At 34.2% G+C, this 72,089-nt stretch overlaps 3 protein-coding genes across 4 annotated transcripts in view; 1 reads left to right on the top strand and 2 right to left on the bottom strand.

The window, feature by feature from the left end:
* LOC138940220 (peptidyl-alpha-hydroxyglycine alpha-amidating lyase 1) overlaps positions 1-127 on the top strand; it is a 4,992-nt gene extending 4,865 nt beyond the window's left edge. The window contains exon 6 of the mRNA XM_070308865.1: positions 1-127. This exon is cut by the window's left edge and continues 979 nt beyond it. The gene's annotated coding sequence lies outside the window, so the exon portion shown is untranslated.
* Positions 128-7,309: 7,182 nt separating this feature from the next.
* On the bottom strand, positions 7,310-35,995 carry Otp (orthopedia homeobox). The gene is made up of 6 exons (XM_070308750.1): positions 35,770-35,995; positions 30,697-30,831; positions 29,242-29,423; positions 13,768-13,942; positions 12,256-12,420; positions 7,310-8,375 (listed from the first exon to the last, which is right to left on the bottom strand). Exons 1-6 carry the CDS (start codon positions 35,813-35,815, stop codon positions 8,053-8,055), a joined length of 1,026 nt encoding a protein of 341 aa, XP_070164851.1. The 5' UTR covers positions 35,816-35,995; the 3' UTR covers positions 7,310-8,052.
* Positions 35,996-57,088: 21,093 nt separating this feature from the next.
* On the bottom strand, positions 57,089-62,093 carry LOC138940190 (kynurenine/alpha-aminoadipate aminotransferase, mitochondrial). 2 transcript variants are annotated; one of them, XM_070308812.1, is made up of 8 exons: positions 61,715-62,093; positions 61,163-61,350; positions 60,483-60,653; positions 60,001-60,261; positions 59,110-59,289; positions 58,457-58,583; positions 57,890-58,098; positions 57,090-57,606 (listed from the first exon to the last, which is right to left on the bottom strand). In XM_070308812.1, exons 1-8 carry the CDS (start codon positions 61,779-61,781, stop codon positions 57,535-57,537), a joined length of 1,275 nt encoding a protein of 424 aa, XP_070164913.1. In that variant the 5' UTR covers positions 61,782-62,093; the 3' UTR covers positions 57,090-57,534. The 2 variants fall into 2 exon arrangements, with proteins under 2 accessions (XP_070164915.1, XP_070164913.1); XM_070308814.1 differs by lacking the exon at positions 59,110-59,289 and having other exon boundaries at positions 57,089-57,606.
* Between the last annotated feature and the right edge of the window lie 9,996 nt (positions 62,094-72,089).

Genomic DNA, 72,089 nt, shown 5'->3' on the forward strand with positions numbered 1-72,089 from the left:
TTAGTAAAAAAAGAAAGATAAAAAAAAGAAATTGCTATACGAGTAGACTTTCATAAACTAAGTTTCATAAACAGAAATTAAATATGTAAATCAAGCTACAATCGCTTCTTCAGATTACTATATTTTTACTAAGTCTCTCAATATATTGTACCTGATGATATATTATTTATTTATTTATTTATAGTATGAGAGAAAGAGAGAAGTTATTAAGTTCAATCGAGTGTATAACATTGGTTTGAAAGTCTTATTTAATAATTTATAATTATATATATAATAGACTATATGATGTAATCACACAAATAATACAAAAAATTAAGAAACAGAAGAAATTTAAAAAGTTATTTAAAAAAATATTTTTTAAATAACAAGTAATTATAAAATAAAATCTTATTTAACAAATAATTATTTAACATAATCATATTTAAAATAGTAATTTAATGGCTTGAATGGTGTATTTTGTAATATGTACATATATAGTTTTGCTGAGATAAGACAGCTCTTGCATTTTTCAGTATTGTTTTTATCTAATGAAAAGCTAATCGTTATTTACGTTTTATAACAATGTACAATTGCTTTCGATCCAACTAGAACGAAAGAAATACAAATATATTTCTGTTCTCTCTCATTTTTTGCATTAAATTTTTTTAATTGTATAATATATATTTTACAGTGTTAGATGCACAAATAATTTAATTTCTTGTATTAAAATCTAATTATGATTATTTTTTCTGCAGCGCATCAGGTTTACACACATACATATCAAAGAATTTTATATCCACCATACAATTTTTATATATATTTTTTCGAAGAAGATTATCCAACGTAAAATCTAAAAAAAAAAAAAAAACTTTTTTGTAGGATAAAAATAATCGATGCTTTTTCTCAGCAATCAAATTTAAATTCATTTACTTTTGCTCGTAATATAAATGCGACAAGCAATGAAATAACGAAGAATGATTTATTTTAGTGCGATTTCTGAGAACGTTAAAATTATTCACTGTAACCCCTCTTGCATCTTTTTATTAAAACATATTAACTAAATTTTTAAACAATTATTTTAAAAAGATACTAACATTTTAAATAATTTATTGATCTTATAAGATCACGCCATAATACTTATATATATCATTTTTGTATATGTATATTTATATATATTATTTGTAAATAAGGGAAACGATACAGAAAAAGAATAACTATTTTTTGAGAAAATAATTTATATAAAATGTTTGTTTTTTAATACAGTCATCATATATTAATTACTATATAATAATATTAATTTTAATGATATCATGGTAAATTTTATTTATGTCTATTTAAACTTTTTTAACAATTAAGAATTGATTAAGAATTAATTAAGAAATAATGAATTTTAATTTTTTTAATCGTTTTCTTACGTATAATCAACATTTGTATACAGAAGACATAAACAAGATATATGGATAAGTGAGACCAAAAAGCGAACAATTCGCAAAATTTTACAAAGAGAAAATATATAAGTACTTACATATTGCAGCTATATAATACGTAGATTTGAGTAATTTGAAGAAAGAGTAACAGAATAATTTTTCAAATTAATAATTAATTAGTAATTTCATAATTCTATGATTAGCAAAAACAAATTTTTAAACAATTGTAAAGAAATGTTAAGATTTTATTAATTGCGATATATTACAAATATAGCGAGCCTATATTTTGAAAGCGACATCTTCTTTTATTTAGATTAACAAATAACTTTGAGATATAAATACATATACATACACATATACGCGCACACAAACACACACACACACACACACACACACACACACACATATATATATATATATCATTATATTAATTAGAAGTTTATTATTGATCTTATGGCGAAATAATATAAATCAAATAAAAATAGAAACAGGAATGTGTGAGAAATGATATATGTATAATTATTTGTAATTTAGATAAAAAATTATAAGTTATACAAGCATTTTGAAGATATTTTTATTAGTGAATTTATGCTATGTTTTTAAAGATATTATTCTCGTACATTTAAAAGTAATTTTATTATTAAAAAATTTATTGATCAACTTTTTCTTCTAATTTGAATCATAAACATCTTTAATAGTAACATTAAATTAGCTAATTATAAAATATTTTAAAAGGCTTGTGGTTTCTTTCTCTATATATTTCAAACATTTATGTTAAAATATTCATAAAAATATTCCCCTTAAATTTATGATTATAAAGTAATGATAAAAACAATATTGTCTTTAAGCTAAATAATTTACTGTTAATTTAAACTCAAAATAATTGAAATTAGATATAAATTTTAATCTTACAAAATAATATTTTTCAAGTCAAGTGAAATTCTTCATTGAACAAAAAAAAAAAAAAAAATCAATTTCTACATTAATTCGGTTCAAATTTATAAAATTAATGTATGGATTAATGTATAGATATATTTAATATATGCAGTTATCTGATTTTATATAATATTAAAAACCTTGCGGACAATAGTAAATAAAATGCACATGTATGCGCAACAACACGACCAAATCATTCGCTAACTCGTATTACATAAATCCTAATTATATGTACTATATGTCTTATCAACATATCACTGTAGAATAGACATTAATATTGGTACACAGAAAACAATTTTTTTACTTAAATATATCTATGACCTATTGCTATACAGTATATTGTTAATATTTAAGTTATCGAATTAATTAATGAAAGACAGTATATTATTTATATATTTTTGTTTTACATCAAACTCGTTCGTTTCTCGATAGCAATCATTAATTTATTCATTGTATATTCGCCGTAGCATTATTTATAAGCCAATGAATAAAATATATACACGATTTTATTTCCGCTTTGTAGCAAGTGCTAATTTAGATTAGTATCGCACAGTATCATTTTAATTATTAATAAATTTCCATTATAAACAATGCAACAATGCATTCCTCATACAATGTAAAAGCGTATGTAATCCATGTATGTCTACATAAATATAAAAATGTATATTTTCAAATAAAATTGTGTGTGTTTTTGTATCGTCCTATTGTACATGATGCTACGTATTGGAGACATAAATAATTATTAATTAATATGAAATTATTAATATTAATATTATAATTTATTAATATTAATTGTAACAATTATCAATAATATAAAATTTATTTCAGAATGTTAAAATGTCAAGATAGATAGGAGCGAGACCAAAAAACGTTCCATATTTTGATAATGATTTATTTTATACACACTTAGTTGACCTCTATACACAACTATACAACGATGAAAATTAAAATTCTGTCTATTTACCGCTAATTAAAGTCATCGACGATAATGATTTGTGATAGAGATGCGATAAAGTCAGTCGAGCCTCTTCCGATTCACAGTCGAATCTGGAAGAATCGGGTGACGTCTGCGGACTGTACGATTCGAGTTGACTTCTGCACGAAACACTTAAATGTACGATCAGCAGAGCCCGTATGTTACAAATCACTTGTAAAAAGTGACGCCCGCACTTGCCGCAAATCGAAGGGCGCCAACCTTTACTCGCTCTGAAATCTATATATATATATATATATGTATATACACATACGCATGATAAATTAAATAAATACAGAAATTGTATTCTCTTTTTTTTTCGTTTAAGGAGAGGTATTACGATCATCAAGGACACCGATTGGAGCTCTCATACTATCCGAATCTATCCCAAACTAGAAAGAGGAAGGAACGAATCCAGTTAGTGTCGCATTGACATAAATTGGCGCATTACTAACAAAGAAGAGACAGATATGAAATATTCAGCTTTCGGCTTATAAAATTAAAAATGCTTGATTCCCTAAGTTATGTATATTATATAAAATTGATTTTGAATTTTATGCGTACTTTAATTATATAAGCGCAAAAAAATTACATCAACCAACATACATACCTCAAACATTTTTTTTTTCTTATTTTTCTTTTTAAGGGAAATTAAGACGGGGCACCGTAATATTTAAAATTTCTATCGCATTTTTTTATCCGATTCATTGATTACATTTATGCGAGAATAATCAAATAGTTAAACATTAGAATTTTCTATAAAATTAGTTTTCAATTAGTCGATGTTCCTATAGTGTCTTTCGTAATTATTGACGGTATGTCAATTTAATTATACAACACAAAATGAAGCTCACGAAATAGAATAGCCCTCTCTTTATGCGCTAAAGGAATACATGCTCAACGACGAAGTATTGCACGAAACATTTGAAAATAAAGAATCACAAACACTCCGGTGAACATTGTAAGGTCCTGCTTCCGTCCCGGGACGAAATCGAGAAAGGATGTCTCCGCGCACCGCACTCGTTATTATTATTATTATTTTTTTTTTTTTGTACATTAAAAATCGTATACGTTCGTAGTGATACACTGACAATTGTCTATCTGTTATTCCATATTTATCGTTAGGTTTACCTAGGTCTACCGTAAATTCGTAACTAGAATAATCGACTTTTCGCAGTCGCTCGCAATATCTACCACTGATATCGCTTGGAATATCATGTGCGGGCCGATATCGCCGTCAGAAAAATGAACGGCCAGCCCGAAATATATCACAATGTCCATGTATACTCGCGTTCAATCGTAATATTGATGCCATCGTACTCTTATTATTATTATTATTATTATTGTTATTATTAATATTAATATTAATATTATTGTTATCGTTGTATAATTATTATTATAATTATTGTTGTTATTATTATTGTTATTATCGTTATTAGACGTATACTTTATTTACAAAACTTATGTTTCTCGATGACAACAACGGAACAATGTATACTTATAGCGTGCCATAAAATTCTTCAGGAATATAAATACACATGAATTGTACGCTAACTCGTATTCATTATCGAAACATTTATCTCGCAGGGAATGCATGTCGAAACGCGATACGTCTTACTCTATTTCGGATTTGTTAAAAGAAGCATATCTCTTTCTCTTTTCAATACGCTTCCTTAAAAGAAATTATAGGATAAGAGAGATTATATATACGCCTGTCTCTCCACATAAAATCCAGTACGATTTCCATCTGAAACGCAAGGTTGTGACAAGAAAGACTAGCTTTTCGTTGCGCATATTAACATACGATTCCTTGTTCGGCAAAAGAATTAGTAATTTTTTCCTATCGTCTTAATACTAAAAGAACCAATTAATTTTTATACAATTTTTAAACAAGTTAATTTTTTACAAGCTTTTAATTAGAACTAACGATGTATCTTGTAAAAAAGATTCATATTTATACTCATCTAAAAAACACTTCTCATTTCTTGTCATATATGAGATAAAAAGTTATTCTTTTAAAAAGACAAAACTTTTTTTCGGTTCTTTTAGTATAGAAGTATAGACAGATACAAAGGATTCTGACGCAACAAATAAGTGTTTTTGGAAAACTGGGTTTTTGCGCAAATTTAAGACTCTTTCAAAAATATAACAATATAAATGCCAAAATTTTACAAAAGAATATTATCCTGGAGACAAAACTACTATATGCACATCCAAACGTACAGTCTCGATATTGCGTTGCATTGCAAACAACCTTGCGAACAAGAGCAGCCAATAGTTCCGTCGCGATTCGAATAATGGTAATAATAATAATATATCCTCTATCACGTCAATATATTTTTACTATATTTACAATGCCGTGTATATGTAATACTAGGATAACTTGTCGTATACATCTCATTGCACCTCGCCACGCCTTCCGTTTTGATCTCCATGACTTGTAAATGCAATATGCATTCTTCGCCGCGTTTAACCGTCAAGCGAGTAACGCTCGCCAGAAAGAAGAAACGAGTGTAAATAAGAATCGCGTGGCGAAAATCCGCACCCTAATCAGTTTGTCACACAGTCATTCTTCGAAACGTGGTTAAATAATTTACAATTAGCGAGGCCTTAATCTCATCGACGTTTCTTTAGCAGACATAAGCGCAGACACTCGAAATGCCTCTAACGAGGGCGAAACGAGCAGAATTTAACGACTGCAATTTTAACAGCGAATGCAAATCGCACCGCTCAATAAATGACGAAAGAGATGGAGCTTCTCATCCGGAAGAAATAAATTATAACACGCGCGCGAATACATGGAGCCGATCAAATCGTCCGACGCGGACACTCGGTGATCATATTAATATATGCATACTTTTATGAAGTAACCACCTCGATTTTTTACCAGCGCGCAGCGCTAAACCCGAGACAAGTCCGTTCGCGAAGCTGGTCATCTTACGTTTACGATTTAATCTCTTCTCTTTTAGAAAGACCCATATCGCGATATTCTTCGTGTCACAAAAATCATAAATTTACACAGATCACAATTCGTTCCTTCCTTCGTCGACAGCTCAGCGCGATTACTGGAACGGTGCGTTCAATCGCTCATAAAAATAGTCTCCATACTTTGATAGATCATATTTTAATCATATAGATATTCGGGCTCATTCGGAAATATTCGGACTCGTGATAATTGCAATAAATTTTCAGTGGTCAGAGCGCTTGATATTATATAATAAAACTGGTCATATGGAAAACATCAGTCATTGGCCATTATTAAATATTTGGAGCTGTCGTGATTAGGTTGAATTTTTGATAACATTGAGCAAAATCCATTTTTACGTTATGGTATATTAAATAATTTTTCATCAACTGCCGCGAAACACAGAAAATCCATTTAGGAGAAGAATTTCTTCGATTAATTTGTTACAAACCAAAAAAAAAAAAAAAAAAATTTAATGTCAATAATATAATTTCTTACAAACCAAAAAGAAAAATTCGTTATCAATAATATACAATATGCAAGTGAAATGTTTAAACCAATAGTTTAATTTTCTCCGCTAAAATATTAAATAATACTTATATCTGTTATATATATAATTTAACAAATATTTGACTAGATACTACCTGTCGGAAATATTTATTCGTCTCGAATAATTTTAATTATTACGACAACTCCATGATATACATCACAATTACTCTATCTTTCTTATATTTATGGCATCCAGTCGAGGATTAGTCCAGTAGTATTAACATCAGCAAGACACATTTGCAGAAACTGTGATATACATATGTCATGCGTAAGAAATAAATGTATCAGTTCTTAAACAAGACCGATACACCTGAACAAAAATATGCATTTTTATTGATATTATAAGTTTTTTTTAAATCCATATCTTAAAAAATATAAATTTATAAAACAAAGCGAAATATCTAGATTTTAACGAGAAAATCATTTTGCATATGAAATATTAATTACATTTAAAAAAAAAACTTTTTCTCTCTAAATATTTCTTCAAAAGTTTAATATCAATAAACATGGATATTTTTGTTCTGGAATCGGTCTTACATTAGTCAGGAACTAATACGTTTATTTTATGTCGCGATGGTCCTGGGAAGGCTATGATGACGAGTATTGCATAAATTGTCACTGTCGATACCGCCAGCAATTTCGATTTTCTACCCTGATTTTACCTCTATGCGAATTTATAGAAGAGTACTCCTTTCGTGTGGTTTCTTCATATTATTCCTGCAACTATTTCTTCTGACAGGACGACGAATTCATGTTATTTGAAGAATTGAAATTCTCATCGCGATAAAGTGATCGTAATGATCAAACTATTATGAACCCTTACCGACCAGCTGAACATTTGTCGGTTGAAACATCCGAAATTATTTAACTACTCTAATTCCGTCGTTATTTGCTATGCTTCACCATTGGTTTTATGTTAAATTCAAAACGGCGAATAATTTTAGACCTTGACGCAAATCGAATTCAGGATGCTCGTTTTAATATCGTCGATCTTGACCTCGCTGCATTATCTTGACTTTATTAAAATCACAATCCGGGCAAATCCGGGATAGATTTCTTCTGTAGAATCGGTCGCGGGAACACCGTCCTATCTTGCGATTCCTTGACGATGAACAGAGAGGAGTACTCGTTCCACACATGATAATTACGGTAAGTTTCTACCGCGACGGCCGGCAATCTCTCCTTCCGTGGAACTGAACGTCAAAGGACGTTCAGGCGATGTCTCAATAAACGGGACTATACTCCAGATCATGGGAGTATTGAGGTGGTCCTGGGGGTGGCGGCGGTTGTGGACTGTATTGTTGCGAGGCGTCCGAGGCGCGGCGCCTGAGCGCCGCGATGCTGTGGGCGCCTCTCCAGTCCGACGCCTCGTTCGCGCTTACGTCGGCACCGACGCAAGAGACGCCGCCGCCACCACCCCCGCCGCTGCCGGCACCCCCGCTGCCACCGGAAGTCGTGCCTGGCGAACCCTGGCCGCAGTTCAGGCCCGAACCCATCTGACCGCCAACCGGTGGCGAACCTCGAGACGCCGTCACGTGAACGCCGCCTGTTAAATGGAAGAAATTGACAAAGGTGAGTGTTTTTCTCCTCGTGGAGTATTCGACTATTTATTACTTAATGCGAATTTATTAATTTACCAGCACGATCGACCTAAACCGTCTCAGAATTAAGTAAGTGTTTTTCCTTCTCTATCCTAAACAAGAATAGTTCGCAAATTATTCTTCATGACTTCTCAACAGTTTGTTATTATCGGTAAGCAATAAACATTTTTTTCCGATAAACACAGTGAATAACGTAGAATAAATATTTATTGTCATAGTTAACTACATGAATCGACCGACAAGGCGAAGTAGATCCTTGAAACGATTCAGGTAGAAAAGAAAAAGCAATTTACAGGTGCGGAGGAAAGAACGTTTCATTTCTCTGCAGAAGAGATATTTAATACGGTAGGCTGACAAAGCGCGCGGGATGCGCTACCGGCCGTCGTAAAGTCGTTTCCGCCTTCTCGCGCGCTACGCTGGTGGGCTCGAAAGACAACGGAAAAAGAGTAAAAATTTTTTTTTATGACGGTGCGTTGCGCCGAACACGAGTTTGCAGAGGACTAGCGGCAGCGGCCGCTTTTGAAAAACCGTACGAAAGAATGAACATCTAATAGCTACGAGATGTACGTGATTTTATGGCTTATTGTCGGCTGCTATGATGATTCGTCCTGCGAAGAATCGATGAGGTTTTGGGGATGTACAAGACGAATGCATAACTTGACGTTCAAAGTTAAATGTAAATAAAGCAAGACAACACGCAGCATGAAGTGCGTGTGTTTTCTATGTATGTGTGTAAAGATAATTACTCTTTTAAATTGATCCAGTGAAAATATCACTGTTTAAGGAGACATACCCGTTCGAAACTTCTTGAAAACCCCTTGAAAAATGAGTACATTTTCTATATTTTTTTGCAGCGCAACGACTCGATAAAAATTTTTATTTTTTTTTTTGCGATATTAGTACAATATTATTAACTACTTGAATAAAAATCTTCAGCTTAAAAAAAATTTTTTTTTTTTAAATTATGGGAATATTTGCGGAGCTTCTTCAAATTCTAGTTGGCTGCACGGCGTGCATGAAAATGTTCATAGATCATATCTGAAATCAAAAATCCAATTTTTTTCTTATTAGACATTATAATAGCTATCTGCTATCCAAGCGTTTTTTCAAAATTTCAAAAAATAAAAAAATGGCAATGTGTTAAAAAAAAGTTTTGCTTTGTTTGAAAAAAAGTCCATCTTTTTTTTTTATAACAAGAAAATGGGGAATCGGATTTAAAAAAGGCTTCGTTGACAGATGCGGAATCTTATTAGAAACTCCCATATAAAATTTGAAGTCCGTCAAAATTTTTATTTAGGTAGTTAATAATATTGTAAAAAAATTAAAAGTTTTAATAAAATCATTGCGCTGCAGAAAAGTCTAAAAAATGTATTTATTTTTCGAAGTTTCAAACGGGTATGCCCCCTTAAAGCAGTGACAACACAGTCGCACTTTGTTCCTCCGTCTTATGTATAAGTTTCATTAATTATGACAATAAGATTTTACTGTAAAATCAGCCATTATCACTAATGCTTCTTCTCAGTGAGATTTCACTTTTTCAGATTTTCGATACTACATTTATAACTAAAACTACTGTTTATCAATGATAATATATTCCTTCCATTTAAGAGAATATGTTTTTAAGCAGGCATTAAAATTCAAATTTTTATAGAAATTATACAACTTTCTGTGTAAGATACGCGACTTTTGCACCGTTTGCGACAGCGCGCGCTGAAAATCAGGCGTTTTGAAACGTTAATTTACGCATTATGAAGGCTCTTGTTTGCGCGTCTGCCTAGTGACCGCCGGTAAAAAGACAAAAAGAGAGAGAGAGAGAGAGCAAGAAAGAGACATCAAATGGAATTCTCCGATCGACTAGGAACCGCATCATGCCGTTGGTTGGGTTACATTGCAGTGCTAATCATCATCGGTAACCGAAAAATAACGCTCTACTCTAAAAGCTATTTACTCTAAACATTATCCGCGGATAAAGGCTGCTAGTGGGTTGCCAGGCTCAAGCTAGACGTATTCACCTTAGAACCGCGTTCGCCACATACATGGACGCGCTCATGGAATGCCAATTCTTTTCCCCTCTCGAGTGACGCTACCCGGCGATAACGTTCGGTAATTGCCACCGTATAAGCGTTACGTGCGCTTGCACTGCAGCTTGCGAAATTGTGCTACGCCGGATTTTTATTCGTAAGCTTTGCTTTCTTAGAAGAGTTCGATAAATGCATCTTTAGATTATCGCATCTCTATGTGATTCTATATTGAATATTTTAATTAGCGATTACGTCCGATACAGTTTTTACTTTGCGGCAACATGATTGTAACTCTAGTAAATTCTAATGTCCGATGTCACTCGTCTTTTCCCCACTTATATATTTGTTGAGAAAGAATTTGACAGATTCATGAATAAAATTCGTATCATATCGACAGATTCATCTTCAGGGTTGATGACCTGTGTCAAAATATGCTAACATGGATGACTTAAGTGTACCAATTCACATTTTATAAAAATGCTTTTATTTACATCGTCTCTTCTTAAATATGATTTATTAGCTATTGAGGAATATTCCGAAATGAAAAAAATTTCTGTGAATGAGAAGACAGCTAGACTGTTATCTTATTATCGAGTTTCTTGTTATCATCTCGCAAGTTCGTTACTTCTCCATGGTTTATGAGCGTTGAAATCCGATTGATCGCAATTGGAAAAAAAAAATAAACAATAGCTTTCAATAATTTGTTATTTCAATACATACATAGGTAGATATATTCCGCGTTTTAATATATAATACATCAAATATAATGTTAGATATATTGTTAGACGTATAAATCTTATTTCGTATTTAATAGCTTTCCGTTGTTCAAAATATAATTATCGTCTTAGCATTTACGGACTTTCATATTAAAATTCAATATTTTTGTCTCAAACTATCGAGAATAGTAAATTGTATGACATACTTCGCAAAAAATATATGCATTTATGAATGAAAGAAAAATCTCATTTTCGCACTTAATAGAAAAATGACGACCGAGGCGCACAGCGATTTGGTGAAAGAAGGAATTTCACACGCGATTTATCCCATGAAGTATCTTTGAAGATACAAAGTCCCTCCGGGTGAGACGAAGCGTAACTCAACCAAGACAGGTTGCATCGGGATGTTATGGTAAACATACAGCGAAAGATCTCGCACCTAGGTGCGAGATCGGGCCTGGAGTCTACCTGCGTAAACAGATAGGAGGACGGGGTTTATGTTTCTGTCTCAAATTCCTTACGTGCAGGCGCATAACCCCTCCGAATCTTAATGCACCGTAACATTTAACGACTTCGTCAAAGAGACTTCCATGGCGCTGTTTGCACGTCGTCTTTTAGAGGACCACGGTCCAAAAGTTTGGCAAGACGATTATCAACGCGTAAATAAGCGGCCAGGTTGACGCGAACGTTCTCCTGGGTGTGTCTATTCGCGTTCGCATATGTCGCCAACTCTCAGTAACGTGTCATGTTACTTGAATAAGCAACGGGTAAAACGTTACACGCGTAAAAACGTTATTCAAATCATCTGAAGAAGCAAAGTATATAACCGTACAATGCTTTTGTTTTATCTAAATTTTACGATTTTATATTTTAGAGAAAACCGTAAACGATAATAAAGATACGCAAATTTTGACGTTAACAAATAAACGATATTTCTTATCTCAAGCCTAAATTGTATAATCAATATTCTTTAAATATATTTTACAATAGAAGAAAAATAATATTTTCTCACATCTAACAGCATATAATATATCATTTTTGTTATGTATTTATCGGACTGCGAGTCGTCATTTCTCATCGTAACTTACCGATAGAATTGAGTCCGTAATTAGTATGGTAAACTGATTGCGACGGGCTGTTGATCGGGAGTCCGGAGTTGCCGAGGCCCAGACTGGAACCCAGACTTCCCGTGCTTTGTTGACCGAGCTGCCCGAAACTACCCATCGCCATGCCGCCCTGCAATTGTCCGAGACCTGTGGAACGACGAGTGAGTTGCGGCTAAATTACCGTAAATAAAATACAAAATTGCATACGCGGTGACGCGGTGGAGTTCGCAAAGAAATGAGAAAGGCTGGTTATCGGTGTCGTCTCCGGTGAACAACCGATAATACGAGTAACTAACTTTAACCGTCTCGAGCAATGTGGAGACGAGCGAAATAAAATTAGGAGGCGAACAATCGTCGCGACTTCGTCTACGAGAGTATTTTGCTGTTTCCTTCTCGGGTTGCTTCTTCTCCCGCTAATCGTATCGTGCATTAAATGAGGCGATCATTGTATCCAGTTTACATAAATACGGATAATGTGCTTTGATCAAATAAAAAAAGAAGTGTCCGTCGCCCCGAATTTCTTCGATTTTATTACATCTCCGTTTAAATGTAATAGCATTTTTTTCGTCTTTTGAAATAAAATGTGTATATAAAAGCACGTCTATGAACTAGAAAGATGAAAGAGATATAAATTAAAATTAAATATGATTAAAACATTGCACATTGGATTATATAAAAAAATTATAAAATCTTCCAAACACGTCGTTAATATTCTAATATTTGTAAAGAAAAAATAAATTACTTGATGTTTGAATATAATTATTTATTTATGAAGAGATATGTGTTTAGTATCTCTTTCCACAAAAATTATTACAAAAGTGGAGATGTGTCGGATTTATTATAAATCTCTTTCTCGGTTCACTACATTTTCTTCTACATTTATTAAAATAGATTATACAAATACCTCGTAAAAACAATGAAACAATTTAAGATATCAATTAAAATATTTATAAAAAAGTAAGAAAGAGAGAGATAATGATTTATGTAAGCAGAATAAAATATGATATTTTTTTCTTTATGCTGGGAATCTCTCCAATATGTTTATATAAGATATCATATATTTAAACTCGTGGAATAAAACGAGTTAAAAATTTATGAATAAAATAATTTGATTTTGTGTAGAAATATAAACTATCTCGGCAGCGAACATGTAGCAGTACACATTGATATCACATCACAATATATACATTATAGGATATCAATTTTTTCATGATCCAGCGTGACTTGTGAAGTCGATAACTGCGCTTTAAACAGAAAATATTCTTTTAGACAAAACAATGCTTTTGAAGGGACTTGAAAAACGTTTCGTATATAAAAATGTCATTTTTATATATCTGGAAAGTAACGAATGTGTGTGTGTGTGTGCGCGCCAATTCAAGCGATCGAAAGGACGTTTTCCGTCCCGATGTAAGTGGACGGATAATCTTTTTTTTTTTTTTTTACCTGTCATTTCTTGTACACGGTTAGTAATAAAACTGACTATTGATATCTGACCTGTCCCCATTCCCCATCTGTCCGCGGGGGTATGAAACATTCCGCTGCACAAATCGGAGCTCATCGGTCCGAAGGGAGGCAAGCCATGCGACGGTAACAGCGATCCCGAAGATCGAAACACATTGGTCGTCTTCTTGCGCTTCTTCCACTTGGCTCGTCGGTTTTGAAACCATACCTGTAGCACACAAAGTAAAGGATATCAATCGTTATCATTGTAGTCCGAAAAAGAATTCTCGAAATTTCCGCGTAGATAGAAAGATATTTTATATAATTCTCGTTACGTGTTAACGTTATCTGAATTTTCTCGTACATATCTGTTATTTTATCAACTTATATGAATGACTTCGCCGATCGATCAATTTCAACGATTCATTCAAAAATAAAATCAGTTTCCGTTTGGAAACATTTTGTCAATGAGAACGAGAAAGAAAGTCATTGAGGCGATTATTATTCTTGAAACAAAGCATACTTTAGTTTATGATACGATCGAGAATCGTATATTTTCGATAATTTCTTCGCCCGCCCACCTCTGCCCGCGATAACATTTTTTTTTTCCCTCAATAGGACGCGACGAAATCCAACCATTGCGACGGTAAGGTGTCCCTCGGTGTTACGACAATATCTTCGACCCCATCGCGGGTAGCTATTAGCCGACGTTATGAGCTGTTGATTCTGGCCACGTAGTGGCCCCCTAAGCTGCCGGGGTCCCGGGGACTTGATTTATTGATATCGCATGCAAAGCCCGCCTCTGTGTTCTCCGATATACCTACCTACCCTCGCCCTATCTCGCCACTACCACCACCAATACCGACGTACCACCACTAGGAGTACAGTTTCTCTCTCGCTTTCTCTCTCTTTGTTTCTCTCGCTCCTGTCCTTCTCCGCAGACTATAGTCCTTTCCTGGCACGGTAACGCGCACTATAGCTATCTCATATGTGCCCATAAATTAGTACTTTAGTATTAGAGCGCGGGATGCGCGCTTGCGCCACCCTACACACACACACACACACACACACACGTATAAATACATAGCGGCGAGATACACATAGAGAGAAGAGCAGCACGGCGGAGACCAAAAGGGGTGGCGATTCGGGGGGTAGGTACACCCTCGGCTAACATACGAGGATTATACGAATCTAATTGGATATATGGGATTTACACGCTCCAGTGTACACCTCAGGTATTGCCATGAAGCAATCGTTGAAGCACTCATACGCACTCGAAGGCGTCTTAATGTCAAACTCAAGAGATTTCGGAGTATTCGAATAAATATTTCAATCCGCGAAGCGATTTTTACGATCTTTACTTTATCGCCTATTGTCGGTTAAAAGTTCGCGTATAGTGATTTTAACAATATTCATTAGTTTTATGTGATTTTATAAATACTGACATTTTGTCAGCAAAAACAATCAAATTTTTTAATTTTGATTAATTGTTATCGCTTGAGCGTGTGTATGAAATAATGACTCTATTGTATTACAATAAACTGTTTAGGTGAAATTTATAATGATTATGTTGATTTTAAATAACCTGAGGCGTAAAAGATCTTTTCGTATTCTCGATCTTTTCTTACACGTGATCTTATCTTTCTTATTGTTAAATCTTAATTGAACATGAACAATGATGTCATTTTTGGCTAAGTTAACGTTTATCCTCCTGTGATATTTGTCGGAGGCTCGTAACAGCTGGCGGGTCTCTTGACTCTCAAGGATGGACGCTCGTGACGAGAGAATGGCATTAGAGCTGGATGGTGTTAAGTGCATTGGGACCGAATCAGCGTCTATATATCAGTCAGTGGCGTAGAATCGAACGTGCTCTCCTCCATCTCCATAAAACTCACTACATCCTTATAAAATCAGATATATACCTTTGTATACATGATATGCGTATATATTCGCATACATAAACTCATATTTTTCTTACGGGATATCATCATTTGTAACTCTTGACATGATAATCTCACGAAAAATTATCACGATATGCTGATTTTATTTTTATCAATTTTAGAACTTCTTATTTTAAAAACCAATCTGTGTGATAAGGGCAGGTTTTCGGCTGCTCTTTTTTTTTAGGGCGCACATCTTCTTCACTCTACCAACAAATCGTCTCCCGGTCGTGGGCGTGTCGATTTCACGGTAGAACTGCGATGAAACCGCGGCTAAAAGCCCGTGGATAATTCGCCGTTACATGAGAAGAGGGAAAAAGCACGAGAGAAAGAGAGAGAGAGAGAGAGAAAGAGAGAGGGACTGCCTACGCGCAAATCGCGCATTATCACATACACCCTCTACCCCGCAGATGCATCAAGCCTATAAACATATGGTAGAACTTCCGTTAATTAACGCGAGCGGATGCTAATGACTTCTGTTACGTAATAACAAACGAGCGAACGAGTACGTTCGACGTACGTGTCCGATACCGGAAAGCCGAGCAATCGATGAATTTTTTATTCATGCCTGAATCGGAGCTTAACATCAGAGATCGATTAGAAATATTGTACATATATTGTATCACGGTAGACACAGAAGTTTGAACTTAATATTTAATTAGAACTCTTATCGATGCTTTTGGAATAATTTACGATCGGGAGAGCAAAATTTATTTGCAGAAGAAAAGAAGACGCGTACGATAAACTATACTCGTTTTTAACCAGTATCATAATAATACTGTAAATTAAAATATTTGTAACATAGCATTTGTATAAAGACATATACACGTAAATAAGTTCGTTTTTTCATATAATTTTGGATAATAGAAATAATAGGAAGAATACTTGATGAAGTGTCGTGATCGCCAAAAATAGATGGAATATCCACAACTGCAATTAATCTAATGTCCATCTTCCAAGTTAAATGACATCTCCAAGATAAATCTGCTTTTGGAAACGATCGATATGCGGCAACAAGCGTTTCTAAATCTAGAGATAGTTCCAAAAAATTTTAAGAATTATTATCAATGTATGGTATTGTTAATTTTTATATACAAAATATACCAATAATTATAAGTTCTTTATTTTATTCTTAATAAAAATCTTCCATAAAAAAAAATTCATATCTTATTTTGCTAACAAAGAAAAATTAAAAAAAAAAAAAACAACTTCTTGTTTATATTAATCACTATAGTATTCAATATTTAATTTTTACAAATTGCACCAATCTCTTTAGCGTATTTTGTAAAAATAATTTATGTGCTAAAAAAAATTTCCTTGCTTCTATATACTTTACTATTATAAGTAATAATTTTATTATTACATTGATCATTGCGGAAATAATCGCTCGAAAATACATCGAGATTTCGATTCAACGTGAGGTAGGATACGATACGATGAAATTAGCATCATTTATTGCATCGCACGTGAGACAATGCACTACTGTAATTCATTCGATAATCGCTGTCATACGTAGAATCGATAGGTCGTGCCCGCGTGGGCTTTGTATTTTTGCCAATTCCATAGATTTTCTACTCGTAATATTAAAACTTTTAATCGATGTAATGGAAGCGGTATAAAAATACGAAATTTTCATTTATTTTGTGATGTTATCGTTAAATTAAATGTTAATTAATCAAATGTTAAACTCATCGTCAATATTAGAAATACAATCTTACTCCTCCTCGGCTAAATTGTATCAATTATATTAAAATACATTATTACATATGATGTTATATAGTTGCAATATAATATGACTATATAAACGCATAAATTAATGTATCTAAGCGTTCATAATTGTATCATTTACTTTTTGAAAATATCAATATAATCAAATAACAATTGTATGCGTAAAAAAATAATATTAAAAGGATACGCGAAGTAAAATAAAGGGATCAGGATGAGGGTGGATGGACTAACTTTGGAGATGGCGTTTTTTATTCTTCGTGTATTCCTCTCATGACGTAAATAATATCATTAAGAATTTATCAAAATTCTAATCATGATGGTATTCTCGAACTAAAACCATTTATATTCTAGCACTATTTGCAGCAGTTTGTTAATATGCTAATGAATGACGTTCAATCGATGGTCGATATTAATGTTTTATTGTTGTCTAGTCGATTCAAAACGATGTCTGCAGATGAGCAACTGGCATGAATCGCTGCGGAACACACCTTTCGATGACTAAGATGCCCTGACTGACGCCTCCTCGTAAGATATAAACGGCCTGCCGTAAAACGAACCGGCGCGGCAGGTCAATTAGGAACATTGCTTTTTAAAAATTGATCAATCACTGCTTCGTCGGCGCGGAGGCGCGTGCGCCGTGCCAGCTGTTTCCCAGGAAGCACCTGGGATCAGGATGAGGGTGGATATGGACGTTGCTGGTTTCATATAATCGACATCGACTCTCCGACCAATCCGGCTGTGCAAGACGGCAAAGCTCATTTCGAGTCTCTCGAAATACAATTTTCATAAATTTTCTAGCATGCATTCTAGTGATGTCGCAAAATTGGATCACGTATAATCATTGAGTATTTTCTTATTAAGTATAAAACTTGTATTCCTATAAATTCTTAATATTTGAACATGACAATTGTGCGAGAGAAGAGATCCAGTTTCTTATTAATTAAAACTCAATTGTTATACATTTGCGTATAAAAAGAATATTTTTCTAAATAATGATTTATATTTAATTATATTACAGCTATGCTAATTATATATTATATTAATAAAAATTTTAAATAAAAACTCTTCCATATATAATATGTAATTAATATTATAAAATCTGTTTACAAATATCTATATATATCAATATATAAAATATGTGATTTTGAAATGTGTGATACGTTTATTTATATTTAGTGCTTTCGATACTTTTCCGTATATCATAAAAATTGCCGTAAATTTATCCGCCAGTATTTTTACATTAGAGACTAATGCAAAATTTACATGATAGATTATTTACATTTATAATTCCGCTATTTATTAATTTTGGACTCAAGTAATTCTGTTCGGTAAAAGTTATTTTCATCGCTGAACGTATTTGTTCGCTTAATACATTGTAGTACAATAATAAGACATATTTCAATAATGATAATGCGTTATTAAATTAGTATTATTTTTAGTAATGTTAAAAAAAATGCATAAATAGTATCAAAAAGAAACTGGGTTTTCATCTTATTGATGAATTATTTAATATCAATCATAAGAATTTTATTTTAACTATAACTTTATTTTAATTTATTATTTAGAAGATCTATTTAATATTCGCAAAGTTAATTTTTACACACACACACACACACACACACATACACAATTGCTTGTATATAAATAAATTTTATTAGATTACAAAGACATATAAAAAACAATATTTCGTATGTCGTTTTCACACTAATTTTTATCAAATCAAACTATAATATTTGCCAGCATTTTCGCAACGACAAAGAATCATAGAAGACGACAAGGATCGCGACTTTCAGGAAGCGACCTTTTCTATTTCTTTTCGTCGATCGCGAATGGCTTAGTTTAACTCCGGAGGAGCCTCTGAGCCTTCAAGGGGAGGTCGAAGGTGGTAAGAAGCAAGCATTGGCCAGGCAGGGGTAGTTTGAGGTTAGGGTGAGGTTTAGGGGGCGAGAAAGAGGTGGCGAGACCTCGTAAAGGGGGTTTCAGCAGGCGCTGATATAAATTGAGCTTGCCATCAAGGCAAGCGGCGGGATCTGCCCGAGACCCTAAGATATATAGGAGTAGCTTTCAGCACGCCATTGAAGAATAGTCCGACTCACTTCGCGGAAAAACGCCTCGAATCGCCACGAAACGAGATAACGTTTCTCTTTCGTAATTCCACTCGGGATGGGAGAAGCTTTTTGCGATGAAATCTTGATTCACGGTGCCAAATAGTCTGTGTGTGTGCGAGATTAATATTTTACACACAAAAAGCTTAGTAATTCCGATAATATAGTAAATTTACACGATATTATATTTTTGATTAAACGAGAGTTAATGATCTTGGATTTGATATCGATCCTTTTTAACCCACACAATATATCGTAACCTACTTTTATATATAAATCGGAAATTTGGTGGAGAAATGTTGTAAAATTTTTACGACAGAAGATAAAAGAGAAAAATTAGCATAGATTAACAATATCTCAGTCTTTCTTATTTAAAATCCTAAACTATACCCATTACTGATTTTATTTTATATATAATGTTATATATATATTTCATTATATTTTATTTTAAATAGATCTTATATTATATTTTTTATGCGCAATTAAATATTTTATGTGACTGAATTTTACATGAAATTATCGATAAAGATGTCATACAGTAGAGATTACAGTTATTTTACTTTATATGGTATATCTCTTTGCATATTTATGGTTGCAAGGTATTGTTTATAAATGTGCCTTCGATCTGTTTTCATGAGTCGATGAGAAAAGCTCGCTCTCTGGACCAGGTGGAGAGATAAATTTAATGAAAATAAATACTACATAAGTTTTGCAGGATGTGACCCTGATTGATGACGGTGGTCGGGAGATAGTCTGAGGGTGGCAAGACGCATTACCCGGACCGCCCACTGTTTCATGTTGCGTTGCGCCGTCAGGAGAGAGATTTTCGCCACGTCATTAGCGAGTCGCCCGACTTCTAATGTCACGTGGAGTTAAAAATCGGCCCCTTTGATACATGATTATGGCACGTTATATGTATAATCTATTATTTAATATAGCTATTGTATTCACTATAGTAACACAACTATCTCGCGTATTGTTATTTTCAACATCAATTTTATACTTTCACTTGTTTGACAGAATTTGAATAGGTAGAATCTATGAAAAAGCAACAATATAATACACTTTATATTCTCGAGTGATAATTCTACGGGAAACAACCGTCTTTATAGACAGATATACGGGAAATGAGTAATACAAAATTTTACTGAAAGATTCGAAAAATTTATCGCGATAAAAATAGAGAGAAATACAGCCAGTTTCCTCTAGAGCACATAATCTCGTAAAGGGTTTGACGTGAAACACGACGATAAAATGCATACTCGGTCCTCTCTTACATGCATCTCGGTCATATAAACTTGATCCATTTGTATTTTATTATTATTTTCATGGTCGCAATATCGTCGGCTTACGATATCTGTCGTCAAATTAACTCGAATTGCTTGTGGAACTGGATTTACTTGTTGGAATAAGCCCGTTCGCGAAAAAGTCTACGCGACACTGTACATTCACGTAGGAAAGCGACATGTATATTATCAATCTATTTTCAAGTTCGTAACTCGTACTCGCGAGTGGTCACGTATTCTCTCTTTCTCTCTCTCGTCGATAAATATATTAAATTATATTATAAACCGCATGTCTCTTCCCATCCTATTCGTATTGAGCGACACGACTGTAATATCCTACTTTAGAAATGTGTCTTTAATATCATATCGACTTTCCCCGAAGTACATTACATATTCACATTCTAATTTGAATTTTTAGATTGGATATATATATATATATATATTATCTGAATTATATTCATGTAATCTTGAGAAATTTGCTTTACTTTCCGCAGAATTTATTCTGTTAATTATATAGAATTTTCGGATCTACAATTAATCGCGTAAATCTATGCATTTTTGTCGCATCGAAATTATTCAGTATACAGCATAGACGTCATAACAAAATGGGCGTTAGACGATGCTCCCCCGGGCTCATCGCGGCGACACAATTTATCCATCGAGGACCCTAATGCCCTTCCTCGGTCCTGTTACCTTGCACGTCTACACAGAGGGATGCTTCTCTCCCCGGCCTTTGCGCGCGTGTCGCACACACGCGCACTTTCTCGTATGCGTACGTAACGCGTACATTTGCGATATTTTTCGAGCGACGACACGTAAGAGCTAATATCGCGGCCTATGCATATTTATACGGCATTAAAAATCACCCCTCCCTTAAAATGCATAGACCGCTGCATAGCAGAGGCGTCGGATCTTCGCAGCTCGACGCAGGAGCGGCGAAGCTGCGAGATCCGCGCACGCGTTTTACGCGCGTCGCTTTTTCATCATTGCTCACGGAAATGCCATTTTATACACAAGGAATAACAGATTAATTTATCAACGTGAGTTTTACGAACGATTTTATCGAGCTCATAAATCGTTTCGAATTTGACAATATTGACGAAGAGGGAAGTTGAAACAATATTTTTAAGTTTAGTTTCGATGTAATTTTGTGGAAGTATAACTATATATATATGCTCAAAAAACGCGAACAATTACACATTTCAAATAAAAATGAAGCCGTTGCAATATTTTTATTTATGTACAAATGATCAATTTATCTTTAAAACAATGTTCTAGCGTAATGATTTATCGTAATTTCGCGATCTCTTGCATTCCCTACGTGGATAAAAAGAAGATTAAAGATAACTAGAAAAAGATAACCAATTGTACGCGAACGTGACGCGCAGGTTCATGATCGAGAGTGATCGCATAGCAATTTGACGCACGGATATTTGATGCACCGTCATAAAACACTCGATTGCCGCGTACACATGTCCGAGCTCTACGCCGAATGTATATATATCCGCAAATAGTCGGCGATAGTTTATCGCGCGGAAATTTTACAGCTCAATATCGCATCTCGATCATATTCGACTTTCGATACCGCGAGCGCGATATCGTAACTCCGCGTTAAAGGTATTGATTTTGCAATAAAAGTCCTCGAACTCGCGCCCTTCCTTTGCGCATAGTCGACCAGCGAAATTATCGACTCCTCGCGGGATGATATTACTCGAATTGGACGTTCTTTTCACGCGTAATTTCCCGTTTTATAAACACTTATCGATAATGATGTGATAGCAATATGATGAAACCCCAAGATCTATATCATAATAAATAATTAACGTCCTCGGGATATTTTTTGAATCATGTGCGTGTATGAATATATATATGTACAATCAACTTTTTAGAGATATTATTATATAATTTACTGTAAAAAGCCTCTCTTCTTAAATGATACAATTAAAAGAAAACAATTGCATTGGGAGAGAAATATGCAGGTATAATTATGTGAATAAATTTCAATTTATTCTAATCATATAATAATTATTAAAAAAAAAATGAATATCTATTATATATAATTATAAAAGTTTACACAAACGTGAAATCTTTAGCAGCAAACTTGAGTCGGAAAAAGCAACGCGAACGGCGAAACCATTACCCATTTCTCGGGGCAAGACAATAACGAACTACATTTATCCTCACTGCAGTCACTTGCTTATCCCAAAGGACGGCCGAATGACATCGCCATTCATCCGATTCCCGGGGGATACTTTGAAAGCAATACTCCGATACCCGCCACCACGGACGAGCTCTACCATCTCTCGTGGCATATGTGACTTCTGGAAGTCGCAACGTATCAAGGCGAGGAAAGTCGCACGTTTAGCCGTTGGTTCTTTCAAGAGATTGATATTCTCGAAAAAAAATAGTGTGATCATCCCCCCTAACTCATTTCATAAAATGTGATTCGTTAAACGTAAAACAAAATTCACGTTGCTGTTATTTTCAATCAATATCGTTATTTTTAATATAATCACTTTTTTCAATTAAAACGGTAATACAATAAAATACCAAAAAAATACATCTGATATCTGATGAAATATTAGCTCGTTTTTCAATTTCATAAAATTCTTACGATATATGTCATAAAAAAAAATATTTTTATTCTGCCTATGACTTCTGTTTTTATAAGCGAAAAGGCATTATCGAGAAAAGATTTTTGGGGATATTAGATACTTTAGATTAATGATTTTACACTGATACGAAACTCGAACGATCGATAGAAGTTTGCCGAATCGATGAAATTCGCTATATCCGGTGAATGACGATAATCCACGGAAACGATCGCGCGCGAAAACAGTCGTCCCTGTTTACCCCCGAAAGTTCGCTCATCGACGAAAGAGTTGTGCCCCATAAAATTTCCGGCAACGGCAATCGAAAGGACCCTTCAGCCTAGAAACGAGCAGTTACCTGAGGCAGTTAAGTTAAATGCCTGTTAGCAGACGTTAACTACCCGGCGCTATGGGTTCTATTCCGTGGACGATTGCAATTTTAATCGCCTCTTCATTATGATTAAATTTAAATCGACCGTGTGCAGTCTAATAAAGCTCGTTCTCTATCCGGCACCGCGCTCCCGAAACAGAAAATGTCTCCTGGGCGGATTAAAATACGCGTAATTAAAACCGTAAAGTGCCGATACCGCCGCCCGAAATAAACTGTCGGCTTAGTAATAAACGTCCGGATGAAAAAAGCTTTTGTCTCAAACTCCCGCAACGTGGCTCCCGGATGATTGAACTTTATTTGAAGTATCGAGCGCGCGGCGAATTAATATTCGGGATATGATTGACGGTAAGAAATAACGGCGCGCGATTGCGTTCTAAAAGCGTGCACATCGCATGAAAAAAAGCCGTTGACCCCGTGTGTCAATCGTGAATTCCCGCCGCGGCAAACGAACGGACGGCATGCATGCGGCGTCTCGCACATTTCGCGCGAAATAATGCATAGTTATCGAACCACGCTCTTCCATTGAGGAATAATTTTCTAAATATTATGTAAAACTCTAAAAAATAAACCGAACATTCTATTCGCGCGATTCCCATCGATATTTTTTCATATATCCGCTTCTTTCCCTCCACGTTTACTGTCGCGATTTATACGAGAGTTAACTGTAAGGTCCCAATTTTTAACGCTACAGAATAATTTTATCAAACAAATATTTAAATATTAATTGAACAATTTCAAGTAATTTTTTTCTAAAAATTGTTCAACGTCTTTTTGCTTTTGATTATATCCTTTTGTTAGCGGTTATCAAAGATTGTTAGCTACAAGCTACATATTGTAATAAAACGATGACTGAGTAAATAACTTTTTGCGCTTTGCGAAAACGGTACTCGTCGTATGTATGGGCAAATGTAGCAGCCGCACGATTATGTACTTCCATGCAACGGGGATTGCGTTTAGTGACACCGGCTGCACCGGTAACGCGCCGAGTTTATGAGGGTACGAGAATTACTCCCCCTTCTCCCTCGTCTACCCTTTTTTTTTTATTCGAAAATGATAAAACTCGGTCTAATGTAAAATTCATTATGTCCATTACGGCTAATTAAGCGGAGCGAACACTCACCGAAAGCTCGTGCATTTTTCAGTGATAAAGTCGGCGGCTCTTAATTATTTTATTTCGAGCGAACGCGCGCGGGCCGTATAACTTGGTATATTTTATACATATATGTCAAATCTCGCGATGTGTATCGTACAAGAGAGCGCTAATCTCCGCCGCGTATCTCAGACAATACGTATCATCGCGCTAACGAGTTCGCAACGCAACAATAATCGCATTAAGACGTTAATTAAATGTTACACATAATTTAAAATAGCTGCATAATGCCACTTCGAAGTAATTATTGTTTGTACAGACAGTTCTCACGATGCGTTATCGTGCAATTTAATAGTTGTTCATTAACGGGAATTAGAGATGGAGCAGCAATTACGCCTCTCCCTTCGAGCGATAATAAATTACTACAAATCGATGAATCGTAATATTTCATTACGCTATTTCAAGTATTTTGTTGCTAATTAGGAATGCTTCCCATTGTTCCGGAGTCGCCGGGTATTGTGCTCGATCGGAAAAATAGTGACTGATTAATCTGTCCGCGCTACCGATCGCTCGATCTGTCAGCGGCGTGTTTGTGGATTGTATTCGAAATCGCCCAATCGCCTACCAATATCAACGAATTTTGAATATATCGAAAATTTAACAGCAAATAGTTATATTTTCTGTTAAAAATTAATCTCATGTCCATTCGCGTTCTATGAATATTGTGCGTAGCATATTGCGATATACAATATAAAATATATTAATAAATATTAATTAAAATATTTTAATTTCTCTCTTACAAAATAATAAAGTAAATGTCGGATCAAATCTAACGTCATATCAATTTTGATCTTTTAGTACGCAAAACACAGTTTTATCAATCGCTAAACGCATACACGATCAAAGAATTATTCGGTAAAGTTTAAAAAGAGGCGAACATGTATCAAAGATGATTGGATAAACAATATCTATTGATACAAACGTGGCAATTGTTATGTAACTATCGTACACACCTATTGTAGTTATCAGAGAGATAGAAAGGAAGAGAGCTGTTACACGCTCTATTATGTGCAACGTACTCGAGCAATTTTCTAGTCATTAATGCAACGATTATACGACAGAGCTATTACGTTTACTATATCAATGATGTGGAATGTCACAACTTATGCTGCACACCATGTAGGTTGCAGAAACGAGCGGATTCATCAGTGAATTTCTATAGCAGTGGATTCTCCTCGCGCGTTCGCTAATTTTAAATTTAATTATTCAGGGCCGATACGCGAGATAGTTTTCATCACACGGCGATTTTCGTATCGGTGTTAAGATATGTGTCTTGAAAAGCTGTCTAAAATTATTCAATTCTCTAATGTGCACTTTAGCTTATTTTGTGCGCGATATTTTTAGAACACCTAAAAATAATTATATCCAAAATTTAAAAAAATAATTAAATTTTTATCATCCTTTTGCGAAGACATAATTCAACGATCGTGGAACACCCTGTAGGGTAAGAGAATCTTTTAAAAAGAGTTTATAACCGCCGACGATCGACATGGTAACACACGGAAATAATTTAAAAAAAAAATAAAATAAATAAAGATTACATGATTATCTTTAAAATACGCAACAGATCCGCCATGGCGAGTCAAGAAACCTTTGATAGCGACGCTCGATAGTATAGCGATGCTGAGCGCCGGCGCCTTTCCCTCGCAGCCCCATTGGTGCCGAAGGCCCTCTCCACACGAGTACCCGTTGCCGGGTTTCCTTGGAAACGCTTCGTTCACGCTGATGTCTACCCTCGCCCACAGAAAACCTCTTTCAATTAGGCAGCCTGCCGCCCGACAGACCCACGAATCCCGGTTCGCTTCCTCTCCTTTCCTTTTCTTTTTTTTTTTTTTTTCTTCCTGACATTTCCCGAGAAAGACGAAACGAACACGCGCTGTTCCGGACTCGGAAGAAGAAGTCCGGGTTCGCTGACATGACTTTGAAACCACTAATTCATTAAACACTCCGGAAAGTGTGCACCGGAATCAATATATCGCGCGATTCTCACCATGATGACGGATGATAATCATGAACCGAGGTAGACGCGAGGGTAGCGCGACTCTGAGGCATCCAAAACTCGAATTAAGTTTTATAATACTATGATATAAGTGTCTTTATACGATATCGAAAAATGAATCTACATATATGGTTAATTTAGAGAAATAATTATCAAAGTTTATAAATTAAAATCCATTTAAATATTAAAGTTTCAAATGCGTCTTCTAAAGAAGCTTTCGTTTATCGTATCAAACTTATCGATCTCCTTGTAGAAATAAAGTATCATTTTATCCGATATCTATACGCATAACTATTCTCACAATACAAACACCTATCTTATTTTACAACGAACGAAGATACGCGGATATATCCTGCGACTTGCATGTGCGAATTTATATATGTACGAGCGCGAAAGAGAGACGGTGAGTGGCTGCTTGATATGCGGCACAACGCTCGGCTTGACTGACGCCTTCAAGTTGCGAATAAAATTTTCATGAATTTCTATTAACTCCGTTTTTCTAGACGTGCCCCGAAGACTTAAAAGAGTTCCGTCAGCTGATAGCCCGCGGGGAGATCAAGCCATTCTTCCGCGCGATCATCAAATTCGATCGAGTTGACAAATTTTTAGCTGATTTGCTCTCGGATTAATTAGATGATATAAAGTTAACGCCAAATGCGGGGATCTTAATTCATCTATTTAATTTTTTAAATATCCACGTTTTAGAATTATTTTTTTTTAATATAATGCAAAGTAATCTCATCTGATCGAGCGAAGTAATATCACAAAACCCGATAGTATATTATAATAAATCAAAATCTTCTTGTTTGTACAATTTTCTATCAATATTCATCATTTTTTATGACTAATTATCATTTAATTTTGATGAAACTTTTTGTCAATTTTCATGAAATATTTTATTGGTTAACTTTATTTTCTGATTTTTGATTAAAATATATGTGATGATATTACGCTGAGTAATCGAACGGAAAAGTTGATGAACTCTTAAATGAATAGAACAGAAATTCAAAGATTTTTGTTCTACGAATTTTGAGATATAGATTTCCGTCGGCTCCGTATTTAGATAAACTGCGGAAATCACGAGTGTATTTTTGCTGTCAAAAACAAATTACGATCATTAAATTATAATATGAAAGATCCTTCGATTTACCACGTCTTTTTAAAATTGATTTGACGTTTATTATTGACATGTCTATTTTTAATCTTCATTCTGCACTATTTTTGATTCTTTGCATCTCTCTATGTTAATATAATGCAATATATAATTAACTTAAATCATTTCTCTTAAATCAATTTTAACTCGTGAAGTAAAACTATTCTTATTTTTCATTGCGTGTTGAACAATAACACGTCTAAGCTAGAATTATCCTAATTAATAATTAGTCATGAATGGCTCAATATACATCCCTTATGCCTTAGAAGACCTCAGAAAATAATAGCTTTCGAGGTATCTCCGCTTTTGAAATCGGATTTCTCGATCCTTGATCGAGGAATTCCTGATATTAGACGCAGGACTTGCGAGTTTCCGCAAAGTTTCGCGGTCACCCCGCAACCAAGCGGAACCCACCAAAATTCGGAACCCCGCAGGGCGAGGGCTTAGCTTCTCTGCTCCAAGTTTCACTTTAATCCAAAAAGCCACAGTAGGCCGGCACAATTGATTTCACCGGAGAGTTCCGGTACTGTCTGGATATGTTTCTAAAGGATAATTGCGAGGTCACCACGCCACGACAATTTATGTTATATTGTAACCCCTTGACTTATCGCTCATTTACGCTACATTTGTGTCATTAAATTTTCACACCATCGTCGAATGCTATCTTTTATAATTTGGTTAAACTTTTATAAAAATATTCGTCTCTACAAAATCTTACGTTGTTATTAATTAATATGTTTTGTTATACTTATGCATGATATCATCAGAAATAATCTCACATTTATATATAATAATATCTTTAAAGTGATACCGTATGATATATTATCTCAATAATCAAAATAAATATGTTTATATAAATGAATCGGTTATTGCACAAAGCGCATGTGTTTTTAAAAAATAGAACATGATTTTTTCGAAAGAAAATTAATCGATTTTTCTGATATTTTAACATAATAAATGGGATCATGTAATATTATCTTTTTCTCGGTGATCGATTTAAATGTTTAAACTTAATCGTCGTATTACAATTTTTGTAACGTCATATTTTAATATGCACGATATCAAAATTCTCGCAATGTAATCCCGGCACGACAATGAATGCAAAGTCACGCGATAAGTTTCATTTCACGCTGGATTAATCGTTTTTCGTGCCGACGGCAGTCTGTACATTTTGACCACACCTACCTGAACGCGACTTTCCGTGAGGCCGATTCTCACAGCTATTTCCTCTCTCAGGAAGATGTCCGGGTAGTGAGTTTTGGCAAAACACCTTTCCAATTCGTTGAGCTGGGCTGGTGTGAAGCGCGTCCGATGTCGCTTTTGCTTCGCGGGTTTGTCATCGCCCTGCCCGATCACTGCCGCGCTTCCTAAAATACGAAATAAATAGATAAATAATGTAAACATGTCGAGTGCCGATTTCTCCGATATCAATTATCCTCAACTAATGCCAATAAACTTCTAATTAGTAAAAAATATTTAAATTACAAATCATACCTTCTCCTCGTATCTCAACAGACAGAACGTTACGAAAAATATCTAATATACATAAATTGCACTATTTTTGACTCAAATATTAGTTAAAAGTTATAAGTAAAATTAATTTAAAATAAGCTGCATTAAATTAAGTATATATTTTACTAATATATACTTTTACTGCAATTTACTCAGAAATTATCACAATACAAGCTACTGCAATATACTAAGAATATTCAGCAAAAGATTTTTCCTTCTAATTCACAATGCAAACATCCATTCTGAGAATATTTCATATACTTATTACGACTACTCAGGAGACATTCGCGGAAAATCTATGCAGTTCATCTTGTCATTTAACACACTATTATTCCACTTATTCAAAGAACAAATAAAATTATTCATATATTTAATGTCAAATTATTTACAGTTATTTCCATATAGTTCTGTCTCGGAATACAAGACGTATAAGGTATAAAGTAAAATAATTGAATTATATACCGAGCTTCTTTATTTAATTTTGTTTACTTTTTTTCATAATCTTATGACATACACGTACACATTTTTCTGCTCAAGATTGGAAGATAGAGGATTAACTTGTGAGTCATTTTATTAGATTCGCGCGATTATTTTGCAAATCATTCTCCGAGTCTCTTTCCATCGATTTCCGAAATTCTTTAAGAAATTCAAATATTCCGCAACAAAACGCGGATAAAAAATATTCATTGTAAGTAAAAATTGTATTGGCTCGATAAATCTGTAATCGTAATATATGTACACATACTGTCCGTTTTCTGTATTAGGATAACTATTATTAAGTCTCAAATGTTGCATAAAACTATAACTATTAAAATTCTGTGTTTTACTCAAAATACTTTTTTTTTCTTATTTGAAATTAATCCAAACTATACTTGAATATTTCCAATAAAATATTTGTCGAAATAGTTTTAGCATGTTTTGTACCGGAGAAAATTTGGCATGTCAATATTTTTCATTCTAAGAAAAAAAAATTGGTTCGAGCGTGCCGAGGCTAAAAGGATGGAACTTTTCAAACATAATTTATTCGCGGCGTTAATCTAGTTAGTTATAAATATTAAATAGATTTGTTGAATCGACTAATGCGTTTTTTGTTTTTCCATGCGAACGCGACGAACGATGAGCGCTCACCTGTGCCGGGCATAGTCATGATTAGCTCGTGATGAAGCGTGACGCTTCCACCCGCGGACAGACCGGACCCCAGATTCACTCCCAGCACGCCGTGCTCCTTCTCGTACCGCTTCAGATCTTGCACATCCTTCGCTCCTACGCGCGTGCAGCAACGGGGACGGCGCGGGGCAGAAAAAAAGAAGACGTGCCGCTTCAGTTTTCTTCCCTTTTTTCTCTTTTCGCCGGGCTTCCTCCTCGTGCTCCACACATGCCTCCCGCTCGCCCGCCCCACGCGCCCGCTCTACGTAGTTTAAATTTGTATAGGAGCAGAAGCCGGCCGAGGGGCGTACGGACCACTTAGCGAGAAGGTGCGAGAATCGTCACCGTACTCTGGCTTCTAGGCGGCCAAACACACATGCGTCCTACGCACACTCGCGCGCAAGTACGTACGTACGCTCTCAAGCGTGTACGCACACATGCATGTGCTTTGCGTACGTGCGCGCGCGCGTTTCTCCCTCTATATGTTACGTGTGGATATGCAAACGTGTTGCGGAGGTTGTCCATCTCGGATCGCGGTACGCCCATTCCTTCTCGGACTTATGTTAGTATATGTCAGATCATAGGTATCGCACATCTTTGTGCATTGTCAAAGATGCTTACGTAATGAGATAAACTAGTTTAGTTGGGTACGACGTAAACGCATCTTCTGCGTCGCGCGAGCCAGACAAAGAGCGCTCGTAAAAAAAATTTACATCCACGAATAATAATATTATGCAATAGAACTTCGCGAAAAAAAAGGAGACTTGGAACAATGAAATATCTCATCTGAAACTATGGTCATTATTAATTATAAATATTTTTATAAGCGCAAAAATTTTGCATAGATTTGGCCGAATAGCATCAAAATTTTTCTAATCACATGCATCTTGAAGTTATTATTTTTGATGAATTTTAATAATCGAGATGTTGAGACTTTTAGAAAACTATTGTATATACACAGCATTATTTTTCATTAGAATGATGTGGAAGACTTTCCCTGACTCTCTTTCTTTTGCAAGTTTTATTCAGATTTATTATTATTTAATAACTTTATTTAATTTGATTGAATCGTAAACTTTCTTAACGATAAGAGAATGCAGGATATAAATAGAAATCTATCAATTTTATTTATAGTCACACGAAGTTATAGATAATCTATATCAAACTATCGGACCACCATGTAGTGAGGTTTTCCTGAATGAGTATCTCATATGAATGAATTTTATGACAGATCTTTATTTCTATTTTAGTTTTATAAGCTTACACATAATAATAATATCCGGATTTTAGTGGTAACCCCAGCATTTATAAGCCCCTTTATTCGACAGAATTTTGATGAATTTCTTTAACATTCTCACTGTGTGTGTAATTCTTCATTCACATCAATAACAAACTCTGTTAGTGTACAAAAATTGCGCAGCACAATTACAGTCTCGTCTAAATTGCATATATTTTAGTGAAAAGAAAAAAACTTTTTTCTGTGTAATTATATCCACATTATATACTTTGAAATATCTTTTCTCAGATTAATGATTAAAAATTATTATTTAATCCCGTATTAATTGATGGGATTATCAAAGATCATAATCAAATTAATACGCTAATCACTAAAGAATCGCATGCGACGCTGCTAAGTATTCGTTTTACACGTGTATTTTTTTTTACTCACTGGAGTATCGTAGTAATTTAGAGTGTGCGTGAAGTGATTGTAGGAAAAAAAAAAGAAATTTTTATAAGGATTGTTGCAACGTTTATCAACATTTGAAAACTTTACGATTGACAGCCGTTCGCGCAGAAAGAGAGAGAGAGAGAGAGAGAGAAACGTCTGAATAATAAAGTCATAAATTATATTACTATATGCGGAAATGTCGTGACAGACGTATTTATTCGCATGTCACATTCGCGAATTGGTGCCCGCCTTGTCTCGATAGATGGCCGACGCACCAAATGCAATTAACGTATATCATAAAAAATTTTAACGGACATACTTTAAGTATGACGAAATGTACGCGCGCAACGCTGTCCGAGGGCTAAATTTTATTTTCGCGATATCGCGTAAGTTGAAGGGAGATAATTGGACGTATCGATGCAATTACGAATCGATCAACCATTAGTAAGTATACGTTTAATCTCATTTCGATGAATGACACATAAATATAATTTATTATTAGACGCATAGCAGGGGCAATGCCGTTATGATCTATTACGTTCGCACGAAACTCATAATCAGTGCTATATAATCACGAATATACGACAATTACAATCATTTGAATGATTATAATTTGAAAAAGCCAAGATCCTAATAAGAGTTAATCATTTAACAAAAATTTTGCATCTTTATTTGTCTGAATTATCATTCAATTTATTCGATCGTAATATTATTTCAATATATTGTACAATAGAAAGCAAATGTATAAATCATACAAATCCTATAAACATCGCCTCCTTTTTAAAGTAAAAGAAATTGAACGATAATTTTCTTTTAATCCAGTTAACGTGTACCGCTTTATTCAGTTCACGCCACTTACAACATTCTAACTCTCTAAATCGTTCCTCAACTTCCCGCGTAATGTAATCAGTGTTGAGGTAATTAAGATCATCAAACTCGAGAAGCGGCTTTCTTGAGACGGAAGATATCGAAGAGGCGCGCGTCACGTGTACCGATAATCTCATACTATTATTTCATACGGATTTTTAAACTAATTTTATTTTTGTCTTTCTATTTTCCGGTTTACGATCCTAGACGATAGTAAATTAACATAATTTACTATCTTACTTGATATAAAAGATGCAGAGATATAAAAGACGAAAAAGGTAGTAATACACAAAATTATACGTACATCATTAAAAAAGTTATCAAGTATTTATATGTTATTCATTACGGGAAGTTTTAAAAAATTCTTGTTATTTTAATTATAATTTTATCATGCAAATATTTAACACAAAACAATAATAAATATATCTTTAATTTTATATAAATGTTTCTATAATTAAGGGAATTTTATTTCATTTGTGTTAATGTGCACAAGTTAATAAAAAATTGATGTAAGAAATATAAATTTATGGATATACTAATATAATCAATATTTTACAGGAAAATTATACGATGCTAAATACATCCCTATGACATTCGGTAGGATTCACAGTGGATTAACCAAGCAAAACAATCCCTACGACGGTGCCAGTCGACGGTGATGTGAGTTAAATTGATTAATTCGTATTTATTCAGAATTCATTTCTTTTTATAAGCATGATAAAATAAGAAATGTAATGAATCATAGTGGCGAAATTAAATTTAGATGTGCGTATAAAAATATAATTTCAAATAAAATTTGCAATATTAATAAAAAAAATTAAATTAAATAATATCATATTGAATAATTGAATTGCGATAATAATTATTCAGCGACAGTCATTATAATAATATTATATGTTTTACACAGGAAATGACTTTTGTCTCGTAAAAAATCTTTGATACGTTACCAATTGTAACATTTAATTATAATTTTTTACATTTTTTACGATTATTATTTTGCGATAGAATGTATGTATGTTTTTAGAAATTTAATTATAAATAGAAATTAACTTTAAATAAAATTATGTACACACATATATTATATAATGCGTATAAGAAGATTTTAGAATTTAGAATTACGCATATAATCAAATTATAATTATTTAAATAATAATCGTTTAACGCTCTCTCATTGCGAATGTTATTTGATTTTAGATATTTTGTAGTAATGTCTGATTATAGTTAGGGACACACTACTTGGATGTTAATTGCAATGCACTCGCTAATGATAATGTTATGTGAAAAAAAGAGTGATATATTAAAAAGTTGAGATTAGAATTTAAACGTCAGAATTAGCTCTGGCACTTTAGAAAAACCATGAAGAAACACGCCTCTTATGGGACACCTGATGCTACAATGATACTTGGCGCCGCACTTTAAATCTGAGAGATTGTAGTATCAAAGTTTACACTACTATTACATCAATATTATACTGTCACTGTTCTCTCTTCGGCGTATTTTATATTAAATATAAAAGTATGAAAATAGAATCAATTTTTTACGATATTATACAGCGATACAATCGTTGTGATAACACTAATTAATTTTTATTTTTTTTCGTGATATATATATATATATATACATATATATATATATATATTATAATGATAATATCAATTAAAATATATTATTAGTTATCCGATTCTCCGTAACTTCTGTCATAATTTCAAAAATTTATAGCTTTCAATCCACATTGAAAATTGGTGAAACCGGATTGGTGAAACCGGACGCTATTATTCAGATTGATAGAATCTGCATCGATTGACACTGCATTGAATTTTCAAATTATGTATTTGATTTAATCAAATTGCCCAACACTTCACGATATCTTTCACACATTGATTAAAAACTTTAGACACGATATACGAAACTCTGGTACAGAAGCGAAGCGCGCATCTACCGTCGGCGATTTATTAGCGGCTCTCAAGCATTTCGATTAAAAAATACATTTGATGCTTTAATTGAAATGCGTTTGCTATCCATAATTGGAAAGATAATAATTTAAAAGTCTCACTATGATCCGCATAATTATTAATAACATATATTAATTAAGACGATTAATGAATACAATAAAAAGTTAATTACAATAATTGATACAATATTTGGCACTCAATGTATTATAGTTTATTAAACGTGAATTACAGTGATATAGTTAAGCCGATAATTTTGTGTGGGATTTTTATAATTTGGGATCAACCCAAGATACATTTAATTATAGAAGCGTTTTCAATCTAAACCAGGAAATTTTAATAAATTAAAATAGGTTGACAGAAATCGATGAGGGTCGCGAATCTCGGCCAGCTTCAAAATTTCGAAAACAATTCAATCCTGAAAAGTTAACCCCAGCGCATAACGAGTAGTTTCGGTCGATATTTAACGGACGAATACGAAGATTATAGCGAAATCGTTACGCGCGCGAATATTAATTCTTCTCGATACGCACTATAACCGGATAGATCTTTCTGATATACGGTACTTACCGGAGATACCGTGTACGGAACCGCCGGCGGTGATATTGTTGAGCATGCCGCTCCCGGGGAGCGTAGCTCCGATACAGCACGCGTAAGCGGAAATCCGCGTGACACCGCGAACACCTCACCCTCAACTCGGAGGAACTATACAGGGGGACAAAAAAAAGAACTGATTCTCTGTAGCGGCGCGACGCACGATCCTCCTTAGATGAGTATTTGGAATTGTACAGACGAGAGTCTGAGGATCGGCCCGTGCCCCAGGAAGGCAAACAGCGAACTGGCCGACTGCCATATCCAAACTCCCCCACTCGTTCCAGCTTTGGCGGCAATATTGGCATCTCGTTCGCGTAAATCCGCTCGTCATCAGTTCTCTCGCTCGCACTCGCATCTCGTGAAAGTCCCTACCACCCTCACGTTCTACAACGGTGGGCGTGATATTAAATCGCTCCTACCCTTTAGATTCAACGGAAACCAGGAAGGTAGCTAGCTGCGACATTACCTTCCTCCAAAAGATTGTTTTTGCGATCGGAATCTTTTTTCATTTATTTTTTTTACAAGTGAAAAATAATAATTAGCGATAAATTATTTAAAACTACGATTATTCATCTTATCTCTGTACCCCGTAATAAAATATTATATTGTGGTGTGAAATGGAATTTTAAATTTTATATGTTATTGTATATATAATTAATTTATCTCTAGGAAAGGATTGTTATTTTATTTGTAAATTCTTCTATATATATTTAAGAATTTGTACATTTTCTCGCATACAAAATTTAATTGAAATATACTTGAAAATTATTCTGGAATAAATTGCGAGATTTTTGTTTGTAATCATCGTCGTCATTCATCGATAAGATTAAGCATATGCGCGGATATAAAAGGATATAGATGACACGGTGGATCGGAAGCTTCGCCAAAAAGTGGAAGTATCAGAATAAAAAGAGATAAAGCAGTCGGCGGAGAGACGGATGAAGGAGTCTCGGATCCGTTGACGCGTTACCGTCGGTGGATTTTCAGTCGCCGGGATCGCGGTGGTTGGTAGCCGTACGAGGGTTGCCCATATCCCCGAGATGAACTCTATACAGGTTATCGTCTCTTTCACCGTCTCCGCTTTGTGGTAGGCGGCAACCGCCACGAACACGGCTCCAATGAGCGAGTAGCCCGCCCCCCGGATGCCCCACTAGTTTTCGCGCGGTGGAGATTTATTGAAATTTTATTTTTATGGCCGGGGGGGTGGGAGAAGGGGGGTAGAAGCGCGCGCGAGAACTCGTCGGCGAGCGCGGGGATGGAAAAAGAGGGTGGGAGGGAGAGGGCGAACAGACGACCGGCCGAAGGAGAAGAGAGAGCCCTCTTCTTCTCATTTCCTCCGCCTTTCTTCTCCCTTCTCCCCTTTCAACCCCATACCGCTTCGTTCCCATCCCGTCGTTCTCTATCTCTCTCCCCCGTCGCCCTTTCCTCTTCGCTCGTCGAGTTGTTTCACGTCCTCTCGCAATCTCGCTTCCTCCCTCGCGCGCTCCCTGGAATCTCGCTCGGTTGGCGATCTCGCTTTTTCGTTGCGCCTTATTCCCTCTACATCCTTTTAATTCAATAGCTACCCCTTTTTATAACGCAGTAGCCCGCGCAGCGAGAACGGAAGCGAAGTCGCGATGGCTTCTAACTGATCCGCCAGTTCGCGATTCCCGCGATTCTACATTACAGCAATCCATCCTATTTGTGACAAGCGTAATGAAACGGTATTTCTTATGTATATAACGGCAGTTTTATATAGTTATGCCGGATAATATAATTGTTTATTAGAATTTTAGATTTGTTCAAAAACATCGTATTTGCTTCTCTGAATCAAAAGCAAATATGAGGTAAATGGTTACATTTCGTATATTTCATACAGTTAAATATTAATTATAATTTTACGAAAAATGATGCATATATAATAATGCTTGTTATTAATTTGCACAAATATGATTATTAGCATGTTATATTTCACGTTTACGTATAAAAAATATAAATATGTATATATAATTTCTAAACTGCTTTAATTAAATATTTATTTTAAGAACTGTTATATTATCTAAAATTATATCTTTTGACGCTTTAAATTTGATGCTCAAAATTTTATTTACAAATTTAATAATTAATTAAACTTTTTTTGTAACATCGGTTTTTTGTAATATTGAATCAGGTCATTAATAGTTCTTGTAGTTCTATCAAAATGAACAAATTCATAGATAACATAATACGGATGACTCCATTTTTAATGCACTAAATGACTCATTAACATCGTACAAATTAATATACAGAGTATTCCACTCACATTGAAATAAATTTTAATGACAGAATCTTTGACGAATTTGACGTCGTATTGTCATATACATCGGTAATTTGCAATAATCGGCGTATACATTAGTAATTCATAAACATTAGTTGCCATATTAACATTGAATCGATATTATATTGTAATTCACTGTTATAATATAACTTTTATGTGGCTTCTGTTTTTGTTATTGTATTTTTGTGCAATAAGCGTAGATTTCAAGAATAATATGAGAGCTTATATAAATGATAAAAAAATGTATAAATAATTTTTATAATAGATTGTAAAATATAACATGAAAAAGGAAGCATATATTTTATCTTTTTCATTTAATTAGAAAAGAAAACAGAGAAATGGTTCAAATTTAAAATATATCTTATAAACCGTGAAATTTTTAATGATATTTAACTTTCTTATGATTTCATAAAAAAGTATTACAATATATACGTATATATGTATATATATACATATTCTTCTATATTTTTTTTATACTGTATATTTGTAACAAATGAGCGTATTACACATTGCCATATTGCTCCTCGCGCAAAAGGGAGATGGAAAGAGAGAGAGAGAGAGAGTCAAGAAAATGTCAAAAAAATTTAATAAACATATTAAATAGTTAATATATTTAAACATATTTAACAGTTAATATTTTTCATATTTTTTTATTAGTAATATGATGTTTGAGAATTTATTATATGATTTGCTATTTAATGATAACCAAGTAGTTTCGCTCTCTCTATCTCTCTAATAAACTTTTTACTTATTGTTATTAAGTTTTTTGTTTTATTTCTATTTATATATAGCTATTATTCCTTCTTCTCAGTACTATTGGATAATTAAAAGATTTGCAACGATATTTCACAAATATCTCATGATAATGAACTTATACAAAGCCACTTTTGGTGCATTTAAAGAAGAATCGCGACTGACAGGGATATGATTTTTAATTATGCTTTTCAGGTAACGCGTCACATCCCTTGCAGACTTATTTTTCGTTCATTTGCATCATATTCACCGGCGCTAATGAGCGCAGACGCGAACATATGCGTAGTCGGCATATGCAAATATATAGCTAATTGGATTAAAGATAATTAACGTCGCTGGTCCGAGTATTCGATCACACAGGCCGTACCCGAGAAATTTCGATCATATTGCGACGATATTCACAAACACAATATGAACGATATAACCTATGTAACCAGTGGCGATGATCGTTGCGTATAATTGCAAAAATACTGTGGAATCTCCCCTATAATGAAATAGATATCGCGGAATGCGTTGCTCGCCCGTACAGAATTCTCAGCCACGTCATACTTCAAATGCATCGCGTCTGCGGTTCTCATTTTCGATAATCGTGACATTTAGGAATGCAAGATCGCTGACGATGGATAAATTATAATATCGAATATTTCAATATCGTGCGATCCTGCTATTCTATTTTTATCTTAAAAAAATGTTTTTAAATTTTAAAATAAATAACAAACTAATTTTAATTGTGAAAAAAATTTATATTTATGAAAAAAATTGAATTTATTATAGAAAAAAATATTATTTATTATTTTCATTAAACAAAAATAAATATTAACGCTAAACGTTATTATCATAATTGTGTCTTATATTATTTTCTAGTATTAGTTTGCTCGATAAAATACGCGCTCAAACAGAAAGTGGAGAGATATATTGAAATGTTGATTCGTATAATAAAACCTAAGAAATTATTTGATCATAACCGCAAAACAACAAATAAAATAATAAACGCGAAAGCGATAGAAACAGCTTTGATTGAAATCGTTACGTATATATATATATGTGTGTAAGCATTTTCAAAAGTTGTCGAAGACACCATTGCATGTGACCGAAACATACTGGTGGCGGGCAGAAATTGAACAAAGCGACTATTTTTTCAGCGCATTGGTAGGGAACGGGAATGACATCTACAGCACTCGTAAACCGAAAATTATTTGGTAGGCAGGTATGTGTGCTCTGGCACGATCGATTTTAAACAGACGAGACGAGCAGCGGCAAATTGACAATGTGTCGAATGCAGACAACCGATGCCTCTGGCTAAAACTACCCTACCATACGACGAAACCAAAGTCCTCTCTATATACATCACTCGTTGCACTGCTTTGGAAAGTTGCATCCTTCCCTAAGTTCTTGATAGTCGCGTATTACTGGGTCACAATTGATACAAACGTTATGATACTTTACTATTTTAATAAATAATTTCCTAATGTCTTTTATATAAAATTAAAAATTAATAATTGAGCAATTTAATAATCATCAAACTATAAGAATATACGTGTGAAAAATATTTATTCAACATTAGTTTAAAGAAAACACATTTTATAAAATATATTTAATAATAAACACTATACGGCTTATTATTTAATTATATAATTTCACATCCAACAAAATATTAAATAGACAATTATTATGTTTCACATATAAGATAACAATACATATTAATACATTGAGGGTGATCAATGATATTATACGTTACATGTTTTTTTTTTTTTTTTTTAACCGAGAAGGATATAAAAATTTTACGATAGCTCAAGTATAGACGATGATAGTTTAATCGATGATAGTAAATCTCTCGGATAAGCAGGGCTATTTTTTTTTTTGATTGTGCAAAATAAATTTATTTAAATGTTGGCGAGATCCGACCCCTACGTTCCGCCCTCAAACTCCGCCGACACACAAGTGATACCACTTTCGCATCGCGCGCGGGTGCGCGTTTCGCTCGCTCCAATTGGAACATCGCGCGCACGGGGCAACAGGCGACACACAGGTAGACAGGAATTTCTGATATTACATACCAGAAGCCGGAATGCCCCCATAACGGATCCCGGGTGAGTGTACAAGGTTCTCCACATACGCCAGACATATTCCACGTCTCGCGTGCGCCTCTCGCCCTCTAGTCGGTGTCTCCCCCGTTTGCTGCAAACCGCCATATGCCGCCCTTCTCTTATTTTCCTCTCTTTTTCTTTCAACCTCGCCCTCTTCCGTTTTCCTCTGCTTGTTCTCCCTTTCCGCCCTCTCTCTCTCGCTCTCTCTCAATCTCCGATCTTTGTCCGGTCAACGAGAATCCTCTTCTCTCCCAGTTTCCACCGGTTACGGTCGTTTCGGAGTTCCTTCAACGGCGGCAAAGTACTTCAATAACGATCTTTTTCTATCGGAAAATCAAAATCTTTTGTCGTTCGAGGCAAATGTTCGGCTTGTATCGATGCTCGGACTAGAGCTCCGAGTTTCAAGATAACATAAAATGTCGAGATGCAATGTCCGTCTGCGATATCTCGCTACAGATTAATTTTTGCTATAATTTGATTATAACGAACGAATTTTATTTCATAAATGGTTCATAAATATCTAAACTGAAACTTTTTGTTAAAAACGGAAAATTATTAAGTAAAATTATATTTTCTACAGTTCTTTATAAAACGAGATCACTTATGCAACTATTTCATATATAATAAACAGTGTAATGTGAATGATTTTGGAAAATACTTTATTAACATTTTGCAAAAATAAAATCTGAAACATCAAAATATCGTAAATATACTGCTAAATGGAGTAATTATACGAGCAACGCGATTTAAAAGAAATAAAAATAAAATTTATCTCTTATACCGTATAAATAATATTGCGACGTAAAATCTTATTTTTGTTTATAAAATAATACAAAAACATTAAAATAAATGAAGATAATAGTTAATGAGATTGTATTTATAAATGAAATTGTATTTATAATGAGATGATATTTGTGATACTTTCTCTCTCTCTCTCTCTCTCTCTCTTTCTTAATAAGATAGGTTTCTCATTAAGTACTTTTATTTTTGGCACACAATGCGGATATCGTCCACTACCATCGAATGAACCATCGAACGTAAATACGATCGGCATCTCATACGAGAATCTTTGGCAAGATTTTTGCGGCATGGATATCGCAACGTGAATGTCGCAGCGGCGTTCCGGTTAGAGTGTTTTAAACGCGTGACATCTCTTCACTTATCATGAAAATGGGCTGCATGTTGAGATAGGTCGTTCCGCAAGGGTTTAGTGCCTTCGTTAAACTGTAAGCTTCATTCAATTTTCTCCAATTTACGGCAATTTGTGCTTACAGCACCTACATGCTCTCACGTCCCCTTCGTCCCCGTCGGCGCACGCACGCGCTCACGCTCACGCTTACGAGAGCGAGAGAGAGAGAGAGAGAGAGAGAGAGAGAGAGAGAGAGAGAGAGAGAGAGAGAAAGAGAGATGACCCTCCAACAAAATTCATTTTACGGATGCACTTACACACGCCGGACTCTTCGATATTATTTTTATACCGGGCTTTCGTAACTATCGACCCGTCTAGAGTAGATTACTGTCAGTTATCAAGGTTTATCCGACAACTACTCGTAAAAAACTTCACTGCTAACTGCCATGAAATAATATGCGATGCGAAAAAAAGCATATTTATTTTGTAATTTTTTTTTATATTTTTAATTAATACTTTAATTAATATTACAAAGATAAAGATCTTAACAAAATTAAGATTTTTACCTTTAAAAAATATATATATATATACATATAAATATAATTCAAAGAAGTAATCTTGATTGATGCGTATACTTATTAAAATTATAATTATTATTTAAAATTAATTAAGTTTATTGAGAGACGTTTGAAATTCGTATCGTGACGAATTATGTGATGGTACAATGTAAGCTTTGAACGGTAGTTAAATTATGTAGCGTAAAAGTTGGTTTTGCATTTGCAAATAGATACATTTCGTATGCTGCTCACTTTATTCTCAGCAACGTCATGACATCAGATAAATTACGTACGTCCAGGAAAATGCCATGGGTACGCCGAGATATATCTCAGATATATATCTTGATGTTTCAGTACATCTCTAATTTATAAAGAAGTACCTTCTTGAAAATCTTATTGAGTTACATCATATAATCCGCTTATTCTTCCGAACCAGTGGAATTCAATATTTTAAAGTTGCCTCGATTTTTTTCCGTGAATATAAGCGATGCTATAAAATACTCACTAACTGTCTGATGAATATTTTAAGCGCGCTTATTTCTTCTTTCTTTTCTATAAAATAGAAATGTAACATTTGAATAAATATTTGTGTGTTTATTACAGAAATAGTTATGTTGCAATATGCTAAATGATAAAATAAAATAAGAATTCAAACATTATTATTAAAATGATTATTCTTTTTCTTTAAGCTAATTAGATGTACGAATTGTATGACGAAAATTATGCAATGTCCTATTGCACTTAATTATATGAAAATTGAGAGATTCTCTCTCTCTCTCTCTCTCTCTCTCTCTCTCTCTTGCTCTCGATATAAGACATAAATTTAATTCTCTTAATGAGTATATCATAGATTTTTTCATCTAACTAAACCTAAATGGCTACATAGCTTGAATGCATATTTGATCTTATTAGACCTGTCGTCTGCCTTAAAACAGATCCTAAAATAGGTCCCAGCTTTTGACTTGTATCGACGATTTCACTCCCGGGAATCCGTAACTGATATGAAAAAGGTCGCACGAGACTCATCTTCCGATCCAATCGCAATGATCCTTATTCCCGGTAGCGTATCGGACGTAACGCGCACGCGGATCATCCGGTTCGGTAACTCGTGATATAAATCGCGCACTTGGCTTGATACTTTCCCCGCCGGACTTTCTCTCTCTCTCTCCCTCTCTTTCTCTATAACTCTGACGATTTCTCGCTACGCGATCGCGAATAGCTATTCGCGTGGTTAACCTTTGTTGCACAAGTACAGCTCTCTCTGAAGTACCATTCTGAAATTATTACATTCTAGTGGGGTGGATATTAGCTCCCGCGCTTGTGCTTTCATTAGACGTTACCTTCGAGCGTTTCAATTTAGCGCGAAACCACCCCTCAGCCTCGTTCACAGGTCTATAATATCCAGCCAGGCACTTGCCGACTCTGTAGCATGCTTCATTTGGATGTCGATCGAGTTCCACCCATATCTCACATTCCTAGTACGGCTGCCAACGAGTTACCAACCGTTATCGGCGATGCCACATTTCTGCAAATATTTTGCTACTCGATACCGCCGGCTTTTGCTTAATTGCCGTACCGGCGATGCGCGAAAGCGATCCGCGAATTTCGGCCGATTTATCACGTCTGCCTCGCTTCTTCACTCATAAGAGAGCCATGTATTTCTCGTATCGTCCCGTTTAATACCACGTGAAAGCTATCACATTCATAAGATAGCTAAAGTTTATACAATAAATATTTATAAAACATTCTGACGCATTAGAATCGTACTATAAAACGATTCGGATACAAAAATTTATACGTTTATTGTAGAAGAGGAATGCGAATCAACGAACTTCTTCGAAATGGTTGATATTTATCACATTGTTTTGTATATTAAATAAAATGAATAATCGATCAATTTTATATTTCTAGATTTAGCTAAAGATCACGCATATTTAATAGTTAACATGTCGTGCAACGAGTTAAATGCCTTCAAAATTAGACTTAAAAGTTGATATATTATACCAGAGATCCGATAGATATATGTATTTCATTTTTTTTTTTTTTTTTAATATTCTTATATGTACTTTTTTTTTATTATACATTCAGTTTTGAAAGCTATCACTTAATCCACCTCGCAGAATTGATCAGGAGAAACTTGTGCCGGGGACTCTTTGTGCGTATGTCCAAAGTTTAATTAGTTTTTAGAATGTATTGAGCACGAGGTGGTTAAGTTTAGTGCAAGTCGTGTAGTGGCGGGACAATTTTACCGAGAAGTTTTTCAATTTTCTCGGCGGAATTTAACTGGGAAGTTTGGAGACGACACTTTGCTCTTTATATCCAAGATTTGTTTATTGCTATCCTGAAAAATGGGGGGAAAAAGGACACGACTATCCGATAACATATTAATAGTACGAATTGTATTATGTAATTTTTAATTGCACTATAGAATTTTTCACATCATTACAATGACATGAACATGAAAAGTAATAAATCTATATATTGTATATACTATAGCTTACTTCACAAATATATAAAATTCGCGATGAGAGCTACACGCGTTTGCGATAACAATTTCATACAATAAGAAAATATATTGTAATATATTGTTTAGTGTACCTTTTATTTATTCGCATTTAAAAATTATTACATTTGTCGCTCCCTCCTCGCTCGCCCCTCCCCCAATCTATTCTTGTATCTCGTTCATGGAGTGCAATTGCACGATTGCTTCTTCGTTACGGCTTGCAATTACTGAAACTGACAGGGTATTTAAAGAAAAGAATTTCTCCGTCTCTCAGATAGGAATGATTTCTTAAGATAAAAATTTACAAGACCTCATTACAGCACGATGTCTCGTAAGCTACGCTTTTTATTTCCGTATTTTCTTTCCCTCCGTTTTTAGATACGGCTTCTCGAATCCCCTCACCTGCAGTCCTCTTTCTCTCTAACAGCGCTGAGACTTTGTTAATGGAAATTGATTACCACAAGAAGACGATATCTAAATCATGCTGTTCTCTCTTCTAGTCTGGCCAAAGTTTCTCTCCTTCCATTCACCACTCTCGCGCAACTTTCTATCGAGTATATTTTTACCTATCTTTTTTGCCGACTGTTTGCCGCAATAAAAAGATGAGAGAAATGCCAGACCACACTGATTAGCGATTTAAAAAAAAGTCGTAGATTAAAAATTAGACACGCACATGTAAATAATTATATACATGCTGTTTTGAAAGTTATTTAAAATTACTTATTTAAAATTAATTTAGGAAGTAAAAAGATCGATATATTTTTTTTCAAGCATACAGTAATTTTAATACAATAAATGCATATAATCATAAAAAAAGGAGTGTTAAATAGATCAACGGAATTCGCAGTAATCTCTTGTGAATCGCGCTGGGGTCAGCTCTTTTTTTGTTGCGGATTAAAGCGAAACACATCAGTATGGACGGAGGAGTCGATTTTAAACTTGTCGCAAGTGGATTTAGCACCTTTCGTGGACTACGCAGCCGCCGTTAGCGACATCGTAGCAAGCGACGACATGCAGGACGTTATCCGGCAAGTCGGTATGCTTGATCCTTTTTCGCAGTGAGCTCTGGACTTACTGCTAAAACGTGGCAAGATTTACTCCGGAACTTAAGTCCCGGCTAAAGATTTATTACCGCCCTTTCATATCTTCAAACGCTCCTCTATCCCATCGCGCGCCGATGTAATGTTCTCCGCATTCTGATGTTCCTTTTCGGCGTTAAACGCTTTCTTGATCAAAAATATAGTTGACTTCCGCGATTCCGGATTTATTGAATTTTTGTTAAAAATATTTAAAGACTGTTTGGAGAAAAATATTTATAACATTGCGTTGTAATCAGTTCTAATTTCGTAGAATTTATCGAGTTTTTACCTATCTTTTATATATAAATTATAAAAATATGAAACTATATATAAAAGCTTATTTTATATATATTATAATATTCATTACTAATATATGACCAATATAATTTTATTACTCTATAAATGTTTTGTCAACTCTTAATTAACGTTACATTTTCATATTATTGCTTTTGATCGTGTAAGATCAAATAATGATATCGCGTTGAGAATGGAATGAAAATTTTCTCGCTAAAAATTCCATCGGTGAAATTCAAAGGCGTGTAAGAGAGAAAATCCTCGCTCTCGATTGTACAATCGGGAAAAAAAAAATGCCCGTGTGTATGCACGCGCGCGCTCGCGCACGCGATACATCCCGTGGTGTGTTTGGCTTTACGGGCACGTAAGTCACGCGTCAAGGGATGATTCCGTGTTGCGTGCGTTTCGGGGCAAACAATGGGCCGACCCTAGCCAGGGTGCGCCCCTGGCAAACACGGATCTGCCGCTAAACTTATGTCCGTACCGTTAATGCGCCTTCGGCGCGCTTCGGCGGGCCAACAGATTTACGACGGCGCGGCGCGGTCAGTCATTCTAGTTAATTGGAGCTGCGGGCGTGAAATGCTCACAAAGTCAAGTCAGAGGAAGCAGTTATATCGGCCAGAACGATTCCGACGAGGTTTCGATTCGGCGGGTTGCGTCGCGCACACGAGAAAGCCATTGACGCGTGATGGGATATCGGCGCGGGAATCATGGGCGTAGAGTAAATTAGGGTGGCGATCGGTGCCGCGCATCCTATTTACAAGTTTTAATCCCGCGGTTTATCGACGCGAGACGTCTGCGGGACTATATGCTATTTCATATTATTTCATCTGATTTCCGATCATTCGACGGGAGAGAGCTAATATTTCTCTCGTTTTGAAAAGAAAAAACGAATTTGCGGAAGAGTTCGTGGTAAAATTTATAGGTATCATATATTTTTCCATACATATAGAACGTGCATACATATAAAAGAAAAATCTCATGAAAGAAAAATTTCTGAAAGTCTTCTTTTAAATCATGGAATTTTATCGAGTAAACTTTATAGACGTTTATAATAAAAGTATTATATATAATTTTATATATATATATATATATATATAAGATATGGAGAGATACGCTGGATAATTATTATCCAGTATGTAGAAAAATTCGTTCAAAATAAAGTATATATATATATATTGTATAATATATATACATACAGACAAATAAAAAACATTATTTGTTTACAACGTCTTATTCGTATAAACTGGTTGAAGAGGGGATTGAAGAGTGGGGATTGTACACATAAACACGCAAGGAAGCTTAAAGTTTTATTCAGTTAATTGTCAACTTTCGGCTGAACTAGATTTGTCGAAACTAATACGGAGTTTAACTTACTATAAAGAACAACATAAATACTACGAGACACGCGCTGTGTGAGTACTTTAAAACACATACACTGTGTCTAAGCTTGTATTGCGTTATCATTACTATAACTGTCACGTGTCAAAGAATAATATTTTATATACTTGAAGAATATAATTATTTTCAAATATATAGATAGCATAAAATAAAATAATTTGTGTTAAATCTTCATTTAAATACTTTTTACGTCTTCGATAAAGTGACATTAGCATATCAAGATTACGTGCACTTTAGTTTTAATTGAATTCACTTGCGGACAATATTATATTTTCGAATATTACAAGTTCTCTCCGCGAAAATTCCGCTTTATTTACAAATTGCTTTTCCAATAGATTCCTTTAATTCACAATCTTCGGTCGCCTGATTTCGACGTATGCGAGGTTAAGCATTGGGCAAGGTCGAATTCGCTACGTGCACCCTTGGTATTATAGGAAGGCGAGCTACCCCATTGGATTAGGAGACCCCATAGAGGGAAAAATGTAATATAAAAGGCTTACTGGCTAAGCTGTTAATATGTTGTACGAGGACGTGTCCGAGGAGGAACTATGTATATATTACCACGCTGTTCAAACATATGTCGTTCATGATCGTGTTGATGCAGAAGATGGTTTGCGGCTAAGTCAGATATTATTTGATTTAAAATGTTCCCCGGTGTCTTCCTGACTTTCTATTGACAGAAACAGCTTAATGCATCCTGCGAGCAAAAAAATATAAAATTTTACAATTATTATAGATTATGAAATCAATAGAAAACAAAATAATTGGAGTGCAAAGCATTATTGCAAAGGGAAATCTTATTATTATTATAATTTATACGTTATTTATATATAATTTATCATAAAAATAAGAGTAACAAGGAGATAAAATTTTAAAAATATAAAAAAAATGCAGGGTATTAATAAATACATAAATTTACAAAAACATGTTTCTTTATCAGATTCCATTTTGCTAATTAATATCATGTAAATACGTCGCAGAAGAATAAAATCAACAATCTAATCAAAAGTCGCGACATAGAATTATTTCTTTGTCTCGATATAAAAAGGAAATATTGGTCCCAGACAAATAACGACGACAGAGATTTAACGTGATTCCCCTTAAGAAATATGCGGCATCGGTGCAAATAAAACTAGTCGACTGCATTAGATTATATAATTCGCTTCGCGCAGCTATAATAAATTTAGGCCACTTAGTCGATATGCACTATTAGAACTTACATAATTATAATTATAAAGAGGAAAAAAAAAGAAAAATTCTAGTTATTATATATAATTCTAAACTTGTGTTATCTATTTATCTGTTTGAAAGTTTCGCAAGAGAATTAGCACTTTAGTCACAAAATACAATATTTCTTACGTGATAAAATTATAATTCTTTATTCTATAGTCGATTTTAATGTCAATTAAGCATTCAGCAATTAAATTTCTGTTTCTACAAAAAGACGATAATCAATAAAATCACGATTAAAATAAATCGATATTGGTGCAACCACAATCATAATACAATAGATAGTTAGCATGTTTAATATTAAACCGGCAAAGTGAGAACTTCGTACTTGTTGCACAGCTTATAAATTCTTCGTCATCATGTTTTCACAATTAAGCTATTAATTTAATTATCTCATTAATCAACTAGCATTATTAACTAACCCTATTTCGAATTATTACTAGGTGCTCGGCAGCATAGTGTCTAAACAAGATAAGGAACAATGTATTTATCAGGTATATCAGCTATACCATTCATCATGCGCTCATCCTGTCGGGTGCAATTTCATCGAGCGTTTTACTTTCATATGAAAGATGCATATCGCGTGTCCGTCGCGAATAAAACAAGCATTATAAATAGAGTCGTAGCGCGGACAACGCTTAATATATTTGCGTTTGTATTACGCCCTTGCCCATGGAGAGAGGATGGCTGTAAGCCGAGCGAAGGACAGAGAGAGGACGAGCAGCGGGAGCGACGGCGTTCACGTGGCGACACGTGCCCGAAAAATTAATTGAGACATGAAATTTATTTGGCGCTCACAAGTCGGAATCGATCAACGTCTTTGAGTCGATGAAAATTTCATGCGGATCGATGCTGAAACGCGTTTGAAGTAACTAACATCGTACTTAAAGTGTATGCAATTTATATATAAAATGATATTATAAAAATAAAATATTTTTTAATCGTTTTAAGGAACTTTAGCCTTAACTTGCAGAAAAAAATAACGCCGATGAATAGTTAGATTATTCGGATCAGAGGAATAAGTTCTTCGTAGTTTGATATTTTTGGCGAGAATTTATAGACCAAAATAAAGTTATCAATCAGAATAAATATGATGTTAGAAGATTATTTAATAATAAAATTAGCAGTCATTATTTCCTGATAACTAAGAAACTAGATCAAAACTGTGAATCGATGTGATTTAAATCACTGTCGCTCAATATATGAATAGATGAATACTATTTTTTGATGATTTTGCAACAGCAGATGTAAAATCGTAGTAGAATTGTGTTTTATTTTTAGAAATATTGTAATCACATTTATTTATTGTTACAGCTAGTTTTTAATTAATTTATTATATATATTTTAACAAAATGTATATTTTTCTAAAAGAAAAGATAAATAATATTGTAACATACCATATTTAGTATAGGAATACAGATCGCCTTAATTTGCTAAGCTTTAATTATCAAGAATTATATATCGTCTTACAATTACAATACTTCAAAAAATATAGTAACAAAAGAATAGTGATATATATTAAAATTAGAATAATTTATATTGTATAATATCTGAGAGATGAGTATAAATTTGCATAATAGAAACTTAAAATAATATAAATATATATAATATAATATATTTATTTTTTAAATAATATAAAACATTAGAAATATTGAGCATTTTACAATCTTATACTTTCTCATTTATAAAAATAAAATTATATTTGATCGACGCAAAATATGTGTAAAGTTCTCAAAGTAATATTGGTCCGATTACGTAAAAGATTTCCAGAAATAGTTGTAAATTCAATAATCCCGCAGATGATTGAATACAAACGTGTAGAGATATCGTTACGCAACATTTTCATCTTCTTTCTCAAAATTTAAAAATCGGGCTCGATTCGCTGTTAAGGAATCGCGGAGTAAGATCTGTTGGCAGGGGAGGAAAACGGGTTACGACATCTTGACGCTCGCGATTAATCGTTTCCCGATGCACTGTCACTTGGATTTTGATTTTGACGGGTGCAAGCGACAGGGCGTTATACGAGGCCGCTCGATATAGGTAGCAATCCGGCAGTCTGCAGTTAATTTAGAGGCCATTTCCTCTGTAAATAGCCAATAAAAGCACGCCGTGCGCGCTCGCGCGCTCACGCAACATCGAGAGAAGGATGGGTTGGGGAGAGGGCCAACGTGTGCGGCCAACATGATAGGAAGGGGCCAGAAGGTGAGCGAGGGGCACAAAACGAAGGGGATGTCGAGGAGGGACGGGATGCGAGAGACGGGACGCAATATTATAAAATTTAATGTCTTGGTTTACGGGCCGCGGAGCCGGCTATAACCTCGCCCCGATATTTACTGGGCAATCGCGGGGTTATATTGCGCCCTTTTCCTCCCACTCCTGTCTTGAGCGCCCTTTCCACCATCCCCCGTTAGCATCATTCTCCTTCCATCGGTATCCCGAGTTGGGATTTTTCGATTGCTTTTCGATCAAGACATACGAACTATCGCAAAAAGGTCTTATCTTCCAGCATATGATCGACCTTTACGAGCGAGGGTATTACATTTATACAGTGTCGGATAAAAAATTGTTTTAGTAATTTTTAGGTAAAAAGAAGAAAAATATATACAATACATATATTTATTTGTCAGCGGCAAAAATTACATATATAAATTGTTTACAAATGACTTTAATTACATTTATTATTAAGACGAAAAATATATAAAAGCTACTATCTATCCATGAGCGCGTGAAAAGTTTATTTTGATAATGGATATCATACGTAGATATACAATGCCACGATTAGAAGTAGTTGATTTGACAGAACGTATAGAATTCATCGAACCTTGTGCAGCTAGTTCATTTATGGCCCAATCAATTACTCGGTGACAAGTTTTATTTCTTAGTTATTAATCGCCATTAAGTATATAAAGTATTGATACCGTGCTCGCACGTATAAGGAAGAATACCGCGATGTGGTAAAGAGATATCACAATTTGTGCACGCAAATTGATCATGAAAATATATCTGCTTCTTGCCGTAGTAAAATTTATAACTCTCTACTCACAGCAGCAGTTTATCTTTTCTATTTATGCGACCCATCCTCTTCCTCCCGCTCTCTTCCCTCCCTTCTTGTTATTTGTTTTCCAGGGTCGATGCCCAAAAGGCGGTACCGTCACCGCGGCTACCGCGTTTTAAATATATATTAATTGTTCCCAATCGTTTTATTTATAACGATGAAAAGCGGCGTTGCATTTTACATATCTCTTGCAGGACCTCTCCGATGACGACTGATGTCTCACGGGTCAACGAACCCGCGAATCGACCTAAAACGGTATCTTTGCGAAAGTAAAAAAATCTCCGAGTGACGTGGTTTCGCGGCGATGTAATGAAACGCAATCGATTTCAAGCGTTCTCAATGTTTTATGCACTCTCCGCGCTGCAGTTTTTTTTTATTTATCGGTTCGGTAAATAAGTGAAAAACCGTGTGACTTTGCCTCTCTGTTGCCGGCGAAAAGCCCTGTTTTTTTTTTTTTTTTTTTTTTTAAATCTTTTTGGAGCGTGAAATATAAACTTCGTCAACTTGCACATTGAGATATATTTCGCGAGAAGGAATGAGGCAAATAACGCTCACATATAAGTGAGACGTTAATCAGTAGTATAAGTCAACGATAATAAAGTTTGATGTATATCAATTTTTTGCGCATGATGTTTAAAGCATGGCAATTAAATTAAAATTTTAAATTTAACTCTAAGATTTGAAATCATAAAGATTGCGTCATTATAGGAATTAAGATTTTTTTTGTTTCCTAAAATAATAACGCACATCACCATTTTGTCCAACAATGCTTTCTTCAAATAACACGCACACAAATATACATACGAACATTGCTTTATCATAATTCCTATATTTCGATATTTTCATTATCATATGCAAGCATTAAGTACGAAATAGTTTGATAAATATCCATATTTCCGTTCGTCGCAGTTGTAACATTCCTGTGCAAAGTCAATTGAGAGTTATATAATAAAATTGTCATAAAAGCAACTCTCTCATTCTCCAAGATCTTTGACATCTGACAGTGAATAAACTCTAATTTGTTATATTATGATATATATTTACTACCTCAATTCAATGAATTTATGAATGCAGCAATGGCAAAAGTAAAGAGAAACACCGAATATGATCAAGTATCTGCAAATCTTTTGCACTCGATAATTTTACAAATCGCCGAAAAATATCATCTATTTTTCTCAGATCAAGTTGACTCGATAATAAGTATATTATATGAATTTACGTGTTATCCGAATCAAAATATCAATCTCGTTGATATACTAGATACATGAAAAAAATCACTGTGCATATAAGACAACGCGCAGACGACATTGTCGTACATCGGCTGCAATTTAAAAACAGGAGGCCCGTACATAAACCGAGAAAGAGACAAACAGACGAGCTTCATATATAGTACGCATCCACCCTCACCGGCCGACGACGTTAGGAAAACGAACGACGCTGGCGGACAAGAGATAGCGGGGCTCGTAGGTAGGGTATATACCTACCACCCTTCGTTGTTTCTCGGGACGGAGTCCCGGGGAATGGGTTATCCCTTTCCCGCGTTCGTAAAGCAGGAATTTTTACGCGTGATATATAATGGCCGCATCGCACTCGGCTTTCTCTCGCCGATGGTCGACATCGTCAACGGAGGTGGTACCGGACGAGGGCAATAAAAGCCGTACGTGAGGCGTATCGATTGTTTTTATAAAAGTTAAAATAGTCTCTCTTATTTTCATCGCGAACATGTCCAAATGAATAAAATATTTGGGAATAATTGGGAAGTTCGCGATAAAACATTAACGAATGATTTAATTCTTGGATTCAGTGTTAAACAGAATTCGATTAGATTAATTGCCGTCGCGATATCATCGACTGTCATTCAGACATTTTATAATATTTATAAAAATCTATATTTTAAATGATTAATGTAAGATTCAATACTCCTTCCTTTTTTATTTCGAGATCTGGATTTCTTTCTCTCTCTCTCTCTCTCTCTCTTTCTCGTTTAAATCTTAAACACAGACGAAAACTCGAGACATCCTTAATATTTTATTGTTTCGGTAACGTGATCGGGATGATGCCGCCGCGAAAGAAAAAAAGGAATATATTTGGCATGACATAATTGCCCGTCCTTCTTCGACAAGGCCGGTCGTCGGCGAACGGTCACGTCGAGGCCGGAAGACGAGAAAGAAGGAGAAATATCATCCAACGCGATATATTCGTACGTATATGGACGGTACATAGGGTAGCGCGCGCGGAAAGATCTATCTCTCTCAGATAGTCTGGGTGCTCTTTTCCTGTAGTACGAGGGGTGGGTGGCCTTCGCGCGCTGAAATGGCAAAACAGAAGACACGGTGGCGCGGAAGCGGGAGGCGAGGAGGTTAGAGGGTTGGAGGCCGCCAAAGGTAGTAGCGGAGGAGAAGGGTGGCAATGCGGACGGGGGGGGGGAGGGGGCAGAGGGCTGCTGGCGAGGTAGCGACGTCACCACGGAAATCAAGAGTAATGCCAACACGAAACTGCACTACCCCTCGCGCACCTTTGCCGATCCCTCCTCGCATCCCGTCTTTCTCTCACACTCTCCTCTCCCCCTTTCCATCGCCCCTCTGGCACGCCACCCCATCCGTTTCTCCCGGTTCTTTCACCGTCCCTTCGTTTCTCTCACCCCCCCTCAAGGGCCTCCCTCTCCTCGGCTTCCTCTCACCCACGAGACCTCTGCCGCCGCGTCCCACGAGTCTGGTGCGCCTTCTCTCCCGCCTCCGCGAGTCACCTCACCGATCTCACCCACCCCCGGGGAATAACCCCCTTGTCGGTGGCTCCCGTAGTGAGCGCCGCGCCGCCGGTGAACCTCGGTGAGACGGAAACGATAGCGGCTCCCACGAGCACTGCGACTAAGGGCGCGCTGCTGGATTCTGAGAATTCTCTATCTTTATCTCTTTCTCTCTCTCTCTCTCTCTCTCTCTCTCCTTGTTTCTTTTTTCTCCTTTGTTCTCTACCGTTTTTCCGTGATTCCTACAGGCAAGATCCTACGTTCCCTGCGTTCGCTAGCGGACATCTTCGTAAACGTTCAAAATAAAGTACAATTCTTACAAAAATATGCTCGACTGATTAAATACTGAAATATTTAAATACTAAATTTTTTTTGCAAAGAAAACCAACAATAGAGACTATCTTACGTGCACACATTGTTTATTAATTTCATTTTCAAATTATATGTAAATCAAACATACAGATGGAATTGTTGAATCTAAATATTTTTAACTATAATTTGCAATAAAATTATGAAAAATTTATATTTTTGGAATCCTTAATAAAAACACATTTATATTGTTAAACATTTTAATCAACAGCTGGTTTGGCTGAAATAAAATTTTTATATATTTATATATAACTTTATATTAAGAGAATATGAAACAAGTTTATATATAGACTAAATTTTCTTAATTATAATATAATATTTTTTGATAAAGCGAAACAATTTTTCGATGGCCATTTATCATTGAGAAAAAATTTCTTATACATATAAACATAATTATTTCAATGATGAAGAAATATTTGTTTATGTAACAAACAAGCGCGTTTTGATCGTATTAATAAACAAAGATTACAATATGTTGAACACTATGCTATGATTCGAGTACGAAAAACGAAAGTGTGTGGACTGATATTTCCGTGAAATCCCACTCTCACGAAAATGTGGCCATTCGTATGATCGGCTATATCCGTGCAGCTCCCTAGCAGCGCGCCGCAAAACGTCTTTTAATATACACTATATCTTCAAGGGGCTCTATATGTTTATCTTTACAGCTTTCTCGCCGTATAAGAAATCCGACATTTTATGTTTTGACGAATTAGTTCCCTCGCGAATCTGTCCCGATCCTTGATTACACATTATTACATTATTACGTATTTAGTTGATTATTCGGATATAAAATTATTTACTTATATTAGATTCACAACACAAAAGTTTGCAGACTTGTAAATATGTTTAAAAATTTTCTTTGACAGAAAGTAATTACAAATTACGTTTTAAGATCTGTCATTTACATCCATCTAGATCTTTCAATTTAAACATTATAAAAAAGAATGAATATTTATTGTAAATTATTTTTTTTGGATTCGTTAAGTTTGTATACTTTTAAAAAATATACACATATATATCATCCATAATACATTTCTATGCCATAAGTTGCACGCAATTATATAAATTAAATAGATAAGCAGCGTGATATATTATTTGAACTAAAAGATCAAAAGGACTAAAGGATGCAAATATATTTCGCTTATTCTCGAAAGGTTTCTTATTTATATTACATTCATACATTCAAAGGAGAATGAGAAAAGCCGGAGGAGAGGCTGGAATACTAAAATAGGCGGACTGCAGGATCTCGTCTGCTTATATTGCAACAGATTAAATTAATTTTGGTAAATTAATTGGTAGTTAAGATGTTTAGCGTTAGGTGAGAGTTTCCACCTTCTCTTTTCTACTTTTACTGCCTAGCTTTACTTACGTTTGTTTTTGTTCACACAATCTTCGCGCAATCACTTTCTCTCATTTTCGCCTTTTTCTTTATAATTTTATAGTTTTATTCTACTTTTTTTTTCTTTCTTTACATGAGATTACAAAGTAACAGACAATACGGAATTTGATTCTAAAATAAGAAATATGAATTTTATTTTATCAAAAAAATCAGAAAATAAGACTGCATCTCAAAATATTATCTCATAATTATTCGTGACTATAATTATTAAGCAATTTAATATTTTAAAGAATAATGACAATTCTTTTTTTTAATAATCTCTTTTATGACAAATTGAACACAATTTTTATAATAGATATGACAAACTTTTATTTCGTATTTTTATTTCCGAATGTAATAAATAAAAAAAACGCAAAGGAAATAATGTCAAATAATTTCAGGAATAATTCTTTTTTATTAATATATATATATATGATGAGTTTATGTACAAATGATGTTAGCTTTACTTAGTAAACACTTTAAAGATTTCAATATTGTCACACATTCAAATGTAATAACTATCTTTGAAGTTTTATATGTATAAAACTTTATACATTAGCTACATATTTTGCTATATATAATTAATCTTATAATTAATGCGCAATAGAGAGCTCTTTTGGCAATGCGATGTCCTCTCTTGACGAAACTCACGACTATGTTCTAAAAATGTACATAGCTTGCTCGATGCTACCGATGTTCGGTAGGTTCCTTTCTAGCAATATAGCTTGCTTGATCGATAATATATCTTTTCGCACCGTTGGTGCCTTTCGATTCCACACGGCTTTGTTTTATTACTGATTAAAGTAGTCAGCAGTTTTCAATATCGACTGTGTGTAGTCATGTTTAAAATTATTCTTATTATCACGTGTTAACATTTTCGAAATAATTTTCGGCTAACTCTGCCCGGATTAACTGCGCCAATCGTCTCATTGCCTGAAACATATATACGTATTATAGATATTAATATTATAGTTAATTAATTTAATGTATTGCCGAAATTTTTTTAATATATAAATTTATTCATCGTAAATAAAAAAAAAATATAAATGCTTTTTATTAAAGTGTTTTATAAAAAAAATATTCACAAGCTTTATGACACAATATGCGATAAATGTTTTGAGAATTTTAAGAGAGAGAGATATATGCATATAATATTGTCTTGTAAAATATAAATATAAAATAAAATATATAATATAAATATATAAATTAAAAATACCAATTCCATTTCCTCATAAGAAGCCTTGGCGAAGCTTGCCCTGATAGCGTTACAAGGTTTCAAAGAATCTTTCATAAACGCAGCTCCTGGTGCCATGATAACGCCGTCCGTGATACCTCGCTGCATTATCATTTTCCATGTATTTTTGATTCCTCGTATTTTGATCCATAAGAAAAATCCGCCTTTTGGCACATTGAAGTCTGCCAAGCCTAAGGATTAAAGGAGTCCATAATTTTCTAATCTTTCAATTTTTATATAAAATATTTCCGCGTAAATATAAACGTAAATTTTTGTAACATGTGATAACAGCGAGTGTAAAGTTTAATTATGCGAGGCTTACGCAAAAGTACTACATTATCTTGTTGCTCCTGAGTCTTATTGATTAATCATGTATTCGCTTTTACACATACATATTTTTTTACTATTTTATACTTTTATGTATTTTCTATAGCGTATATAGAAAGATCAAATACATTTTAAAGTAATATATTTTTCATTAAAAAAAAAAGATGGAAATATCGTAGCACATCGTAAAAAAAATATATGTAAAATAATAATTATACATACCGTTCAAGTGTTTACGTGCCAGCATCGAAATAACGTCTCTTCGAGCCTTGTAGAAATACCTTAATCTCATATAATGCTCCATTAGGCCGTCGTAACCCCAGATTTTTAATAGATTGTACAGTATTACCTAAAGTCAAGGAATTTGCAACTTATTTCCGATAAGGCTATCAATGTTTATGATGTGATAAGAACCGACACGCGCCACTGTCGGTTTGATTAAGCGAGGCATACGCCGGCGTTGCTTCATCACTCTGATTAATAATATGTTAATGATATGAACGATATTTCATCATTCTGGTTAATAATATTTACAGTTATAGTATCTTTTTTATTTCAATATAATCTTCTCGTTTCTTTTTTACTTCTACACATTCAAGTGCAAATACTCGCGCAATGCGAATATATATTCTGTTGATATGTGAGACAAACGTCAAAGATTAATCAAATTATAGCAAAGTTTATTAGAAATATACGTTCGAGATTATTACGTTAAAATAATTAATAAGGATAATATTATGAATCGCGCCAGAATTATTCTTAGAATTATAAGCGTTGTATTGTATTTACGCATCTTGCTTATTAGTGACAGGAAACATTTTTTGTGGCTCATGAAAGGGTGCATTTCTGCGAAGGGTAAGGGTCGTACTACCAACCTGAGATAAGGTAGGAGCATGAAGATGACTGCTCTGCAGGTGAAGCTCCACGCTAGCTATCAGCGGAGCTGTCGCGGTCATGAATCCAATTCTGAGACCACTACTGATCACTTTGGAGAATGAATCCAATCTAATCACTCGACCTTCCGTATCAAGTGATAAGAACGATTTTGGATCTTCCTGAAAGGATTGTTGAAATTTTTCTGGAAATTATCATAGTATTTTTCTATCCCCGCAGAGGAGTCTCTTCTATTATATAGATATCGGATTTATTTAAATTATGTAATTTTGCATAAAATATATATATCATTGTATCGTAAATTCAAATATTAATAGTATTCTATATCAACAATATTATTGAAAGATATATATCATAAAAGATGCATCATCCTTAATACACGCGAATTCTCATTGATAACTGTGCATTCATAACTTCTGCGATGAAGATTTGCTTATATGGTAATTATATTAAGTTGTCTAATTGTCTACTTAATGTAGATTGTAATTAATAGCTATATCTCTGTCTTTATTTCAAATATACACATATTGTCATTAAATTTTTTAAATAGCTTTAGAAGATATAAAATTTAATATTCAATTATTTCTTTTTTATAAAATTTAATTTATATTTATAAAATTATACATCAAGCAGCAGCAATAGTAAATCTATTTAATTTGTATTGCGTCTTCCTTAATTTTTTTTTTAAATAATCTTGAATAATTTATAATCGGTTGCTTGTTAGTAAAATTCATATATGCATATTTATTTCATTATGTTCATAGCCACATTTATGCTATTAATATTTCGGCTTAAACATTTTCGTAAAATATATACATTGAGTAACATATTTGTCGATTTTTGACTTTGCAAACGAAAATAATTACGCTTACCTTGTCAAAATGTATAAAATGGTAAGGATCATCGTCGAGGATCAAGAAGTTATATTCGCAAGCTATCCTATAGATCTCTTTTCGTCGTTCCAGAGGTATAATGATGCCAGTAGGATTTGTCCCCGTAGAATTTATATACATTATTTTCGGCATTTTTGCACCGGAAAACGCGCGATTTTTTAGAATTTCCCTAAGTACTTCCGGTATGGGACCATCGTCATCTTGCGAGATCGTTACAAGCTCCGCTTTGTGAGGCGTTATCTATGATTAAAATCGATGACACTCGTAGTAGTGACGTTGAAATAATAAATCGTGCAATTTTTACACATTGCTTTTTTTTATAAAACAACTTGTTTATCATGCAAACTATTTATCGCAAACATTAAAAATAAAAAAAAAACAGAAATGACGCATATATACGCGGGATTCTTTCTCCGTCTTTCTTTCTCTAATGAAAATATATATTTATATATATCACTAACCACAACTTCGACACCAGGATAGAAGGAATCGGGGACCAAAATCGGATCACCAGTACCGATTATAGCCTCTAGTGTCTTGCTAAGCCCGTCTTGAGACCCCGAAACGACGAGTATGTCGCGACTCTCCCATAAGGGTGGCGCGTGTGCCATTCTCTGGAATTCCCTCAGGGCCTAAAACCAATTTGACGTCCGACGTTGTTAGACACATTGTAACGCCGATTCCCTTATCTCGAAAACAAAAAACTCCGGATGTAACGACACGGTCGATTACACATAAACTCACGCGATACTACGTGTGATATAATCAAAGCAGTATCGTAACTTAATTAATGATTCTCTCATCTCTTTAAGATATTGATTAAATCAATTATTTATCATCAGTTATTTTAGTTTTAAGCGAGACTTAAAACTTTTGGCAATAACCAATGTTATTTAGCTTTTGGCTTTAGGGCCTAATAATCGAGCCTAATTCTTCTTATGTTTTTATTTTTTAGTATTTTTCTCAAAATCTGTTCTCTTTTATTTCTCTTAATCGATAAATTAAACATATTATTTGAATGTAAAAAAATCTACGCCAGAAAGTCTTACATTGGTTCCTTTTATTTAAAAAAAATTATTCTTTATTTGCAATATTTGAGATATTTTGGTGAAAACAAGATATTATGGAAATTATTTTCTACCTGTACGAGAGGAGGATAACCTTGGGTGGGTATATATTGGAGAGCAGCGCCTAATTCGCTCTCGTCAAGAATGAAGGATGAGCCGTCGTAGAGTTTAACCGAGATTTCCGTGAATGGAAATGTTTCTTCATTCGGCATTCCCTCTGCCAGGGAAATGGTACTTTTTGGCGCGGCATACGCTATTTTAGCTACAATAAATAATTCTCGTTGTCAAAAATTTAATAAATAAGATTTGAAAAAATTACAAGAACAATTTGATTAATTTGTTGATTAAGACAAGATATTAATTAATTTTAAAATTAATAGATATTAATATTCAATGTAAATATGTTTATAAGTAATTTTATAACTTCTATAAAATAATTTATTAATTTTTATAGCAATCTATTTTATAGATATTTTATCATCTCTAATTTTTCCAGGTTATCTACCAAAACAGTAATTATCGTCAATTAAATATAAATTGATAGAATTATTTGCTAATTTATTCTTTATTTATTATTAATATCGCGATTAAACTATATAATAATAAAATTGTACTGTTTCTCTTACTTAGCTCCCGCGTTGTAGCAGGCTGTCTGCGTTTGGAGATTTCCGTCTTGAAATAAGAATAATCCATTTTTCTATTAGAGGTTTTACGCTCTTCAACAGGTCCGTGGAGTTTTCAGATCGATTAGTTGTAGATTATCACGCGCACAAATTTATATATGTTGTTTGGAAATTACTTTCAGCGCAATTAACTATCGATAATTGATTTCGATATTATAATAATCCGAAAAATTTATTATAATAGTCAAAGTATATATACTTTGTATATGATTCTTATATACAAAATATGTAATTTCTTTTTATATATCGTTTTTCGTCACGTATGCAAGCCAAATGAGCCCTTTTAAGAACACGTTCTTTCAAAGTGAACGCTTCTGCTAACCTGTCAACACTGGCGGCGCTCTTGGTTAAGCCCGCTTTTATATTTTGCGATAACACATTGGTTGCGTCAGATAACATTAACATATTTAAAAAGATTTATATGTAGTAGAAAATAACTAATAGATTATTCGCCGTTTACAATCCAATATCTGTTACAAGCGAGCTATCTCTTTTTCTTTTAAATAATTAATCTATTTTCAAATAATAAATCTACCGATTATTACAAATTCATGTCTCGAATTATAAATGTAACGAGTCCTTTATGATAACATTGTACAATGTAGCTAACATTAATAGATATGTGCGATAAAATTATAAAAAATTTTTAAAATATTAAAAAATATCTTAAGGACGCGATAAGACGTCTTTGAATCATTTTTAGACATCTTTTAGAAACATGTATTGTCTGAAATAGGATTATTGGAGAAAAAAACATTAAAAAAAATTAAATTTTATAAAAAATCAGATTAGAAGAGTGTCAGGGAATACCAGAATATATTCAAAAAGAAAACTGGAAAACATAGAAAGAATTTCTGATATTTCCTCTTGCACATATACGTATGCACGCACGACATGAGCATGCAAATAGAAATGAGATAAGAAATCACTTTATTGACAATATTTATAAATGTTTAAATCTTGGAACATTTCCTCCTTATTTTCTTATTGACTTCCCCGATCATTTCTTTTTTTTTCCTCGATATTTTATAATTTTCTGAATTTATAGCGATCATGTTATCACGCTAAACGAGTCATCGTACATAATTTTCACGAGAAAACAGTGGCGAGAATACTTCACGTTTTTCTCAAAATTTTTTTGTCACACACACTTTCGCGTTCCAATTTGCACTGTTTCCGTGATTTCTCCGGAGCATTGAACGGAGCAGATAAAACGACAATCTCCCAAACACAGATGTTTTCGAAATTAATAAATATGAACGTATATCACACTACGGAATATATAACATACATTTTTCTCTACAAAGTCTTCGGCAACCACTTATCGCTCTAATTAGGATGTTTTAATAAACCGTCGATGATTAGTTTGCTGTACGAATTTCAGCCAGTTGAAAATAAAGTATGACGTAAAGTATAATAATAAATTGATCGAGTATTTGTTATATCAAAACCATATCAACAATATCATTTCGAGATCTAAACGTTTTTAGATATATCACTTTTTTCTATTCTTGAATCTTCGATAAAATCAATTTAAGATTTACGTATAAATACTTTTAGGCAACGGAAATATTACATAAGAAAATTCTTCTAAAATATATATATATATATATATATATATATATATATATATATATATATATATATATTTATATTTATATATATATGTTCCATATTGCCTGATTTATATTAGCATTGTCAAGGACATCGATTTTTCAATACAAATAATGCTAAATAATGACAAATAATAATCTTAGATATAATTCTAAGTTCGTTCGAGTTAAGAACAATATTTTCTAAAACAAAGCTATAACAATAAACACGTTTGATAACCTTCCACATAATAAACTTTTCGAATTTTCGATATATATACACAAACACGACTAAGGAAGAAAGAATTAAAGGAAGCATAATCATCTATTTTATCTATACTGATTTCTGTTCTCGAGAAAGTGACAGGAAATTGGAAACATCTGGCTATAGTTCTTATCAAAAAAAAAAAAAAAAAAAAGCGATACACGAATTTTTTTCTCGTAGAGTATCGTATAGTTTCCCCAACGGTGCATTTGTTGATTATGTTGTAATCGAGTAGTCCGATTACATAAAGACATAAATGACAGTGACACGCACTTATAATCTCACGCGTTTAGATATATTCAAGAGAGAAAAATTTCTTTCTTATCGCGCTCCGAATAATTGCTACTAACAATAAGAATGATTTGGCAGCAAAGATATCCTTATAAAATTAATGTTTTATTTATTTGGCTTCGATGATTCTTATCGACACCATGACGAAACTTTCTTGCTTCGCGCGAAAGCAAAATTTACAAATCTCAACAATTATTACGCTATATACATATTTGATAAAGTATCGCACGACATATCTTTTTATATATTCGATGTTATAAAAATACTTTAACGAAAGTAATACCTTGCCAAATATTGTAAAAAGAGAGCTAAACATAATTTTTCTAATATGAGAAAATATGAAAATTTTGGGCAATATTAATACATCATTATCAGACCGCCTTTCTCTAATTTATATGTTTGATGATTATTTTGATAACTTTCATATTTTTAACAGATATTTATTGTTGATATATACTATTTAATAATCGATATAGATAAATCAAATTCATATGCTACATTGTTTTTTTTTTTTTATATCTTTCGTTAAGAAAAAAATATTTTTTTATTATTTTTTGCCTCATTCTACAAAAAATTGACATGATAAGAACATTGTTAATTTTTTTCTAACAATGCTTATGATATGATGCTGTTGAAAATATATACAATGGTTTTGAAATTTACTTGTTATTAAGCTTGTAATTAAACATACAATATTTTTAAACGCGTAATAAGCGAAAAGTTTAAGTAATATCTAAAAGTATAAATAATATCTCACAGAGGAATTTCCCACCATATTCTTTGCTTATAATTATCGACTTATATTAATCTAATTGAAATTTCATCAGCTCTATTATGATGCAACAGTCGGCCGGACTTTACTTCGTTACTTTCACTTTGACGCATAAAGCACACTAACGAGATGATGAAAAAGATCGAAATGTAGGATGATGAAAACAAAATATGTTTCTCGTAATTGATGACTTGCGTCATGTTGTTTTATTCTGCTGATTATAAAATTGTTAAACATTTTCTGAAGCTATACATCTTAAGCATTTTATATACATACGTCAAAAGATCATGATACATTAACGGATAATTCATAATTACAGAGATAAATATCATATATAGAGATAAATATATGTTTAATTACAGATAAATAATAATATAACTTTTTCCTATGTTGAATTAAATCTCTTTCAACTGCGTTTCATGCATATCGTGTACGCGCACATTATAATAGTGTTAAATTTCGCAATTAGGTATGTATATATATAGATGGTCCCCAAAATAAGAATATATTTCTATTAATTAAAACAATTTATTAAATACATACACAATCGATAAAACGAGAATCGCAATTCGATTCAATTTGGCATTATTGATATTGTAGTCCGCGATTGTTCTCCTCCCACATGTTTATCATTCACGAGAGCGATGTAACTTATCCGAATCACGGGGGGGCGTGCGCCGTGTACAAATGTGGGGATATGCTCATACGCGTGATGCGTGTGTTTGCACGCGTAATCGGTCGTTAATAACTGATATCGGCCAATTGCAAAATGGTTGAAAAGTCCGATAAAATGGCAATACGTCAAACCAGCAGCATCCAGCCGGATGACGAAACAGCGTCGAATATTTGGCTATGAGAAATGTAACGATCGAATCAATACCAAAAATTCAGAAGTACGTCAAGAGTGCACGAGCCAATATTAATTAATAAATGCATTAGAATTATGAACTTTCAAAATCTTACAAAGAAATTAAAAAAGATATCTCTGTGATTTGTTACTCTGAGTCGTAATTTGTGACTATGAGTCGTAAGTAATCTCTTTGTACAAATGTGTAATAATACGATAATTTTTTGGGAGTGAGTCTCGTTTGATTCTTAAAAGAAATAATATTGCATACTTTGAGTCACTATACAGATTTATTTTAAAAGTAATGTTTAAATAAGATAGCTGATGATAGTTACTACTTGTTTTTCTGAAGCAAGTTGTTACGCAAACTAAATTTAAAGTCGCTTATACATACATCTATATATACATTTTTTATATACCATATATATAACTTGCGCAATCTTTTGCGTAATACAGTTGTCTGTTATCAGACATGACTGTGTGTTGTTCAAATATCATTATTGTATTATTGATAGTCGAATAAAATGTTTGCTTACAGCTCTTGACAATTGTTACATTTATTTGAAGTTTTTACATACGGGGTAATTCAAAAATTATTAACAAACTGTAGGATATAGTGTAGAGAGATCGGAATATAGTAATTAATTCTGATTCAGTACAAGTCTTTGAATGTAAGAAACTACATTGTGGAAATACTAATGAGAAAAATAATCTGAATTTGTACAAAGTTTAATAACTAAACAAAGATTACATGACCATAATAATCCTGTACAGTATTATAAAAGGTGTTCGAATTGATAACCATCACATTCAATGCAAACATTGCATCGATTCAGGATTACATACTTCGAAGAACATGAGTCCCTATTTAAAAGTTGCTATATTTCAATCCTATACGCTCCTAAAGTTTGTCCTTTTGGATCATCCTGTACTTCGTGTATTACTTTGCGAAGAATCAAAGATATGTGAACAATGCAAAAACAAAATACGACATAGATTTTTGACGGATTACATAAAATTGCAAGTTTTATATGAGAGATCCCATTCTATTCTACAAGTTTTTTGAAACGTTTCGAAAGCATTTTTAGCGGCATAAATTGTAATGATGCATTATCAGAAACGCAATTCAATTCGCGATTCTAAATAAATATGAGATTTTGGCACGAGATTTTTTTTTAAGTCTCTTGAACGCGTAATTACTTTAATCGGACGGCCGACACGATAACGCAATTTTTCTCGCAACTCACTGATATGATGATTTTCTTTTGTTGAACGGAACCTAGCAAAATGTCAGTCCCAATAAAAATAAAAACCTGAAAAAACGTTAAATTGAACAGGACGATCTTATCTTTATACACATGTGAGTCTCGTGAGCTGGAACAATTTATTTTTTAATATAAAATTTCTTAATTAAGAAAGAACGATTAGAAAGCGCATCAGTAGGATAGTTATTAATAAATCTTATTTTAATTATTGTGTATCGTTTAATTTAATCTTACAATAAAATTAAAAATCTTTATCTAATTTAAACAAATTTTATTCTCGCGTAAAGCTGACTTTCTTTGTCAAGCTGAGATTAATTTATCGAAAATCAATCTTCCTTCTTCGAATTAATTAATGCGGATATAATTTTGATTCTAAAAAATTCATTTTCTTTGTATTGTTGCCTGTAGATATATTAATTGATATTTTTTCAAGCATTTTATTCAGATGTTCCGTTATCACGAACATAGTAACATTTAGCGATAATGACACAATTAGTGCGAAAAGAAATTAATAATCAATATACTCAAAAGTTATCCAAACTTATTTCATATAAGCGAGAAGCTGGTGTGCCTATAATAACAAGGTAACGATGTAGTTGTAACGTTGTTAATCGATGCTTGGGGAATAATATCGTGAGGTAAAGTGATATTGAGAAAGCAGCGAAAGAGAGTTTCTCGGATGCCTCAACATAACTCTCGTTATTACGGAGAGATTGCATTAAGAGTCCATTGAATGCGCCGCAGATTATGTAAATAATATCTTCCTCATGTATTATTCTTTTCTCTTCTAACATTGTATATACTACATTATTTATAATATTATAATATACATCTGTTAAAAAAAAAAGGTTAAAATTATATTTGAGATAAATACGCTTTCTCTATTCTCTCCATTTCTAAATTCTTTACAAGTATTAAGTGTACATACATAAAATGTAGAGAAAAATGGGAAAGGAGAAAGATAAGATACATGTATTTAATTCATTACAAGAGTATTGAATATTTTATTTCTGTCGATGATTTTCTCTTCTCAAAAAGAGATGTCGATTTTATCGTAATGATATCTTCATATATAGTAATATAAATTATAAGAAAAAATGATAAATTCATATGTGAAAAAAACATTAGTTATCAATTATCAAGTTTTTATCACATCTTTTTGTATAGTATCTTAAAAAATATCATCATTTTTTTTTCGTCTGAAATGTAATGTGATTCTTAGAAAAGATTATTAAAAAACTGAAGTACAATAATTATAAAGCTGAGCTAATAATAAAAATCTATATAGCCAACATATCAATATATATAATATTACACATTGGATATTCATTGGATATAAATACAATAGAATGCACTTGTTAACAGGTGCTACCATAAAATTATAAATTAGAAAACTATATATATGCAAATTGCATCTCGTAATCAAGTTCCATCTTTCGCTTTGTTTCATATTTCGCGAAATGCCGCGCGTAGACGACACGAAAGCGCCAAGTTCCGGTTGAACGAGGGATGCAAACGATCGTAAGTGGAAAATATATCTCTCTCTATCCACGATGGAGATGCCGTTCAACGGGCACCAAGTCGGAGATGGAGAAACGTACTTAACGAACAGAGAAGTTCATTAAAAGCGAAACGATATTAGCCGATCTAAAATCATCCTTTCGTCTCTCTTCATCCCCTCTCAGCCCCTCGCGTCTTCCGTTTGTCACCGTTAGTTGGAGTCCTCCTCGGGCTCCACAGGTGAAACGGAGGAGAAGAACGACGGAGACGAATTAACGGACCCGGGAACGGCGAGATATCGCTTCGTAGGTGAGTTAGTTCTCGGAGAGAAAAAAGAAACGAGCTCGATAGGAAATAGATCATCGCGCTCTGTGGTGAAGCAGAGAGACGGGCGTCCAACGGTTCAGCGGCGGCGGAGGCAACGAGAAAAAACGGCCCATCTCCTCTCACGCGGAGATTGCCTTCCTACAATTTCTCGGCGGTCTCTCGGCACCTTCGACTGCCGACTGTCGTTACCGTTAATAGAAATCATTCAGCGACTATGAATTGCCTACCGGTTATCCTGAAATTTCATTATTTTCCCGCTCTGACGCGGACGGCAGACTTGCGTCTTATACGAAGGAGGGAAAGTTCCGGAGGGTGAGATTATCGCGAAGAGAATACACTTGCAAGAGCAAAAGGTCGAACGTTACATTTTCCGAAATTTCACATAGCACGCTTCTCCTCCATTCTCATGTTTAATTGCAAACATTGCATTATCAAACTGAATTATAGTATCAGCTTTTAGATAGTAAAACAATTATTTTCATAATTTAAAAATTTATACAAATTTTATATCACGCGCGCACGCTTGTTTTTCAAAAGTCTTTAATTGGAATAATTTCTTTTATGAAACGTACATATAATACTCTACCATATGTTTAAAATGACATAGATAACAAAAAATAGCAAGAAAGTCTAGTAGAGAGAGAGATAGCGTATCTTTCTTATAAAATATTCTACTTTGGATTTCGCATTAATTTCTTCTTACACATTCTTTCTCTAATTCGCAATAATTCTAGAAATTTAATTTTGGCGGATTGTCTCGATCATTTTAGTTCGTTTCGTTAAACAACGATGCGAACAGGCGTGACACCGCCACTATGCGACAAGGGCTCGTTTTTGTTCAAGTCCTCCCCTCCTTTCCGAAGGAACAAAACTGAGTCTCAAAAGGACACTATAGGAATCGCGAAGCTCTCGGTCTCTCTTGAACCGTAGCGAACGAAGATCGTAGATCTCCGTAACACATATGGGCAATCCAGCCCAAACACATTACGGCCATTGATCCCGCGAAACCACTTGCAAGACAGTTTTGTATCTTTTTCGTGTTGCCGTGGCTCGTTCACGCCCCAACGATACCTAATTGGGTGCTCCCCGTGGCCGACCCATTATACGGGGTGTCAAAATACTTTTTCACCTCTCGTAATCCTCCCGACACCTATACAGAAAATCCCCCTGTTCGCCCTGTTCCCCCTAGCCACCGCTGTTCCCTCCTACCCCATCTTGCCCCCTCCCACCCTCCCCCCGCGCTTTATCCCCGGCGCTGTTTCAGGACAAAGGGTATGCGTACTTGTATCTCAAAGCGGCCGACCGAATGAAATGCACAATGGAATTGTCGCCACACGTCGCGCGTTTCTCTCGAGAAGTAAAAGACGCTTTCCTTCGGTCTGGCTCGGTCTGGCGCACCCCGTGTAAGCCGTCTCAGAAAAGGTCCCGTCGCCAGAAGGAACGCAACTTCCCCAACGTGTAGCAACGTGTGTACTCTCGTAGGTGAAATTCCCCTCTCGCGTCTCGTCTCCTTCCCTCTCCGTCATCTTTTCCCCGATCCGCGACCGCGACTCCCGTCCCGACCCTCGCCCCCTCGTTTTCTCTTTATCTCCATCGAAGTTGGTGTATAAGTGACAATTTTGCCGCAACACTCGTACGTTGAATTCGAAGAAAGGGCAGACGAAGAAGGGGGATTTTGTCAACAGACGCGAAAGTGAAACGCCCCTGTTTCGAGATTTCTTATTCGAGCGAATCATTGACGCGACACACTCACCCGGCAGCGTCTTTCATCTCCGACACGTGTTACACTACTTTATGCGATAAATACTTGGATGTAACGCATTGATACATTTAATTCTGCAAATATTTTTGTTTAAAAATTCAAATATTAGAAAATGTACATTTTTTTTTTCTTTTTCATTTTAATTTCTAGTTGTATCAATGATACGTGATAATTGTTTGTTGAATTAAACTCTATATGCATCTTTTAGCACACATTTCATTAGACAATTGTAATCTTTACGAGGAAACAGAGATTACTACATATTTTAAGAAATGATATAATTGCGTTCGAAATGATTTCTGTCAACAATTCAACAATCTGATTTGACCTTTCGGTGAATGCTTTTAGCGGCGCCTTTTCCAACTTCAGTGTCGCTAACGGAATTACACTGAAGGCCCGATAATTGCTGATAATTCGGATGAACTTCGTTAAGACGCTCATCTGGGTCGGGGCGAAATGCTTTCATTTGATTATTACTCGATTTCGATAAAGCGATTATCACGTTCGTAGCGTAAATCGATTGCGTTTTCGTTTCCTCGAAATTACTCGCGATTTCAAATGACTGCAACGTTCAAAGCGCAACGTAAAATATGGCTTTCGTTAAAATGTATCTATAATGCAGGTAACTTTTTCTTTAAGCTCTATAAAGGTCTAAAAGCGTATATAAATGCATAAAACCAATACGTATACGTGTGTTTCTATAAGAATTATATTTTTCTAAATAAAGTCTCATAATTAAAAGCTCCTTCGTATCGAAGCAAAAATCCGAATTATATAATTGTCAAAATTTAAAAATCACACACGCTCCCGTTTCTTTTTTCTCCGTGTAATAATGAAGAAAATATGATAATATTTTCTTAATAATTCGCTGAGTACATCAAATGTTTGCATCGCAACACAACGACATCGTGCCAAATTTTTCTGCTTCTAATATTCAACACGTATAACTTGATGCTAAGGATTTCAAACGTTCCGCTCGTATATTCGTGATAGAAGTTTCCCAGATTCTTACGCATTTTTACGCGATAAGCCAACTCCCGCCGTTTGTGACACGATACCGAATATTTCCCTTGAAACATCTCCGATTGCATTCTTTATCCTAATTAGGTTTACGAGGATTTAGCACGACCAGCGACCAATTACTAGTAATTGCGTAAAGATGTCACTTTGTAAGCGGATTTGCCGGCGGTTTTACAGCATTGTGCTCCTCTAAGCCACACCACGAGGCCAACAACGGCAGGGGAAGGGGGACCGTTACTTCTCGCTTCCCCTGTATAGTAACCGACGGTAACAATGAAGCAACGTGCTTTCGGAGCACCCTGCTTACCCGTCTACCGAACTCTGTTTTCTCTCCGAAGAAGAGTATTTTTCTTTCATTGAAACACGATACAATCGATGTCAAGCCAACTATTGGAGAAAAACTGCTGATAGTAATTTCTCCGATCGCGTTGTAACGTTTCTCGTTATTCCGCTGAGCCTTTACCTTTCATCGCAGAGAAATCATCAAGTTATCAACAGAGAACAATATATTAATTCGTGTAAATTTCGAACGCAAAGAAACAATTTTTTTATCGCGGAATAAATTTTCTTCTCGAGATACAGTATTCCCGAAATACAAATCAGGTGTTAAATAAATAATCGATATCATACAAATATATGCACACTCTTTAATACAATTATATTATTTTAATCTGTAC

This window comes from Polyergus mexicanus, unplaced genomic scaffold, assembly GCF_030449975.1.
Source record: "Polyergus mexicanus isolate NDT 795.1 unplaced genomic scaffold, iyPolMexi1.0 SCAF_16, whole genome shotgun sequence".
Lineage (NCBI taxonomy): Eukaryota > Metazoa > Arthropoda > Insecta > Hymenoptera > Formicidae > Polyergus > Polyergus mexicanus.

Bases quoted from the DNA above. Each gene is read 5' to 3' on its own strand.
- LOC138940190 (XM_070308812.1), bottom strand. From the start codon at position 61,781: ATGGATTATTCTTATTTCAAGACGGAAATCTCCAAACGCAGACAGCCT. The intron at 61,351-61,714 runs GTAAGAGAAACA...TATTTATTGTAG, and splicing joins TGCTACAACGCGGGAGCTAA to CTAAAATAGCGTATGCCGCG. The intron at 60,262-60,482 runs GTTAGTGATATA...TTTTAATCATAG, and splicing joins ATCCTGGTGTCGAAGTTGTG to ATAACGCCTCACAAAGCGGA.
- Otp (XM_070308750.1), bottom strand. From the start codon at position 35,815: ATGCTCAACAATATCACCGCCGGCGGTTCCGTACACGGTATCTCCG. The intron at 29,424-30,696 runs GTGAGCGCTCAT...TTCGTATTTTAG, and splicing joins CATGACTATGCCCGGCACAG to GAAGCGCGGCAGTGATCGGG. The intron at 12,421-13,767 runs GTCAGATATCAA...GTCGTTCCACAG, and splicing joins CAGATGGGGAATGGGGACAG to GTCTCGGACAATTGCAGGGC.